Raw genomic sequence first — 69,042 nt, forward strand, 5'->3', positions numbered from 1 at the left:
GCATTCAACAAATTGTTTTCATTAAACACCCACAGAGACACTAAAAAGGTGTGTTATGTTTGTGCTACGGCGCCATCTTTTGTAAGAGTCTGGTCATTCGAACCGGAAGTACAAAGGCCGTTCCGTCTATGAGTCGTCCATAGGGTTTCTACTCATATGGATTCTTCATTCATCACTCCAAGCAACATTTGTAAGTTTTACGTCACATGTTTGATAGTAGTGTTTTCATAAACATTTGTATGTGCTATCATAAAATAATCAAGCTAGCGTCGTTAGCATTAGCTAATATGCTAATTGCAAACACATTTTCAAGTGTCTTGTTTGAATTATTAACTTACAATAGCATTCTTTTTGCATTGTTTCAGTTTAACAAATTCCCTAGTAAATGGAAATAGAAATAAACATTTACAAAATACTTATGCGTAAATATAAGATTTTACAACGTATATATCTGCCGCGTATAGTCAGGTGTGGCTAATATGTGTAAAATAATTTTTTTCTTTAAACATTTAGTGGGTGCGGCTTGTATCCCGGTGTTATTGTTAAATTCTCAATAAAACATTTATTCAAGAAATGTGAACATCCGATTAAACCTGGACCAAACGCAAAAATACAGTAAACACAGCCCTGTTGTTTCTGTTAGAAATGTTACCAATTGCCTACTTTATGTCCGAATACGACTTTTTTTTTTTTTGCCAGGCACAAAAATGTCATTGCAACTGTACAAAAAAACTCACTGTATGTACAAACAACACATCATATGCAGCAAAGACAGCTGAATCGTATTATAACCAGACCCAACACATCAAAGTCACCCCACGGTGTGCGTGCAGTACATGAAGTGAGCGTGCAAGTACAAGAATAACAGCAGGAAACATGAGTCCCACAGGGGAGGGGAAACAAAACAAAACTGCCGTCCCTTGGTGCACTTTCAACATCCCAGAAAGTATCTCTAATTAGTGACGAGGCAGCTCTCAGGAAGCTGATGAGGAGCGGATGTGATTATTTGGGCTAAGGAAGAAAGGAGGAACGGTGGCATGTAAATCAAATCTAATGATAATGCAAAGGCAAGGCTGGGAGTGTCTATCACTCTTTCTGTCGTGTTTTTATTGCTTTTCCAGCAAATCCTGCATTCTGAAATAAACATTCATTTAAACTCATTCTGAAGAACTGTCAGTATGAATATAATTTGGCTTTTTTTATATATATATATATATATATATATATATATATATCTTTCTTTTTTGTCAACAACTAGTCCACAAAGAATGTCACAAAAACCCCTAGAGCAGGGGTCACCAACACGGTGCCCGCGGGCACCAGGTCGCTCGTAAGGACCAGATGAGTCGCCCGCGGGCCTGTTCCAAAAAAAAAATTTAAAAATTTAAAAAATTTTTAAAAATAAAATAAAAAAAATAAAAAATTAAATCTACATAGAAAAAACACAAGATACACTTTCAATTAGTGCATCAACCCAAACAACCTCCCCCATGCACACTCATCCACACCCACTCACACAAAAGGGGTTATTTCTTTCTGCTACCAATATTCTGGTTCCCACAACATAGACAACACATCTGCAAGGGACACAGTCCCTGAAGCACACATGATTGTATAGGCTGCTTGTCCACTAACATTTTCATTAATTACTATTTTTTATGTAATTATTTTTATATTGTTTTACTTTCTTTTTTATCCAAGAAAATGTTTTTTATTTATTTATCTTATTTTATTTTATTTTTTAAAAAAAGGGCCTTATCTTCAACAGACCAGGTTGTCAATGAAATTAGATTTGTTTAAAGGGTTTTTTAAACCAGGCCCAGTCCAGATAATGTCCAAGTCGGACTCAGCAACACACACCTTCATTCATGTACACAGAAAAAAATTAGGGAACACAACAGATTGCATATAATTTATAAACAAAATTACATTTTCAAAATAAGCATTTATGTACAGTCCAGATTATGTCCAGGTCACTCAATTTAGGGAACACAACAACAGATATCATATAATCTATAAACATAATTATACTTTCAAAATAAGCCTTTGAGGACTTCTCATCTTTTTTTTAATGTTTTTTGGCATCATTATCGTTTTCAACCATGTAACTTTCTAAAATTAGAAAATACTGAATAAATGTTTTAAAGAAAGTAATACTAAGTGAATATCTGTTTTTGGCCTTAAAAATAAACATTTTACCGAGTACTATAATTAAATTGACTAAATCATGATTGTCAATGAACTCTCCTAAAATAACAGAAACCACCTTAAGCTTCATAAACAAACCAATCCTTAAACACATTTTTTCAACTTCCACCCAAAACAAAGACACAATATGACAATACCAAAACAAATGCAGGGTGGATTCAGGCTCCTGACAACAAAATCGGCAATCATCTGACTCTGTCATATTCCATAATTTTAACATTTTTCTTGTGGGTAAGAAGTTATAAATAATTTTAATTTGAAAATAACGATTTTGCACATCGATAGTGGTTTTATAGATTAGTTTGAATATGGCATCCCATGGCAACGGGCAGTCAAAAAAGTCCTCCCATTTTCCATTTGTGTTGTATGAGGCAGCCTTCAAAGATTTCTTTATTAAATAAAATTTTTTTATTTTTCTATTTATTTTAGTTCCTTTTTGCCAACTAGAATTTCTTATTAGAGGTTTACAAACTAATAATTTAGTAGTTCCATAATTAATTATTTGTTTCCATCTTTTCCCAATTACTCCAGTTAGTTGATAAAATGAAAAGCTTGAGCAAGCATCACCATACATAGCTCTAAATTCATCATACCCATACAAGGTTAGGGATTTCCCTTTCCATAATTGCATAATTTTGTCCAGCTTTCTTAGTCGATTATCATAATTTACTGAGCCTAGATCTTCCAGATTTTCTGGGACAACAACACCAAGTATGTTAACTGGTCCATCTGTCCACAAAACAGGCACTTTGCATTCCATTCGAAAGGACGTTCCCTTTAGATTTCCGATCCTTAACATTTTACATTTATCATAATTAAGCTTAAGGCCAGATTGCTGTGAAAATATGTCCAAAAGATTAAGAAGGTTCCGCAAACAATGAGGAAAAATCTTATCTTTGTGAATCAGCCTTTTCTGACATGAACTTCATCAAGAACAAACACAGAACACGCCTCACTGATGCACATCTGCAAGACTCACTCAGAGTTGCAGTGTCAAGTTACACACCAGAGTACAACACACTAGTTAACAGCATGCAATGCCACGCTTCCCACTAACTGACAAAGAAACAGATAACAGATTTGGTGTCCAGTTCAAAGTGTGACATGATTTAAAAATTTGAGAGTTTACTTTTGTATTTTACATGAGTTATTATTTGTACAAACATGGTGCAAAGTAATTCATGATTTGTTAAAAAATGTTAGTGGCTAGCTAGTTAAAATGGGATATTGTGATTTCACAAGACTGTCTTAGAAGTGATCATTTGAAAATGTTCAATTTGAAAAATGTGCACTTAGAGAAAATATAAAAATAAAGTGTTGCATATTGATATTTATCTGTTTCTATATATATTTATTGTGATGATCAGTGTTTCCACAAAGATAAATATCATTAATTATTAATAATAACAGAGTTAAAGGTAAATTGAGCAAATTGGCTACTTCTGGCAATTTATTTAAGTGTGTATCTAACTGGTAGCCCTTCGCATTAATCAGTACCCAAGAAGTAGCCCTTGGTTTCAATAAGGTTGGTGACCCCTGGTATATTGTATATATTACATATTGTTATGAAGGTGTATGTTGCTACATTATATATATACTTGCAATGTGTATATAAAACATATTGCATATTATTATGATGGTGTCTGTTACTAGTATACTACTTTATATATATATATATATATATATATATATATATATATATATATATATATATATATATATATATATATATATATATATATATATATATATATATATATATATATATATATATATATATATATATATATACTTGCAGTGTGTATATTGTACATATTACATATTGTTATGAAGGTGTCTGTTACTACATCATATATATACTCGCAATGTGTATATAAAACATATTACATATTAATATGAAGGTGTCTGTTACTACATTATGTGTATACTTGCAGTGCGTATATTGTGCATATCACATATTGTTACGAAGGTGTCTGTTAGTACATTATATATATACTTGCAGTGTACGTAAAACGTTGATGCTCGCTGTTCGTCGCAGACATCGAGCGACAGAAGCAGAACACAAATGCAGTTTATAATAACACCAGAAAAAGATGCTAGATTTGTTGCTCGTCGTTTTTGATAAAGAAAAAAAGTCACTAAAAGTGTCCAAACACTTGAAAAATTCTCAACAAAGCAAATTGTACAATAAATTATGCAAATGCGCTGATGACGTCATTGTGTTCGCGCCCCCCACCATTCCGGAAAACCCCCGAACTCGCCCGAACGGTCGGACGAGTGACTGTTTTGAGTTTTGGACGGACTGTGAGTTTGTGAGAGAGATGGAGCTCAGCGAATCGAATGAGGTAAAAAGGCTGTCAGAACTGACTCCTGAAGACTTCCAGAAGTTTTGTACTACACTGAGGAGCCGAGGGTTGTTGAAGGAAGGAAGTTACACCGAACCGTCGCAGGTGGTGGAAGTCCTGCGTTCCTCGCTGGGCGTCCGCGAAACTCTCGCCTCGATACAGTCTTCACTGGGTCGCCTCCTGGAAAATATATGTAACTATTCTACAATTTTTTTTTTTAACGTGACAAAGTCTGAACTTTTTGGCGCCTTTGCTATAAATGACGAGTTGCTCTAACAACACAACGTCGAACATTTAGACCAGGGAGTATGACGTCATTATTGGAGGCTGGGCAACAAAACATGGCTTGTGCGGTCTAAATGTTTTATTTCCCACCATTACTCAACTAATAATCTGCTTTTTTAAAATTGCGAACCAAGACTAAAAGCAACATAGAGAGCAATTTTAACTCATGAGTCGATACAATAATTACTTTTTTTGCCTTAAAAATACAGATATGCCAAACAATGCCCATTTCACACATTTTACTGTTTATTTTTCATAACATCTCGTCCACAGGTGTCAAACTCAAGGCCCGAGAGCCAAATCTGGCCCGCCACATTATTTTATTTGGCCCACGAAAGCCTGGAAATAATATGCGTTAATAAAATGCTTAATCTTTTCTTACTAAACATTAATTTGTTCTTTTCCTTTTGACATTAAAAATCTTGTACTACATGCAATTGCATATCTTTTAAAATTCAATATTATCAAAATCAAAATATTCTAATATCATGTATTCCAAAAATATTTTTTGTTAATATAAAGATAAATACTGTGCTTAAAGGCCTACTGAAATGAATTTTTTTTATTTAAACGGGGATAGCAGATCTATTCTATGTGTCATACTTGATCATTTCGCGATATTGCCATATTTTTGCTGAAAGGATTTAGTATAGAACAACGACGATAAAGATTGCAACTTTTGGTATCTGATAAAAAAAAGGCTTGCACCTACCGGAAGTAGCGTGACGTAGTCAGTTGAACATATACGCAAAGTTCCCTATTGTTTACAATGATGGCCGCATGAAGTGAGAGAGATTCGGACCGAGAAAGCGACAATTTCCCCATTAATTTGAGCGAGGATGAAAGATTTGTGGATGAGTAAAGTGCAAGTGAAGGACTAGTGGGGAGTTGAAGCTATTCAGATAGGGAAGATGCTGTGAGAGCCGGGGGTGACCTGATATTCAGCTGGGAATGACTACAACAGTAAATAAACACAAGACATATATATACTCTATTAGCCACAACACAACCAGGCTTATATTTAATATGCCACAAATTAATCCTGCATAAAAACACCTGCGTGTTTGTTATGCTAGCTCCTAGCTCCTCTGCTAGCTCCTAGCTCCATAGAACACGCCAATACAATTCAAACACCTGATCAACACACACAATCACTCAGCCCAAAAGACCGTTTACCTAACCCAAGGTTCATAAAGCTTATATATTTTTAAAAAGTTACGTACGTGACGCGCACATACGGTCAAGTTATCGAATGTTTAGCAGCCAAGGCTGCATACTCACGGTACCTGATATTCAGCTGGGAATGACTACAACAGTAAATAAACACAAGACATATATATACTCTATTAGCCACAACACAACCAGGCTTATATTTAATATGCCACAAATTAATCCTGCATAATAACACCTGCGTGTTTGTTATGCTAGCTCCTAGCTCCTCTGCTAGCTCCTAGCTCCATAGAACACGCCAATACAATTCAAACACCCGATCAACACACACAATCACTCAGCCCAAAAGACCGTTCACCTAACCCAAGGTTCATAAAGCTTATATATTTTTAAAAAGTTACGTACGTGACGCGCACTTACGGTACGGTACGTGTTATGCTAGCTCCTAGCTCCTCTGCTAGCTCCTAGCTCCATAGAACACGCCAATACAATTCAAACACATGATCAACACACACAATCACTCAGCCCAAAAGACCGTTCACCTAACCCAAGGTTCATAAAGCTTATATATTTTAAAAAAGTTACGTACATACGCAAAAAAAAGCCAAAGCTGCATACTCACAGTAGCACGTCTGCGTCTTTGTCATCCAAATCAAAGTAATCCTGGTAAGAGTCTGTGTTGTCCCAGTTCTCTACAGGCGTCTGTGTATCCAAATCAAAAGTCCTCCTGGTTAGAGTCTCTGTTATCCGAGTTCTTCCATCTTGACTGCATCTTTCGGGAATGTAAACAAAGAAGCGCCGGCTGTGTACTGTTGTGGCTGACTACGTTCGAAAAATACGTCCATTTCGCACCGACAACTTTCTTCTTTGCTTGCTTGGCTTCCTTCTCCATAATGCAATGAACATGATTGAAACAGATTCACGAACACAGATGTCCAGAATACTGTGGAATTATGAAATGAAAACAGAGCGTTTTCGTATCGGCTTCAATGTGGAAGGCATACCCGTGTTCGTCGGGCTACGTCACGCGCATACGTCATCCTCAGAGGCGTTTCGAACCGGAAGTTTAGCGGCAAATTTAAAATGTCACTTTATAAGTTAACCCGGCCGTATTGGCATGTGTTATAATGTTAAGATTTCATCATTGATATATAAACTATCAGACTGCGTGGTCGGTAGTAGTGGGTTTCAGTAGGCCTTTAAATAACTGCTTGACTTATGATTTCAAAACAAATGATCAATTAAATTTTAAACTGTAAAATTGACAATAGATTGTACGATTAAATTCCGCAGAGTGAACTTTTTTTTTTTTACCGTAAAAGCAACTTTGGTACTGTTTTTTTCCATATACAGTAAGACACTAACACATTTACCAAAAAAAAAAAAATTAAAACAACAAGATTTTACGGTAAAAAACTAACAAACTGACAGCTCTGTTGAATTGTACCGCTAAAGACAGTGTTGTTTTTCCATGTATTCAACTTTTTTATATGCTGTAAAAAAAACACTGCTTTTCCTGTAAAATTCTGGTGACTGAGCTGCCAGGTTTTAAAGTAAATTTATATATATATATATATATATATATATATATATATATATATATATATATATATATATATATATATATATATATATATATATATATATATATATGTATATATATATATATATATATATATATATATATACCTCCCGGGGGGTGATCAACGGTGATGGGTCAAATGCAGAGAATAATTTTGTCACACTTATTGTGTGTGTGACAATCATTGGTACTTTAACTTTAATATATATATATATATATATATATATATATATATATATATATATATATATATATATATATATATATATATATATATATATATATATATATATTAGGGCTGCAACTAACAACTAATTTGATAATCGATTAATCTGTTGATTATTACTTCGATTAATCGATTAATAATCGGATAAAAGAGACAAACTACATTTCTATCTTTTCCAGTATTTTATTGAAAAAAAACAGCATACTGGCACCATACTTATTTTGATTATTCTTTCTCAGCTGTTTGTAAATGTTGCAGTTTATAAATAAAGGTTTATAAAAAAATAATTAAAAAAAGTAGCCTCTGCGCATGCGCATAGCATCGATCCAACGAATCGATGACTAAATTAATCGCCAACTATTTTTATAATCGATTTTAATCAATTTAATCGATTAGTTGTTGCAGCCCTAATATATATATATATATATATATATATATATATATATATATATATATATATATATATATATATATATATATATATATATATATATATATATATATATATATATATATATATATATATATATATATATATATATATATATATATATATATATATATATATGTGTGTACATGTATATTCATATATTACTCAGTGTTAAGAGCGGCCCTCTGAGGGCAACCATAACTGCAATGAAAACGAGTTTGACACCCTGATCTAGTCATAAAAAAACTTAATTTTATCACAATTTAACCTAAATTGTTTAATTTCTGCCACCAAATAATCTGCTTGTGTTCTTGTCACATATTTTGCACCTTTGCAGTTTTTTTTTCCACTCCGGCCTGAAAGTCTCTTCTTATAAATTTGCAGTACAAGTGTTTTTTTTTAAGTCAATTTAAAATGCACGCGTGCAGCTCAAAATGTTTGCACATTCATTATTTTGTTCATTTATTTCTGACTATAAAAACTATTTATATTTTATATATTTAAGCAGTTTTCTGTCATGTCTGTTTATCATGTTTTGGTTTGGCCATGTGCTGTTTATTTTTTGGACACTTTTTAGTTCTTGTCTTCACTCCCTTGCTTTGTCACCATAGTAACCATTAGTTTCACCTGGTTCACATCCTCATGTCACGCACCTGTCTTACGTTTTCACATTTTGAGTCACGCACCTGTTTTCACTAATCATGTCACTAGTATTTAAGGCCATTGTTGCCAGGCAGTCTTGACACACTTTCTACACCCCCTTGTTCATGATCCATGCTGCTCTTTTTCATGTCCTGTTCTGGTTCCAAGTAAGTTTTCTTTATTCAAGCCGTAGTTTGCAAGTTTTGTTTTATGTCCTAGTTCTGCCTTTGTGCTAGTGTTTTGTTTTCATAGTCGTTTTGTACCTCCACTGTGAGCGCCTTTTGTTTGCACCTTTTTTGATTAATTAAAATAAACATGTATTTAAATTCACGTCTCGCACGCGCCAATTTTCCGTTGCCTTCTGGGAGAACCAACCACTCCAAGAACCGAGTCTTGACTGTATGTCGCCAGCATAAAAAATCTCCCGCACGAAAATTGGACGCTTTTGACGAGGCTTCTTGGGCGGTCCTGCGCGCGATGGAGGAGGAAACGCTGCGCTACTCCTCCAAGGAGCACAGAGACATGATGTGGGGGCCAGATGGAAGACTGGTGCCATTGTGCTCCATTTGGTCCGAGGACGACGTTGGCACGTCGCCCAAGACGGATGACTTCCGCAAACAGAGAGGACGCCTCACTCCCGCAAGCTCCTCCCCCTCCGGGCGGAAGCAATCAGCAGGCAGCCCAGCTTCGCCCTGATGACGGCACAGACCAGGAATTTTTTTTCAACTCTTTTTCTTTCGATCTCCCGCTCCCCAGGACTCAAGCCACGGCTAAGTCACAAAACATTTTTTTCTCCCCCACTCAATCCCAGGTGGGGAAGAATAAAATACTTTTTGGAAAATTTAAAGGGGAGATTTCTGCCCCCCTCCTGACCTCCCTCCACCCACCCCAAAAAACGGTTCCAGACCGCGGGAAGCACGTCTGGTATCCGCTCCTTGAGGGGGGGGGGCTAGGACTGGGAACTCTTCAGGTGGGGTGGCTCAGCTTCGACCTGTTAAGCCACAGCCTCCGGCACGGCCGCCTCCTTCAGTTTTTCGGCCTGCTAAGCCGCAACCTCCGGTTCGGCCACCACCACCGGTCTTTCGCCCTGCTAAACCGCAAACCCCAGATAGGCCACCTCCACCTGCACCACGGCTAGCAACATGCCATGCTGCACCACGCCAAGCTCCGGTACCTGCTCCACGCAGCCAAGCTCCGGTACCTGCTCCACGCCGCCAAGCTCCGGTACCTGCTCCACGCCGCCAAGCTCAGGTACCTGCTTCACGCCGCCAAGCTCCGGTACCAGCTCCACACCGCCAAGCTCCGGTACCAGCTCCACGACACCAAGCTCCGGTACCAGACCCACGCCAAGACCAAGACCCCCCACGCCAAGACCAAGACCCCTACGCCAAGACCAAGCACCCCCATGCCAAGACAAACACACCCCATGCCAAGACCAAGACGAAGACCCTCGCCAAGACCAAGACCCCCCACGCCAAGACCAAGACCAAGACCCCCCACGCCAAGACCAAGACCCCCCACGCCAAGACCAAGATCCCCCACGCCAAGACCAAGTCCAAGACCAACCACGCCAGGACCAAGTCCAAGACCAACCACGCCAGGACCAAGTCCAAGACCAACCATGCCAACACCAAGACCAAGTCCAAGACCAACCATGGCAACACCAAGACCAAGTCCAAGACCAACAATGCCAAGACCAACCATGGCCACGTCAAGCTTCTCCACGCCAAGCTTCGCCGCCCGACGCGCCACGCCAAGCTTCGCTACCTGCTTCGCTGCCTGCTTCATCTGCTGCACTCGCACCTGCGTCATCTGCGGCTTCCACACCTGCAATGACAACGACGCGCCTGCCTCCTCGTCTGCCTCCTCGTCTGCCTCCTCGTCTGCCTCCTCGTCTGCCACGGTTGTGGCCACTACCTGGTCGTCCGCCACGCCAAGTGCGCCCACCTGATCGTCGGCCACGCATGTGGCCCTTCCCGGGTCGCCCACCTCGCATGTGGCGGCGGCGAGTGGAACGCCGCCGCCACATGACTATGCCTCGGTGGATTCGGGGCCACTTGGCCTGGCGACCCACCGCCATGTACCCCTCCCGCCCTCCCATGACTCTTGATTCTGTTTTTTGTTTTTGGACATCTGGGATCTGACCGTAAGGGGGGGGTTCTGTCATGTCTGTTTATCATGTTTTGGTTTGGCCATGTGCTGTTTATTTTTTGGACACTTTTTAGTTCTTGTCTTCACTCCCTTGCTTTGTCACCATAGTAACCATTAGTTTCACCTGGTTCACATCCTCATGTCACGCACCTGTCTCACGTTTTCACATTTTGGGTCACGCACCTGTTTTCACTAATCATGTCACTAGTATTTAAGGCCATTGTTGCCAGGCATTCGGCCTGGCGACATCACTCTTGACACACTTTCTACACCCCCTTGTTCATGATCCATGCTGCTCTTTTTCATGTCCTGTTCTGGTTCCAAGTAAGTTTTCTTTATTCAAGCCGTAGTTTGCAAGTTTTGTTTTATGTCCTAGTTCTGCCTTTGTGCTAGTGTTTTGTTTTCATAGTCGTTTTGTACCTCCACTGTGAGCGCCTTTTGTTTGCACCTTTTTTGATTAATTAAAATAAACATGTATTTAAATTCACGTCTCGCACGCGCCAATTTTCCGTTGCCTTCTGGGAGAACAAACCACGCCAAGGACCAAGTCCTGACAGTTTTCAATCCATGGGTCGCGGGGGCTGTCATTTCCACTATATTTATGTTTTCTCTTTTGTGTGTATTGTAAACTGTAAAATTGTGCTTGTACTAGACCACAGGTGTCTAACTCAAGGCCCGGGGGCCAGATGTGGCCCGCCACGCCATTTTATTTGGCCCTCGAAAGCCTGGAAATAATAGGTATCAATAAAGTACTGTAACTTTTCTTACTAAATGAATTATTTCTTTCTATTTTGGGAGAAAAAAAAAAATATGTACTGCATGTAATCGCAAATTATGTTAACTTAAATATTGTCTAATTATGCAAAAATATATGATAAAAAATTCAAAACATTTTTTAAATAGAAATAAATACTAATAATAATGATTTCAAAGCAAGTTGTCCATCAAATTGTGCAATGTAAACGTATCGATTTACTGTGGTTTTTAAAGCATTTTTCTCTAAATAAAAAAAACTGTGCTTTTATTTTACTGTAATAAACTCTAGTGCCGTTTTGGCATTTACAGTAATACACCGAAAAATCTACACTTGTTGATTTGCGGTACGAAAAAAAACAAAACAAACTGGCAGCTCATGCGCCAAAATTTTACTGTAAAATTGCAGGTTTTTTTATTTAAAGTAAAATAACAAATTTACATTTTACAGTAACATTTTGGCAATTGAGCTGCCTTTTTTTTTTTTTTACCATAGAAACAGCAGTACTGTTTTTCCATTTACAGTAATATACATACAATTTGGAGGTGAAATTATTGCAACTTACCATATTTTTTTTACACTTTAGTTTTGAACAAAAATCTACTAATAAAATGTATAAAAAACTTGTGTAATAATAGTATTCACTGTTCGAAGCGAGTCATCTAATCCGCCTATAAATCCCCCTAAAAACCGCCAACAATACTCCATTTACATGTCATGACCTGCATATTAAACACGTATTAGGGACATTGTTATTAGAAAAGCTAACGCAGAGGGACTACTTTTAGTGGCACCTTGATCACAGAGAGATAACAAGCTTATATATATATTAGGGCTGCAACAACTAATCGATTAAATTGATTAAAATCGATTATTAAAATAGTTGCCGATTAATTTAGTCATCGATTCGTTGGATCTATGCTATGCGCATGCGCAGAGTTTTTTTTTTTTAAATTAAACATTTTTTTTTTTTTTTTTTTTTTTTTTTAATAAACCTTTATTTATAAACTGCAACATTTAGAAACAGCTGAGAAACAATAATCAAAATAAGTATGGTGCCAGTATGCTGGTTTTTTTCAATAAAATACTGGATAGGATAGAAATGTAGTTTGTCTCTTTTATCCGATTATTAATCGATTAATCGAAGTAATAATCAACAGATTAATCGTTAGTTGCAGCCCTAATATATATATATATATAACTTATATCAGTATGTCAGTACATATTGAGCTGCTGCGTCACCTCTGAGTTGGTAAAAGTTTGTGCAGGATTATACATTTTACGCCGCATTTACATAGTGGAAGGATGTGGCCATACATTGAGAAGTTGGTCAACCTTGAAGTTTGATTTAGACCTGAAGACATGGCAAGATCCTCATTTGCGTCCAGCATTTCTACCTGAGAAGTGCAGAGTATGTTGAAGTCATCGTCTAAACGGGGAAGGCAGGTCTCGTGCTGAAAGATATAAACATTCCATTGGTCGTTGTACAGAAAGCGATCGTTTTATTGTGTTTGTAGTTTGTATTTCTTGTTTAGCAGTTAGCAACAGTGCTATGATTATATTCAATTCAATGTTAGACCAGACCTGTTATGCAAAACCAACTTTTCTTACCTATTGGTATCTGTTTTTGTGTATTTAGGATCTGCATAAGTCCCGGAAATGTGAACTGAAACTGAGATATTGCCTTCCTTCATACTTCCTCCAAATTATCCCAATTTGAGACGTTTTTCCCATTGATGACGTCAGAGGATGTGGTCAAAATTTACCCAAAATGCTTTGCGCGAGATTGACATTCTAGCCGGGCGTAGTTACAGTAACAAGTAGTACGTGTCCTAACTGTCCGTGGACTCCATACTGAAGCGCTAAACACTATAACATGGCTGAAAGGGGAGAAGACGCAGTCGAAGTGGAGGCACGTAAATAAGACCGCTTACTGACTTTCTATGTTTCCATTGTTTTTCAGCGCTTGAACCATCCGACGTTCCGAAAAAGAGGCCTAAGGAGAGGCACGAGTTGTCCTCCTTTGATCTTCATCAGCTGATGGATGATCTTGAAAAGGACCAAGTCTTGAGTCCCACAGAAAGAGAACACATATTGAAGAACCCTGACCTTCAAGAAAGAGTTCAATGTCTCTTTGCTCTGGCAAAACAGAAAAGCCAAGAAGCAAGAGGGAAGGTGATACGTTTCGTAATCCAGAACAAATATTTTCACCTTCAAATGCATGGTGAGTTGGAGATGCCCTTTACAACCAGACCTATGGACTAATGGTTTTAACACTGCAATATAAACTACCTTCATTATTTGCATTATTTGTTGAGGTGTGACAAACCATGGAGGCATTGCAGGAATATTTATGAAACAATCTTGTTTTCCTTCATACATCCTCCAAACGAGCCATTTGGAATTTGCACAACCTGTGAGTCCGCCATTGTAGTCACTAAGTTCCTTATTTTTTTATCTGCGCTCTTGTTGTGGGGAAGACATTAGAAATGTTGTCGTTTCTAATACAAAGTAGGGTTGTCCCGATAAAAAATATTTTCGTACCGGTACCAAAATGTATTTCGATACTTTTCGAAATGAAGGGGACCACAAAAAAAAGCAATATTGGCTTTATTTTAACAAAACATCTTACATACATTAAACATATGTTTCTTATTGCAATCCAGGAACAATTATGTCCTTAAGTAAAATAGTAAACATACAAGACAACTTTTCTTTCATTAGTAAGTAAGCAAACAAAGGCTCCTAATTGGTCTGCTAACGTCTGCAGTAACATATTGTGTCATTTATCATTCTATTATTTTGTCAACATTATTAATCTACTTGTTCATTTACATTTAATATCTGCTTACTTTCTGTTTGAACATGTTCCATCTACACTTCTGTTAGAATGTAATAATCACTTATTCTTCTGTTGTTTGGATACTTTAGATTCGTTTTGGATGATAACACATTTAGGTATCGATCCGATACCAGGTAGTTAAAGGATCATATATTGGTCATATTCAAAGTTCTCATGTGTCCAGGGATGTATTTTCTGAGTTTATAAACATAGTATGATTTAAAAAAACGAAAAAAGATTTTGTGATGCTAAAAAATATCGATGTAATCATAGTAGTATCGAATAGATACACTCTTGTACTTAGTATCATTACAGTGGATGTCAGGTGTAGATCAACCCATGGCATTTGTTTACATTCAGGAGAGCTAGCTCGTTGTTAGCGGTGAGCTATTCTATCCTCCTACGGTGTGTAATGAAGCATGTTTAGCTATTCCTCCTCCGGCAGGGATGATACTTCAGAATCGAAATCAGAATCAGAATAGTTTTTATTGCCATTGTTTGAGAACGGGTTTACAAACTAGGAATTGTTCTTGGTGCAATCGTGCAACATAAAACACATATAACACAGAATAGGAATAAAAACTAGCTGTAACTGAGCTATCAGATCTTGTTATTGTTCATTAGTCTGATGGCCGTGGGAAAAAAACTGTTCAGGTGGCGGGAGGTGTGGGTCTGGATGGACCGTAGTCTCCTGCCTGAGGAGAATAGTTTGTGTCCAAGGTGAGAAGAGTCAGCTGTGATCCGACCCACACGCCTCCTGGTCCTGGAGGGATGAGAGCCTGCAGCCAATAGCCTTCTCAGCAGCACGTACGATGCGCTGTAGTCGATGCTTGTCCCGGTCTGTGGCTACGGGGAACCACACGGTGATGGAGGAGGTGAGGATGGACTCGATGATGGCCGTGTGGAACTGCACCAGCATCTCGGTCAGCACCTTAAGTTTCCTCGGCTGCCGTAGGAAGTACATCCTCTGCTGGGCCTTCTTGATGAGGGAGCTGATGGTTGGTTTCCACTTGAGGTCCTGGGTGATGGTGGTGCCCAGGAAATGGAAGGAGTCCACGATGGAGACGGGGATGGGAGAATACATCAGGGTGAGGGGGGATGGTGAAGCTGGGACTTTCCTGAAGTCCATGATCATCTCCACTGTCTTCTGGGTGTTCAACTCCAGGTTGTTGAGGCTGCACCAGGACGCCAGCCGGTCCATCTCTCTCCTGTAGGCGGACTCATCGTCATCCGAGATGAGCCCGATGAGGGTGGTGTCGTCCGCAAACTTGGTCAGCTTTACGGACTGGTGACTGGAGGTGCAGCAGTTTGTATACAGGGAGAAGAGCCAGGGGGAAAGTACACAGCCCTGAGAAGTACCAGTGTTCGTGGTTCGACTGTCCGAGACAATCTTCCCCAGCCGCACGTGCTGTCTTCGGTCCGTCAGGAAGTCATTGATCCATCTGCAGAGGGAGTTGGGCACGCTGAGGTGGTAGAGCTAGTCTCGTAGCAGTCCAGAGAGGATGGTGCTGAAGGCAGAGCTGAAGTCCACAAACAGGATCCTGGCTTAGGTTCCTGGGGAGTCCAGATGCTCTAGAATGAAGTGGAAGGCCAGTTTCACTGCATTATCCACAGACCTGTTGGCTCTGTAGGCGAACTGCAGTGGGTCCAGGAGGGGGGCGGTGATGTCCTTGGGATGGGGCAGGACAAAGCGCTCAAAAGACTTCATGATTATGGCACAGGTGTGCCTTAAGCCGCCCACGATAAAAGGCTAGTCCGAAAAGCACAGTTTTATCACACAGCACAAGGCCACAGATGTCGCATGTTTTGAGGGAGCGTGCAGTTGGCATGCTGACTGCAGGAATGTCTACCAGAGATGTTGCCCGCAAATTGAATATTCATTTTTCTACCCTAAGCCGTCTCCAAAGGAGTTTCTGAGATTTCGGCAGTACATCCAATCGGCCTCACCACCGCTGACTATGTCTAACCACACTAGCCTAGGACCTAGGTGCACCTCCATGATCGTCTGAGACCAGCCACCCGGACAGCTGCTGCAACAATTGGTTTGTATAACCAAAGAATTTCTACGCAAACTGTGAGAAACCGTTTCAGGGAAGCTCATCTGCATGCTCGTAGTCCTCATCAGGGTCTCGACCTGACTAGCAAATGCTCACATTCGATGGCGTCTGGCGCATTGGAGAGTTGTTCTCTTCACGGATGAATCCTGGTTTTTACTGTTCAGGGCAGATGGCAGACAGTGTGTGTGGGAGAGCGGTTTGCTGATGTCAACGTTGTGAATGGAGTGGCCTATGATGGGAGTGGGGTTATGGTATGGGCAGCGTACATTATGGACAACGAACGCAAGTGCATTTTATTGATGGCATTTTGAATGTACAGAGATACAGTGACGAGATCCTGATGCCCATTGTTGTGTCATTCACCCGAGACCATCACCTCATGTTGCAGCATGACAATGCACGGCCCTATGTTGCTAGCATCTGTACACAATTCCTGGAAGATAAAAATCATCCCAGTTCTTGCATGCTAACCGGACTCACCCATTGAGCATGTTTGGGATGCTGTGGGTCGGCGTATACGACTTCCTGCCAATATCTAGCTAGCCATTGAAGAGGCGTGGACCAACATTCCACAGGTCACAATCCACAACCTGATCAACTGTATACCTGCGTGAGGCAAATGGTGGTCACACCAGATACCCCCAGACCCTCAAGAAAGCAAAACTGCACATATTGTGGGCAGCCTAAGGGACACCTGTGCAATAATCATGCTGTTTAATTAGCATCTTGATATGACCAGTGTTGGGTTAGTTACTGAAAACCAGTAACTAGTTACAATTACTAGTTACTTTATTTCAAAAGTAACTCAGTTACTAACTCAGTTACTTACACCAAAAAGTAATGCGTTACTGTGAAAAGTAACTATTTAGTTACTTCTTTTTTTCCCCTTTTTTTTTAAGGCTCCCATTAATGCCCTTTTAGCCTTCATTTCAGTACTGTTATTGCACTGGAGAATAATACCATCGATTGATCAACTTGACATGCATTTGCATCACTGAACTCAGAAAGCAATGTGGTCTACATACAACACACAAACAATGTGGTCTACATACAACACACAAAGACAAAGATATGTTTCAAAGGGCCAATTTATTTCAGGCCAGAAAAAATTGACAAAACTATTTTAAATAGCTGCAACATAATGGCACTTTAACTTTAACTCTAAGTAGATAGGATCTTTGATCCAAGACACAACTTACATTTAACTAAAATGTTATTTTCTTTGTGCTCGACAAAAGAAAAGTATTGAGAATGTCTCCATGTTAAAAAACTCGACTTCTGGCTTCACCATGATGTCTTGTTAGTTGTTATGAGAGTAGCGTATGTGTGTGTGTGTGGCCCTTTAAGATATGACAACATGTGAGGTGAGTGACGTCAGTGAGTGAGTGGGCGAGAGAGGTGAGGGAGCGGCGACAGTGAGTGCGTGCGGGTGTTCTAGCTTGGTGGATGGCTGCGTCCAATAAAGTCACAAAGTTGCAACAAACCGCCGGTCTCGTCATTCACCCTCAGCTGTAAAGACCCTCTTCCGGGTAAAGTGAAGGTTGTTAGCCCCGAAGTACGGCTCCTGCCGGGAGGCGTGCTTTCCCCCACCCACAGAAAGCACGCCTCTTATTTTCCACCGGAGCACTCCAATAAAACACACTCAGATCTTCTGTTTCTAGCCGATACTACATAAAAATAACGTAAAATAACGCAGTAACGCATCATGCAGTAACGGTAACTGAGTTACTGCATATAAAAAATAACACGTTCGATTACTAGTTACCGCCGAAACTAACGGCGTTACAGTAACGCGTTACTTAGTAACGCGTTAGTCCCAACACTGGATATGACACACCTGTGAGGTGGAATGGACTATCTTGGCAAAGAAGAAATGCTCACTAACACAGCTTTAGACAGATCTGTGAACAATATTTGGGAGAAATAGTTTTTTTTGTATGCTTTACATCTTTGAGTTCAACTCGTGAAAAATGGGAGCAAAAACAAAAGTGTTGCGTTTATATTTTTGTTCAGAATATTTGGTCAATCACGCCATCTGAGCGGCATGACTTTCTCATTTTGCATTGTTTTTTAGGGGACCACCGAGCAAAGATTCTACACATGAAGTCTAGGATCGTGTCTGATGTGTCTTCCTCGGTTCTACGTCAACTGTTGGATGACCTTGTAAAGGAGGATGTCTTGAGTCCCATTGAGGCAGAAAAGATATCAAAGAATCGTGACCACAGACAAAGTGCTCGGTCTCTGATGAATCTGTTCCTACAGAAAGGTCAAGAGGCAAGCAGGAAGATGCTGCTTTTCTTAAAGCTGAGAGATCCAAGATTTGATGACAGTTGGGGTGAGTCGTAGTTTCCATTTTGTGACATTGTTTAGCCACAGTAGACCTACTTTAACAAGCAGACGTATGGACTAAAAATGTTAAAGGGGACCTGAAGATTTTCCTCTTTTCTGACTTACAAATGTTACAATGTTGGATACTCGTGTTAAACAATGCCAAAGTGTGAAATCATGAGATTCATGTATTTGGGTGTGAGCTTGCAACCTGTTTTAGAACCTGTGTGAAGTTGGCCCCCCACCTTGTCCAAATCTTCCAAAACTTGTCCAAAATCTTGTCCGTTACAGTTTTTAAGTTATTCTAAAATACAATTTCTGACTAGTGAGGTCACCCCACTTGTCCAAATCACCCCAAACTTGTCCCATTCGCTTGTGATGCAACTATTATAGTTTTTCATGTTTTGCTTTTATTCCAAAAATACCAGAGAGGCAAATATACAGACAGAGTCCTTTTAATTTCACCAAAAACTGCAAGCAGCGTTAAAAGGGCCCTTACCCCCCGTACCCACTTCCCCACGCCATTCCTAATGCCTCACCATCCATCCAAAATTTCAGGAAGATGGGAAAATGTAGAAGGAAATAATTACTGTTGTGATTTTCCACCACAAGGGAGTGATATTGGTGTTGATATCAATTTGTAATCATGAACAGACCCCAACTTAAAGGCCTACTGAAATGAATTTTTTTTTTTTTAAACGGGGATAGCAGATCCATTCTATGTGTCATACTTGATCATTTCACGATATTGCCATATTTTTGCTGAAAGGATTTAGTAGGGAACAACGACAATAAAGTTCGCAACTTTTGGTCGCTGATAAAAAAAAGCCTTGCCTATACCGGAAGTAGCGTGACGTCACAGGAGGAAGGGCTGCTCACATTTTCCCAATGTTTACAATACAGCGAGAGAGATTCGGACCGAGAAAGCGACGATTACCCCATTAATATGAGCGAGGATGAAAGATTCGTGGATGAGGTACGTGAGAGTGAAGGACTAGAGTGCAGTGCAGGACGTATCTTTTTTCGCTCTGATCGTAACTTAGGTACAAGGGTTCATTGGATTCCACACTTTCTCCTTTTTCTATTGTGGATCACGGATGTGTATTTCAAACCACCTCGGATACTATATCCTCTTGAAAATGAGAGTCGAGAACGCAAAATGGACATTCACAGTGACTTTTATCTCCACGAAAATACATCGGCGAAACACTTTAGCTACGGAGCTAACGTGATAGCATCGGGCTCAAATGCAGATAGAAACAAAATAAATAAACCCCTGACTGGAAGAATAGACAGAAAATGAACAATACTATTAAACCACGGACCTGTAAATACACGGTTAATAATTTCCAGCCTGGCGAAGCTTAACAATGCTGTTGCTAACGACGCCATTGAAGCTAACTTAGCTACTGGACCTCGTCAGAGCTATGATAAAAACATTAGCTCTCCACCTACGCAAGCCAGCCCTCATCTGCTCATCAACACCCGTGCTCACCTGCGTTCCAGCGATCGACGGTACGACGAAGGACTTCACCCGATCATCGATGCGGTCGGCGGCCCGGAGACGGAGGAAGTCAAGGTGAGGTCGGCGGCTAGCGCGTCTGCTATCCATCTCAAAGTCCTCCTGGTTGTGTTGCCGTAGTCCGCCGCTAATACACCGATCCCACCTACAGCTTTCTTCTTTGCAGTCTCCATTGTTCATTAAACAAATTGCAAAAGATTCACCAACACGGATGTCCAGAATACTGTGGAATTTTTCGATGAAAACAGAGCTGTTTGTATTGGGACACATTGGTGTACCAATACTTCCGTTGCCTCCGTGACGTCACGCGCATACGTCATCATACATAGACGTTTTCAACCGGAAGTGTCGCGGGAAATTTAAAATTGCACTTTATAAGTTAACCCAGCCGTATAGGCATGTGTTGCAATGTTAAGATTTCATCATTGATATATAAACTATCAGACTGCGTGGTCGGTAGTAGTGGGTTTCAGTAGGCCTTTAAAAGCCTGATCATCTAAAGTGCAGTAATGACAGTTTGATGGTTGATTGAGCAGTTTTCGTCTTAAGGCGCCACCCAATACGAATGGGTACAAACAGGAACTGACAGATGTCGTCATCATTATTTCTACCAATTAGGGTTAAGACCGATTTTTGTGGAGCCGACGTATTAACGTTTTGTGTTTTGTGGTGAATTATCGGCTCAAAGTTTGTAGCCATACCACGCCCACATCTTATGACTTCGGCAAAATTCCTTCGCAATCTATCATCGCCGGTACGTCTAGAATCTGTCATTTAAACCACAACTTATTTGGTCAAAGTTTGTTAAAGTACGACCCCTGTTTTTGGCCTAAAAATGGCAGACGGAAACCAAGATGACCGACTTCATGTTTGTTTTCAAGTATGGGTTTGTGAGGTTTTTATGTGCATTCCGTCATGATAGAGATTTCCATCTTTTTAAGGTGAATCTGGTGGGAGGAGCTAATTTTTTTCAAACTTTGAAGGGGGTGCTATAGAGTCAATTTTGAAATTTCATTTTAGGTAACGACAAAATATACAATTTTTCACCAAACCGAAGGTGCTTGCATATATTGGTGAGTTTTTGTTCATGTTAAGGGCCGCAAAAATGTGATCAAAGTGGGAGAAAAACAGCCTTTGCTGCTCGGGCCCTAATGATGATCCGGGTTGTAAGGGCCATGATTATTAAAGCCAGCAAACTACGCTAGGCTAGCAGTGACAAAAACAGAAGACAATACAGCTGAGGGGAGAAAAGTAAAAATAAAATAAGTAACAAACAAAAGTAGACCGCAAGGGAAAAACGGCAGGACCGAGCACTCAATTACAAAAACTTACAGAATCGAAATGACGCAAAAATAAACTCAACGAGCAGGAAGACTGGAACCAAGATGAGTTGGCGTGGAGCAACGTGTAGGAACAACTTGGAAAGATCCCGCACCAACAGGTGCGTGAGATGAGACTAAATAGGCAGAGGGTGATTGAAAACAGCTGTGGTCGTGACTCCCACCTTCCCTTGGGAACCATGGCAGCTGAAAGGAAAAGGGACCAAAACACAGATATGTGGTTTTTCGACCGCGACCAAACCAAAAAACGGCAGTGATGTTCGTCTGTCAGAGTTGCATCCATTCAATCTTTGTGGATTATATGACCTGACGACTGACAATCTACAACATATTTTTATACTATTTGACTCCAACCATAATGGAATTAGATGCGCAGGTTTTGGAGTAACACAAATACATTGGAAACCATATAAATATATATATATATATAGCTAGAATTCGCTGAAAGTCAAGTATTTCTTATATATATATATATATATATATATATATAGGTTTTGGAGTAACACAAATACATGGGAAACCAATTGTTCAATCATAAACAAACCTAACAGAATATCTTTATTTGTCTTAAAATAAACTTTTTCTGCTGAACTTAAAATAATAGAAATAGCAGTTTTAACAGAAGTCTGTCCTGCTTAACTAAAACAATATAAATTAAGTGTGTAGATTTATGATAGAGAAGGTCCCTAACTTTCATCAATGAGAACTACTTTGACAAAGACAAAGTAGAGATATTTGTCTTTTATTAATATGACTGATAATAATCAATCAATCAATCAACCAACCAAAGTTTACTTATATAGCCCTCAATCACAAATGTCTCAAAGAGCTGCACAAATCACAAGTACATCCTCGGCTCCGATCCCACATCAGGGCAAGAAAAAACTCAACCCAATGGGAACAAGGAGAAACTCTGGAAGGGACCGCAAAAAATTGGTGCAGGTTCAAAATCACCATGAAGACCACAATGAACTTAGACTTTGTCTCAGTGTATTTACAAAGCCATTAAACTTTAAGCACTTCCTGTTTAGCGTTCTCATGTTGGCAGTTTACCATTAAAGACATGTTTGGAAAAGCAACCGAGTGTTTCCTCAGACCGCCACATTGGTGAAATCCGCACCTGCCACAACACATTATTATCATCATTCAAATATTACAATTATAATATAATTAAAACCATTTTCAAAATGACACTGTGGAGAGGGGCGTGGTGCACGCGTTCCCTGCGGGCGGGGTGTGTGCAGGGGCCGGCCATGAAGCGGCAGACAGGTGAGTGGATATCTCAGCTGGAACGAGTTATCTAATCACCTGTTCCTTTATTAGCAGCGTCGGAGACCATGAGGGGGGGGTGTGGGCTGGAGAGCACGAGAGCGACACCACGAGAGCGGTGCTGAAAAGCAGAGGCGAGGACCAAGGAGGAGCTGAAAAGCCACCGGACACGGTTGTGCAAGATAATTAAAACGATTGTAACCCGCTGCAGCAGAGTGTTGTTCCCTTTCCTGTGGTTCCAGAAGAACCCGATACAGAGGTCACGTCACAGTGGCACCCAACAAGGCGGACCACAGAGATGTCGACAACATCCCCGCTGGAGGCACTGGGCCAAGTACAGGCCGAGGTGTCAACGGCAAGCCGGCAGCAAACACAGGTGCTGCAGGCACTGATGGACAGAGCAGAGGCGGCGGGAGGAATGTCCTCCATGAAGCGCATGATAGAGGGGGAGGACCCCCAGACATTCCTCGATGTCTTCGAGGCCACGGCAACATCGTGCAGGTGGCCGGAGGAGGAATGGGGCGCGAAGCTGCTGACGCTCCTGGTGGGGGAGGCGCAGCGGGCGGCGGTGAGTCTCCCGGCGACCGCCCGCATGCAGTATGCAAATTTGCGCTGCGCAATACTGGACCGGGTCGGCAGCAGCCCCGAAGACCATCGCTGGAAGTTCCGGGCCATGATGTTGGGGCCAGGGGACCGGCCCTTCGTGCTGGCGTTCCAGCTACGAGACGCAGCAACCCGTTGGCTCCAGCCCAACGGGCTGGATCCAAAAATGCTGGAGGCAATCGTGCTGGAGCGATTCGTGGAGGCCATCCCGGCCAGGACATCCGCGTGGGTACGCTACCACAGCCCCACAGACGTCAAATCTGCTGTGAAACTGGCGGAGGAACACCTGGCGGTCCAGCGGGAGATGGCAACCAAGAAGGCCGAGGGGCCCACCCCAGGACCCCGCCGGCGACTCGCCCCGCGATGGGGGGGGGTTGGAGGGGGAACCTCCGCAGCGACGACCACGCCAGCCTGAGCCACCCGGAGCCAGCGAACAGGTTCCCCACATGGACATAAAAAAAGAACACACACCCACACGCACCCAGAGACACACGACAAGGGGGGGGACACGGGGTGATAATAACTCTACAATTTGTGCATTCCAGGATACCGGCGCTGCGGGGAAAGGGCTTCCCTCGCAGATGGCACCTCAAACACCAGGGCCGGTGTGCTGGAGGTGCGGACAGCCCGGGCACGTGCGCCGGGAGTGCTCCATGATGGAGGTGGGGCAGGTGATGCGGGTTGTCGGGCCTCCAGCACACTCCCCCGATCTAGGAGAGACGTACTGTGTCCCGGTAAGGGTACAAGGGGGTACATATCGGGCAATGGTGGATTCGGGCTGCAAACAGTCCATGGTCCACCAAAACCTGGTTCGACCCGGGGCGTTGAAGCGGGCGACACGGGTGAAAATTAGGTGTATTCATGGGGATGTGCACGAGTACCCTATTGTGCCAGTGCAAATTTTATATGAGGGACAAAAGCATAAAGTCAAGGTTGCCGTAAGCGCGCACCTTACGCACCCCGTAATTTTAGGGACAAATTGGCCGGGATTTAACCATTTGGTGACACAATGTATGGGGGTGCGTTCACGGGCAGTCGGCGAGGGGGCTGTCCGCGCGGTTTTCAGCGGCGACGCGGCTTCATCGGGTACTGCCGAGCGGGAACCGGTGGGGGCTTCGCGGGAGGCCCCCCGGCCCCCCGGTGGCAACCTACTGAGGACTTTCCCCTCGAGCAGTCCCGTGATGAAACCTTGCGCGAGGCCTGGTACCAGGTGGATTACATTGACGGTCAGCTGGTGCACCCGGGGAAAGCGCGGGTATTCCCCCATTTTTCAATTATTCGGGATAGATTATACCGAGTGAGCCGTGACACTCAAACCGGGGAGAACGCACCCAGTTGTTGGTGCCAAAACGCCGCCGGGAAATGGTTTTCCAGGCGGCGCATTTTAATCCCATGTCTGGCCATTTAGGGTATGATAAAACACTTAATCGGGTCATGGTCCGTTTCTATTGGCCAGGCCTCCGGGCAGATGTGCGCCGTTGGTGCGCTGCTTGCCCGGACTGCAAGCTGGTGAACCCAGCGGCCACCCCAAAGGCGCCCTTGCACCCATTACCGCTCATGGAGGTCCCGTTCGGGATGGACCTCATCGGACCATTTCACCCGAGCACACGGGGATACCGCTTTGTGTTAGTCCTGGTGGATTACGCAACGCGTTATCCCGAAGCAGTGCCCTTGCGCTCTATCTCGGCCAAGAGTGTTGCGCAAGCGCTGTTTCAGGTCATCTCCCGAGTTGGAATCCCGAAAGAGATTCTGACTGGCCAGGGCACGTCCTTTATGTCACGCACGATAAAGGAGCTTTACGGGTTACTGGGAATTAAAGCGATCCGCACCAGCGTGTACCATCCGCAAACGGATGGGCTGGTGGAGAGATTAAACAAAACGCTGAAAACCATGATCCGTAAATTTATGCACGAGGAAAAACAGAATTGGGATAAATGGTTGGACCCCCTAATGTTTGCGATGCGGGAGGTACCTCAGGCCTCAGTTGGTTTTGCACCGTTCGAGTTATTGTACGGCCGGAGGCCTCACGGAGTGCTGGACGTCATTAAAGAAAGCTGGGAGGAGGGTCCAAGCTCCAGCAAAAATGAAATTCAGTACGTCATGGACATGCGAGCAAAACTCCACAAGGTGGGGCACTTGTCACGTGAGAATTTGCTCCGTGCCCAAGAGCGTCAGCGGCGCACGTATAACAGGGGGACCCAACTACGCAAATTCACACCGGGAGAAAAAGTACTTGTATTGCTTCCAACCTCAAGCTCCAAATTACATGCAAAGTGGCAGGGACCCTTTGAGGTCACACGGCAAGTGGGTGATGTCGATTACGAGGTTCGGCGCTCGGACCGACGCGGAGACACTCAGATCTATCATCTGAACCTGCTGAAGGCAGCTCTGCCTCTTTCCATGGTGACAGTGGTGAAGGAGGAGGAGGAGTTGGGGCCGGAGATCCCGCGCTCTGGCCCGGCCCCTCAGTTGTCCTGTGATGACCAGCTCACATTGGCGCAGAGAGCGGAGGTTGCTGAGTTACAGCGGCGCTACTCGGATGTGTTCTCCTCGCGGCCCGGGCGCACGGTAGTCATCCGACATCATATTGAGACCAGCCCGGGGGTTACGGTGCGGTCTCTGCCATATCGGCTTCCCGAACACAAGCGCAAAGTGGTTCGGGAGGAATTAAAAACCATGCTTGAGTTGGGGGTAATAGAAGAATCCCACAGCGCGTGGTGCAGTCCCGTTGTTCTGGTTGGGAAGAAGGATGGGACTGTGCGGTTCTGTGTGGATTACCGCAGGGTGAATGAAATGTCACGTTTTGACGCGTACCCAATGCCTCGGGTCGACGAGCTCCTAGATCGGCTGGGCACTGCTCGTTTTTTCACGACACTGGATTTGACCAAGGGCTACTGGCAGATTCCCTTGTCACCAGAGTCCCGAGAAAAAACGGCTTTCTCCACTCCGGAAGGTTTGTACCAATTTGTGACACTTTAGTTTGGCTTGTTCGGGGCGCCCGCCACGTTCCAGCGTCTCATGGACCGCATGCTGCGCCCCCACGCTGCATACGCGGCTGCATACCTGGATGATGTCATCATCCAGAGTGGCAGCTGGGAAGAACACATGCGGCGGGTGGGGGCGGTGCTTGAGTCCCTGAGGCGGGCGGGGCTCACCGCCAACCCGGCGAAGTGCGCAGTTGGCCGGAGGGAGGTACAGTATCTGGGGTACCACTTGGGGGGGGCAGGTGCGGGCCCAGGTAGACAAAACAACGGCAATCGCGGCCTGTCCACCCCCCAAGACAAAAAAAGAGGTGAGGCAGTTTTTGGGACTGGCGGGCTACTACCGCCGGTTCATTCCCCGGTTCGCGGACTTGACCGGCCCACTGACTGACCTCACCCGAAAGGGTGCTCCAGAACTGGTCCAGTGGACGGAGCAGTGCCAGCGGGGGTTTAAAAAGGTAAAAACAGCACTCTGCGAGGAGCCGGTGCTGCACATGCCTAACTTTGACATCCCTTTCTGTCTGCAGGCGGACGCGTCGGGCCGGGGGCTGGGGGCGGTGCTGTCACAGCGGGAGGGGGACGTCGACCGCCCCGTGCTGTACATCAGCCGGAAACTCTCGGACCGGGAGGCAAAGTACAGCACGGTGGAGAGGGAGTGCCTTGCCATCCGGTGGGCGGTCAGGGCCCTCCGCTACTACCTGTTGGGGCGTGCCTTCAGTCTCTGCTCGGACCACAAACCGCTCCAGTGGCTCCACCGCATGAAGGACGCCAACGCGCGGATCACCCGGTGGTATCTGGCATTACAGCCCTACAACTTCCGGGTGGTCCACAGGCCGGGTGCGCAGATGGCCGTGGCCGACTTCCTCTCTCGCCCCGCTATGGGGGGGTCTGGGGGGAGTGGGCGAGGCCGGACGGCTGCCCGGCATAAGTCTAGCGGTGGAGGCATGTGGAGAGGGGCGTGGTGCACGCGTTCCCTGCGGGCGGGGTGTGTGCAGGGGCCGGCCATGAAGCGGCAGACAGGTGGGTGGATATCTCAGCTGGAACGAGTTATCTAATCACCTGTTCCTTTATTAGCAGCTTCGGAGACTATGAGGGGGGTGTGTGGGCTGGAGAGCACGAGAGCGACACCACGAGAGCGGTGCTGAAAAGCAGAGGCGAGGACCAAGGAGGAGCTGAAAAGCCACCGGACACGGTTGTGCAAGATAATTAAAACGATTGTAACCCGCTGCAGCAGAGTGTTGTTCCCTTTCCTGTGGTTCCAGAAGAACCCGATACAGAGGTCACGTCACAGACACCATTATAGCCGAATTAAAGGTAACAAAACTACAAACTCAACCAATGTGAACATGTTAGATTTAAGCATTAAATAAAAAAGAACCAACAACAAATGTAGAAAGACACATTTCTACAATGGAGTTCAGGGTGCGCATAGCGCCATCAACCAACTGCGAGCGCTGCACGGAACTCAAACTACTTCAAGGATGATGGTCATGGTGACTTAAGTCTTTGTATCTTACCGTTTTAAGATGCAAAGACCCCACCCGGAAAAGGGTGGAGTGCCATCTCCGGGTTGGGGAGGCGACCCTGCCCCAAGAGAGTCTTGTTCAGGAGAGAGGGAAGAGTGGATCGTGAGATTGACAGGCGGATCGGTGCGGCGTCTTCAGTAATGCAGACGCTATATAGATTCGTTGTGGTGAAGGAGGAGCTGAGCCGGAAGGCAAAGTTTTCAATTTACCGGTCGATCTATGTTCCTATCCTCACCTATGGTCATGAGCTTTGGGTTATGACCGAAAGGACAAGATCACGGGTACAAGCGGCCGAAATGAGTTTCCTCCGCCGGGTGGCGGGGCTCTCCCTTAGAGATAGGGTGAGAAGCTCTGCCATCCGGGAGGAGCTCAAAGTAAAGCCGCTGCTCCTCCACATCAAGAGGAGCCAGATGAGGTGGTTTGGGCATCTGGTCAGGATGCCACCCGAACGGCTCCCTAGGGAGGTGTTTAGGGCACGACCGACCGGTAGGAGGCCACAGGGAAGACCCAGGACACGTTGGGAAGACTATATCTCCCGGCTGGCCTGGAAACGCCTCGGGATCCCCCGGGAAGAGCTGGACGAAGTGGCTGGGGAGAGGGAAGTCTGGGCTTCCCTGCTTAGGCTGCTGCCCCCGCGACCCGACCTCGGATAAGCGGAAGAAGATGGATGGATCTTACCGTTTTTATATTTTATCCTTTGGGTGGATGATTTTCAATTAAAGACGGTGTTGTTTGTTGCTACAGCATTAGTCCGCCGCCAGCCATAACAGGAGCAGCTGATTGTTTGCCCCTGCGCTGATTGGAGTACAGCCAATCCACAGGGCGCTTAAAATCAGCTGACACGTCATCTTGGACCACTATGGACTGGATTCTCACGTTATTAACCATATCCACTCGACATCCATTGCACCGATTACCCAGAGGGGGGTTACCACATCTGCAGTCTTTTCCAAGGGCTCTCGTTGTTGAGTTTTTTCTTGCCCTGATGTGGGATCTGTGGCTTGTACAGCCCTTTGAGACATTTGGGATTAAGGGATATATAAGTAAACTTTGATTGATTGATCGATTTATAAATTACATGTGTGACGTTGGTTACTTTTGAATTGCTATTGCGACATCCAGTGGATGCATTTAAAACAGCAGCTTCTTTCATTCTGTCACACCATCTGAGCTGCAGTTTACTCTCAGATTATCCTGACATGTGCTTCACCTCCACACATGAGCATGTTCTCCTGGTCTGTGATGTCTGACATGACTTTCTCTGTCTGCATTGTTTTTAGGTGACCATCGAGCAGAGCTTAAACGCATACTCTCTTGGCCTGGGCGTGGGACTTCTTCTGCCCGTCTACATCAACTGTGGGATGATCTTGAAAAGGAGGATGTCTTGACTCCCACAGAAAGAGGAGAGATATTGAAAAATCCTACACGTGAAACAATTCTTAGGTCTCTGATTGATCTCGTCGTACAGAAAAGTCAAGAAGCCACCAGGAAGATGCTGCTTTTCTTAAGGCTGAGAGATCCTAAATTTGAAGAAACTATTGGTAAGTTGGAGTTTCCTATTTTTTTTTACCTTGTTTAGCCACAGCAGAATAGAACTTTACTACCATTACACTTAAAAAGTACAGCAAAGGTAGTTTTCAGTACAACCCGCCCAAGAACAGACATACAGGTTACAGATGTAGACAGAACAGGAAGACTGATAGGTCGTCACCGAGCGCCGCCTCTTAAAGTGGTAGGAAGGAAAGGTAAACATTGGAAGTTGAGGAAAAAGACCAATTTCCAAACTAAGCTTCTTGGTGGTTTGGAGGTGGTCTGAGTTTGAGACCAGGAAAAAACCTAAAGCAACATAAGCACAAATGAACACATATTACGACACACAAGATCTCGAGAGCTGCAACGGGCGAAGAGGGGCATCCGGCCCAAAGCTGCAGCCATCAGGGGCGCTGCAACTGGTGTCCCTCGTTCTGCGGGGGTTGAAGCAGGGAAAATGTGGGATGGGGGTTGGGGGTGAATGTATCCGCATCTGTATAGTACTAGTCCATGGGTAAATGTGTGCCTATAAGCATGGAAGATGCTCCGTTTGGCATCACTGCCTTTTGCTTCATTCCGCAGAGTGATATCGCAAAATCGCTGGTTGCTATAGAGGCGCCAAACATGTAGTTCAGCCAAGTGAAAACATCCCAGGCATCAATGAAGGAGGGGAAAAGGGATTTCAGGGCGTCTTTTACTGCAACAGACTCCCCGGAGTGTTTACAGCATGCTCTTGCCAAGGCCCGTAGCCGAATTCTAGAAAAGGATTGTTTTGGTTAGAGCGAGCAGACGCATTCCAATGTTTGCCTACTCCAGTTGTTCGTTGTGGCTCTCAAATTGTTCATACTTTCGCATTACAGAGCGCAAAGCTTCTCTGAGATGTTATCCATTTTGCGATTCAGTTCAGAAATCGCCAAGGTCTGAGTGCCCCCTGCTCTGCCCAACCCATCCATCACGACTGGCAGCCAATAAGCTTCCTGAACAGCTGCCATCGTCCTCAGAATTTGTCGATTGACCAGATTAACGCTTAATCCAATCAGCAGATGACTTGTTATCACGGTTCCAAATAGATAGATATCTTAATGTCTCCGATGGAAAGAATCGCCAGGCACAAGACCCTCCCCTCTTCTCACAGGTGCATTGGAATGTTCTGCCCCTTCATGTCAGAATGGCCCCCACTGTTGAATGTTTTAAGTCTTGCTTCAAAACCCACTTTTATTCTCTGGCTTTGAAATCGGCGTGAGTCTTGTGGTCCTCCGTGTCTTTTATTGTTTTATTCTATCATATTGATTTATTTTTATTGTTTTATTCTATTTTATCGATGTCTTTTATTTTTTGATTCAATTTTTTTTATTTTTCACTGTTTACTTGTTTCATTTTAAATGCTTGTAATTTGATTTTTTTTTATTGTTTCTTTTTTATGTGCAGCACTCTATAGACAGTTTTGTTGTTAGTGCTATATAAATAAAGGGGATTGGATTGGATTGGATTGGAAGAGCAAATACACATCTTTCCTTGTCTGAAAGATGTGTGTGCGACCCGACATGCCACAAACATGGAGCGTTTTAAAGATAAAATAACGGCACTGCTGCGGGAGTTTGAGCAACGCTTTCAGATTTTATTGCAGACTGGAGAAAGACTTCAAAGTTTTTTGCTCACCATTCACTGTGAATGCGTCTGATCTGCCCGTCAACATCCAACTTGAAATAATAGACTTGCAGTGTGATTCGGATTTGAAGGGCTTGGAAACATTTTGTCCATATCTCTTGCCCGGTTACCCGAATTTGACAGCCCTTGCTACAAAAGTGTTGCGCATGTTTGAAACCACATATCTTGGTAAGCAAGTTTTTCTCGCTCATTTAATAAAACAAAGTTATGCTCAAGGCTGTCTGCCACTCAAGATGTGACACCTAATATCAATGGACTTGTGAAAGCTAAACAATGCCAGGTTTCAGGAGTAAAATAAACAATTAGTCACCCCACCTAAAATGCTGCATGAGACACTGCAGCTTGATATAGTTCTGTATAAAATGACTGTATTCTGTGCAAATGTATAGAAAGTGAACAGTGTTATTTACTGCAATACTTTCAGTCTCTTAAGTTCACATGTTTGGTTTGTTGAACTTGTTCATGCATTGCACAGCTTTTATTTCTCTATCAATACACAGTGATGCCTTCAAGGCAGGGAGTAACCCTCTTGAACAGCTTCTATCTCAGTTTGTTGAGTTGGCACATAATTATTATGTGGAAATGACAAATGAGGTATTGATACTTGGAAGGGTTTTTATTTATTATGTATGTTGTATTTTGTTCAATCCCAGATAGGCTGCGACTTAAAGTGTGATGGTAGATACACTGGGGCGAAATCTGAGTTCATTATCTTTGTCACTGTGTTTTTGCAACTGCAATGTTTTCCTCAGAATGTTCAACAACTTTGAGTGTTTTGACAAGAGGAACATTTGTGACACGTACATTTTCAGAATGTACTTGTTCTATTTTTGACCAAAGTAAAACAAAGAAAACAAACTGATATGTGGTTTCAAACATGCGTAACACTTTTGTAGCAAGGGCTGTCAAATTCGGGTAACCGGGCAAGAGATATGGACAAAATGTTTCCAAGTTCTCATTTTGCATTGTTTTTTAGGGGACCACCGAGCAGAGATTCTACACATGAAGTCTAGGATCGTGTCTGATGTGTCTTCCTCGGTTCTACGTCAACTGTTGAATGACCTTGTAAAGGAGAATGTCTTGATTCCCATTGAGGCAGAAGAGATAACAAAGAATCCTGACCACAGAGAAAGTGCTCGGTCTCTGATGAATCTGTTCCTACAGAAAGGTCAAGAGGCAAGCAGGAAGATGCTGCTTTTCTTAAAGCTGAGAGATCCAAGATTTGATGACAATTGGTGTGAGTCGTAGTTTCCATTTTGTGACATTGTTTAGCCACAGTAGACCTACTTTAACAAGCAGACCTATGGACTAAAAATGTTAAAGGGGACCTGAAGATTTTCCTCTTTTCTGACTTACAAATGTTACAATGTTGGATACTCGTGTTAAACAATGCCAAAGTGTGAAATCATGAGATTCATGTATTTGGGTGTGAGCTTGCAACCTGTTTTAGAACCTGTGTGAAGTTGGCCCCCCACCTTGTCCAAATCTTCCAAAACTTGTCCAAAATCTTGTCTGTTACAGTTTTTAAGTTATTCTAAAATACAATTTCTGACTAGTGAGGTCACCCCACTTGTCCAAATCCCCCCAAACTCGTCCCATTCGCTTGTGATGCAACTATTATAGTTTTTCATGTTACGCTTTTATTCCAAAAATACCAGAGAGGCAAATATACAGACAGAGTCCTTTTAATTTCACCAAAAACTGCAAGCAGCGTTAAAAGGGCCCTTACCCCCCGTACCCACTTCCCCACGCCATTCCTAATGCCTCACCATCCATCCAAAATTTCAGGAAGATGGGAGAATGTGGAAGGAAGTTATGACTGTTATGATTTTCCACCACAAGGGCGTGATATTGGTATTGCTATCAATTTGTAATCATGAACAGACCCCAACTTAAAAGCCTGATCATCTAAAGTGCAGTTATGACAGTTTGATGGTTGATTGAGCAGTTTTCGTCTTAAGGCGCCACCCAATACGAATGGGTACAAACAGGTACTGACAGATGTCGTCATCGTCATTTCTACCAATTAGGGTTAAGACCGATTTTTGTGTAGCCGAGGTATTAGCGTTTTGTGTTTTGTGGCGAATTATCGGCTCAAAGTTTGGAGCCATACCACGCCCACATCTTGTGACTTCGGCAAAATTCCTTCGCAATTTATCATCGCCGGTACGTCTAGTATCTGTCATTTAAACCACAACTTATTTGGTCAAAGTTTGTTAAAGTACGACCCCTGTTATTGGCCTAAAAATGGCAGATGGAAACCAAGATGACCGACTTCTTGTTTGTTTTCAAGTATGGGTTCTTGAGGCTTTTATGTGCATCCCGTCGTGTTAGAGGTCTCCATCTTTTTAAGGTGAATCTGATGGGAGGGGCTAATTTTTTTCAAACTTTGAAGGCGGCGCTATAGAGTCAATTTTGAAATTTCATTTTCGGTAACGACAAAATATTGAATTTTTCACCAAACCGAAGGTGCTTGCATATATTGGTGAGTTTTTGTTAATGTTAAGGGCCGTAAAAATGTGATCAAAGTGGGAGAAAAACAGCCTTTGCTGCTCGGGCCCTAATGATGATCCGGGTTGTAAGGGCCAGGATTATTAAAGCCAGCAAACTACGCTAGGCTAGAAGTGGCGAAAACTGAAGACAATGCCGCCGGCGGGAGACGGCCAGTGACATGAAAAAGTAAAAATAAAATAATTAACAAACAAAAGTAGACCGTTAGGGGAAAACGGCAGGACTGAGCACTCAATTACAAAAACTTACAGAATCGAGACGACGCAAAAATAAACTCAACGAGCAGGAAGACTGGAACCAAGATGAGTTGGAGTGGAGCAACGTGTAGGAACTTAAAATAATAGAAATAACATTTTTAACAAGTCTGTCCTGCTTAACCTAAAACAATATAAATTAAGTGTGTAGATTTATGATAGAGAAGGTCCCTAACTTTCATCAATGAGAACTACTTTGACAAAGACACAGTAGAGATATTTGTCTTTTCTTAATATGACTGATAATAATCAATCAATCAATCAGCCAACCAAAGTTTACTCATACAGCCCTTAATCACAAATGTCTCAAAGGGCTGCACAAATCACAAGTACATCCTCAGCTCAGATCCCACATCAGGGCAAGAAAAAACTCAACCCAATGGGAACAAGGAGAAACCGTGGAAGGGACCGCAAAAAATTGGTGCATGTTCAAAATCACCATGAAGACCACAATGAATTTAGACTTTGTCTCAGTGTATTTACAAAGCCATTAAACTTTAAGCACTTCCTGTTTAGCGTTCTCATGTTGGCAGTTTACCATTAAAGACGTGTTTGGAAAAGCAACCGAGTGTTTCCTCAAACCGCCACATTGGTGAAATCCGCACCTGCCACAACACATTATTATCATCATTCAAATATTACAATTATAATATAATTAAAACAATTTTCAAAATGACACAATTATAGCCGAATTAAAGGTAACAAAACTACAAACTCAACCAATGTGAACATGTTAGATTTAAGCATTAAATAAAAAAGAACCAACAACAAATGTAGAAAGACACATTCTTACAATGGAGTTCAGGGTGCGCATAGCGCCATCAACCAACTGCAAGCGCTGCACGGAACTCAAACTACTTCAAGGATGATGGTCATGGTGACTTAAGTCTTTGTATCTTACCGTTTTAAGATGCAAAGACTCCACCCGGAAAAGGGTGGAGTGCCATCGCCGGGTTGGGGAGGAGACTCTGCCCCAAGAGGAGGAGTTCAAGTACCTTGGAGTCTTGTTCAGGAGAGAGGGAAGAGTAGATCGTGAGATCGACAGGCAGATCGGTGTGGCGTCTTCAGTAATGCAGACGCTGTATAGATCCGTTGTGGTGAAGAAGGAGCTGAGCCGTAAGGCAAAGCTTTCAATTTACCGGTCGATCTACGTTCCTATCCTCACCTATGGTCTTGAGCTTTGGGTTATCACCGAAAGGACAAGATAATGGGTACAAGCGGCCGAAATGAGTTTCCTCCGCCGGGTGGCGGGGCTCTCCCTTAGAGATAGGGTGGGAAGCTCTGCCATCCGGGGGGAGCTCAAAGTAAAGCCGCTGCTCCTCCACATGGAGAGGAGCCAGATGAGGTGGTTCGGGCATCTGGTCAGGATGCCACCCAAACGCCTCCCTAGGGAGGTGTTTAGGGCACGTCCGACCGGTAGGAGGCCACAGGGAAGACCCAGGACACGTTGGGAAGACTATATCTCCCTGCTGGCCTGGGAACGCCTCGGGATCCCCCGGGAAGAGCTGGACGAAGTGGCTGGGGAAAGGGAAGTCTGGGCTTCCCTGCTTAGGCTGCTGCCCCCGCGACCCGACCTCGGATAAGCGGAAGAAGATGGATGGATCTTACCGTTTTTATATTTTATCCTTTGGGTGGATTAATTTCAATTAAAGACGGTGTTGTGTGTCACTACAGCATTAGTCTGCCGCCAGCCATAATAGGAGCAGCTGATTGTTTGCACCTGCGCTGATTGGAGTACAGCCAATCCACAGGGCGCTTAAAATCAGCTGACACGTCATCTTGGACCACTATGGACTGGACTCTCACGTTATTAACCATATCCACTCGGCATCCATTGCACCGATTACCCAGAGGGGGGTTACCACATCTGCAGTCTTTTCCAAGGGCTCTCGTTGTTGAGTTTTTTCTTGCCCTGATGTGGGATCTGTGACCTGTGCAGCCCTTTGAGACATTTGTGATTAAGGGATATATAAGTAAACTTTGATTGATTGATTGATTGATTTTTAAATAATGACATGTGTGACGTTGGTTACCCTTGAATTGCTATTGCGACATCCAGTGGATGCATTTAAAACCGCAGCTTCTTTCATTCTTTCATTCTGTCACACCATCTGAGCTGCGGTTTACACTCAAATGATCCTGACATGTGCCTCACCTCCACACATGAGCATGTTCTCCTGGTCTGTGATGTCTGACATGACTTTCTCTGTCTGCATTGTTTTTAGGTGACCATCAAGCAAAGTTTAGATACATACAACGTAGTAGGATTTCTTTCTATGGTCTACATCAACTGTTGAGTTATCTTGAAAAGGAGGATGTCTTGACTCCCACAGAAAGAGAAGAGATAAGTAAAAATCCTACATGTGAAACAATTCTTAGGTCTCTGTTTGAACTCCTTGTAGAGAAAAGTGAAGAAGCCAGCAGGAAGATGCTGCTTTTCTTAGAGCTGAGAAATCCTGAATTAGAAGAAAATAATGGTAAGTTGGAGTTTCCTATTTTTTTTTACCTTGGTTAGCCACAGTAGAATAGATCTTTACTACTATTACACCTAAAAAGTACAGCAAAGGTAGTTTTCAGTACAACCCGCCCAAGAACAGACATACAGTTTACAGATGTAGACAGAACAGGAAGACTGATAGGTCGTCACCGAGCGCCGCCTCTTAAAGTGGTAGGAAGGAAAGGTAAAAATTGGAAATGGAGGAAAAAGAGCTATTTCCAAACTAAGCTTCTTGGTGGTTTGGAGGTGGTCTGAGTTTGAGACCAGGAAAAAACCTAAAGCAACATAAGCACAAATGAACACATATTACGACACACAAGATCTTGAGAGCTGCAACGGGGGAAGAGGGGCATCAGGCCTAAAGCTGCAGCCATCAGGGGCGCTGCAACTGGTGTCCCTCGTTCTGCTGGGGTTGAAGCGGGGAAAATCTGGGATGGGGGTTGGGGGTGAATGTATCCGCATCTGTATAGTACTAGTTCATGTGTACAGGTGTGCCTATAAGCATGGAAGATGCTCCGTTTGGCATCACGGCCTTTTGCTTCATTCCGCAGAGTGATATCGCAAAATCGCTGGTTGCTATAGAGGCGTCAAATATGTAGTTCAGCCAAGTGAAAACATCCCAGGCATCAATGAAGGAGGGGAAAAGGAATTTCAGGGCGTCTTTTACTGCAACAGACTCCCCGGAGTGTTTACAGCATGCCCTTGCCAAGGCCTGGAGCCGAATTCTAGAAAAGTATTGTTTTGGTTAGAGCGAGCAGACGCATTCCAATATGTTTGCCTACTCCAGTTGTTAGTTGTGTCTCTCAAATTGTTCATACTTTCGCATTACAGAGCGCAAAGCTTCTCTGAGATGTTATCCATTTTGCGATTCAGTTCAGAAATCGCCAAGGTCTGAGTGCCCCCTGCTCTGCCCAACCCATCCATCACGACGGGCAGCCAATAAGCTTCCTGAACAGCTGCCATCGTCTTCAGAATTTGTCAATAGACCAGATTAACGCTAAATCCAATCAGCAGATGTCTTGTTATCACGGTTCCAAATAGATAGATATCTTAATGTCTCCGATGGAAAGAATCGCCAGGCACACGACCCTCCCCTCTTCTCACAGGTGCATTGGAATGTTCTGCCCCCTCATGTCAGAATGGCCCCCACTGTTGAATGTTTTAAGTCTTGTTTTAAAACCCACTTTTATTCTCTGGCTTTGAAATCGGCGTGAGTCTTGTGGTCCTCCGTGTCTTTTATTGTTTTATTATATCATATTGATTTATTTTAATTGTTTTATTTGATTTTATTGATGTCTTTTATTATTTTATTCTATTTTTTAATTTTTCATTGTTTACTTGTTTCATTTTAAATGCTTGTAATTTGATTACTTTTTATTGTTTCTTTTTTATGTGCAGCACTCTGTAGACAGTTTTGTTGTTAGTGCTATATAAATAAAGGGGATTGGATTGGATTGGATTGGAAGAGCAAATACACATCTTTCCTTGTCTGAAAGATGTGTGTGCGACCCGACATGCCACAAACATGGAGCGTTTTGAAGATAAAATAACGGCACTGCTGCGGGAGTTTGAGCAACGCTTTCAGATTTTATTGCAGAATGGAGAAAGACTTCAAAGTTTTTTGCTCACCATTCACTGTGAATGCGTCTGATCTGCCCGTCAACATCCAACTTGAAATAATAGACTTGCAGTGTGATTCGGATTTGAAGGGCTTGGAAACATTTTGTCCATATCTCTTGCCCGGTTACCCGAATTTGACAGCCCTTGCTACAAAAGTGTTGCGCATGTTTGAAACCACATATCTTTGTAAGCAAGTTTTTCTCTCTCATTTAATAAAACAAAGTTATACTCAAGGCTGTCTGCCATAAAAGATGTGACACCTAATATCAATGGACTTGTGAAAGCTAAACAATGCCAGGTTTCAGGAGTAAAATAAACAATTAGTTAGCACCTAAAATGCTGCATGAGACACTGCAGCTTGATATAGTTCTGTATAAAATGACTGTATTCTGTGTGAATGTATAGAAAGTGAACAGTGTGTTATTTACTGCAATACTGTCAGTCTCTTAAGTTCACATGTTTGGTTTGTTGAACTTGTTCATGCATTGCACAGCTTTTATTTCTCTATCAATACACAGTGATGCCTTCAAGGCAGGGAGTAACCCTCTTGAACAGCTTCTGTCTCAGTTTGTTGAGTTGGCACATAATTATTATGTGGAAATGACAAATGAGGTATTGATACCTGGAAGGGTTTTTATTTATTATGTGTGTTGTATTTTGTTCAATCCCAGATAGGCTGCGACTTAAAGTGTGATGGTAGATACACTGGGGCGAAATCTGAGTTCATTGTCTTTGTCACTGTGTTTTTGCAACTGCAATGTTTTCCTCAGAATGTTAAACAACTTTGAGTGTTTTGACAAGAGGAACATTTGTGACACGTACATTTTCAGAATGCACTTGTTCTATTTTTGACCAAAGTAAAACAAAGAAAACAAACTGAAGTTGTCGAAGTTTTTTTTTAGGTTATTATGCCATGATTTCACTAGTCCGGCCGACGTGGGAATAGATTCTCCTCCATGTAACACCCGGATAAGTTTTTCAACTTGTTTAAGTCGGGGTCCACGTTAATCAATTCATGGTAAATATATACTATCGGCATAATACAGTCATCACACAAGTTAATCATCAGAGTATATACATTGAATTATTTACATTATTTACAATCAGTGTGCGTGGGGGAGCGGTTTGCTGATGTCAACGTTGTGAATGGAGTGGCCTATGATGGGAGTGGGGTTATGGTATGGGCAGGCGTACATTATGGACAAATAACGCAAGTGCATTTTATTGATGGCATTTTGAATGCACAGAGATCCTGATGCCCATTGTTGCATCATTCACCCGAGACCATCACCTCATGTTGCAGCATGACAATGCACGGCCCTATGTTGCTAGGATCTGTACACAATTCCTGGAAGATGAAAACATCCCAGTTCTTGCATGCTAACCTGACTCACCCATTGAGCATGTTTGGGATGCTGTGGCTCGGTATATATGACAGCGTGTTCCACTTCCTGCCAATATCTAGCTAGCCATTGAAGAGGCGTGGACCAACATTTCACAGGTCACAATCTACAACCTGATCCACTCAATACCTGCGTGAGGCAAATGCTGGTCACACCAGATACCCCCAGACCCTCAAGAAAGCAAAACTGCACATATTGTGGGCAGCCTAAGGCACACCTGTGCAATAATCATGCTGTTTAATTAGCATCTTGATATGACACACCTGTGAGGTGGAATGGACTATCTTGGCAAATAAGAAATGCTCACTAACACAGCTTTAGACAGATCTGTGACAAATATTTGGGAGAAATAGGTATTTTTTGAATGTTTTACATCTTTGTGTTCAACTCGTGAAAAACGGGAGCAAAAACAAAAGTGCTGCGTTAATATTTTTGTTCAGAATATTTGGTGAATCACGCCATCTGAACGGCATGACTTTCTCATTTTGCATTGTTTTTTAGACCCCGAAAACGATGATCTACACATGAGGTATTGGTTCGAGTCTGATCTGTCTCCCTCGGTTCCGCGGCAACTGTTGGATGACCTTGTAAAGGAGAATGTCTTGAGTCCCATTGAGGCAGAAGAGATATCAAAGAATCCTGACCACAGAGAAAGTGCTCAGTCTCTGATGAATTTGGTCCTACAGAAAGGTCAAGAGGCAAGCAGGAAGATGCTGCTTCTCGTAAAGCTGAGAGATCCACGTCATCATAGGATTTGTGGTGAGTGGGAGTTTCCATTTTGTGACCTTGTTTAGCCACAGTAGACCTACTTTAACAAGCAGACCTATGGACTAAAAATGTTAAAGGGGACCTGATGATTTTCCTCTTTTCTGACTTAAAAATGTTACAATGTTGGATACTCGTGTTAAACAATGCCAAAGTGTGAAATCATGAGATTCATGTATTCGGGTGTGAGCTTGCAACCTGTTTTACAACCTGTGGGAAGTTGGCCCCCCACCTTGTCCAAATCTTCCAAAACTTGTCAAAAATCTTGTCCGTTACAGTTTTTAAGTTATTCTAAAATACAATTTCTGACTAGTGAGGTCCCCCCACTTGTCCAAATCACCCCAAACTTGTCCCATTCGCTTGTGATGCAACTATTATAGTTTTTCATGTTACGCTTTTATTCCAAAAATACCAGAGAGGCAAATATACAGACAGAGTCCTTTTAATTTCACCAAAAACTGCAAGCAGCATTAAAAGGGCCCTTACACCCCGTACCCACTTCCCCACGCCATTCCTAATGCCTCACCATCCATCCAAAATTAGATGGGAGAATGTGGAAGGAAGTTATGACTGTTACAATTTTCCAACACAAGGGGGTGATTTTGGTGTTGATATCAATTTGTATTCATGAACAGACCCCAACTTAAAAGCCTGATCATCTAAAGTGCAGTAATGACAGTTTGATGGTTGATTGAGCAGTTTTCGTCTTAAGGCGCCACCCAATACGAATGGGTACAAACAGTTGCTGACAGATGTCGTCATCGTTATTTTTACCAATTAGGCTTAAGATCAAATTTTGTGGAGCCTAGTTATTAACGTTTTGTGGCGAATTATGGGCTCAAAGTTTGGAGCCATGCCACGCCCACATCTTATGACTTCGGCAAAATTCCTTCCCAATTTATCATTGCCAGTATGTCTAAGTCTAGTATCTGTCATTTAAACCGCAACTTATTTGGTCAAAGTTTGTTAAAGTACGACCCCTGTTTTTGGCCTAAAAATGGCAGACGGAAACCAAGATGACGGACTTTTTGTTTGTTTTTAAGTATGGGTTCTTGTGGCTTTTATCTGGGTCCTGTCTTGATAGACGTTTCCATCTTTTTTTGTGACGATAGGTGAATCTGGTGGGAGGGGCTAATTTTTTCAAACTTTCAAGGGGGCACTATAGAGTTAATTTTGACATTTCATTTTTGGTAACGACAAAATATAAACATTTTCACCAAACTGAAGGTGCTTGCATATATTGGTGAGTTTTTGTTAATGTTAAGGGCCGCAAAAATGTGATCAAAGTGGGAGAAAAACAGCCTTTGGTGCTCGGGCCCTAATGATGATCCGGCTTGTAAGGGCCAGGATTATTAAAGCCTGCAAACTACGCTAGACTAGAAATGGCGAAAACTGAAGATAATACCGCCAGCGGGAGACGGCCCGCGACATGAAAAAATTTAAATAAAATAAATAACAAACAAAAGTAGACCGCAAGGGGAAAACGGCAGGACCGAGCACTCAATTACAAAAACTTACAGAATCGAGATGACGCAAAAATAAACTCAACAAGCAGGAAGACTGGAACCAAGATGAGTTGGAGTGGAGCAACGTGTAGGAACATCGTGGAAAGATCCCGCACCAACGGGTGCGTGAGATGAGACTAAATGGGCAGAGGGTGATTGAAAACAGCTGTGGTCGTGACTCCCGCCTTCCCTTGGAAACCATGGCAGCCATACTTGCCAACCCTCCCGGATTTTCCGGGAGACTCCCGGAATTCAGCGCCTCTCCCGGAAACCTCCCGGAAGAAATTTTCTCCCAGAAACCTCCCGGAAGAAATGTTGTCCCGGAAATCTCCCGGAATTCAGCCGGAGCTGGAGGCCACGCCCCCTCCAGCTCCATGCGGACCTGAGTGAGGACAGCGGCGACAGTCTGTTTTCACGTCTGCTTTCCCAAAATATAAACAGCGTGCCTGCCCAATCACGTTTTAACTGTAGAATGATCGAGGGCGAGTTCTTGGTTTCTTATGTGGGTTTATTGTTAGGCAGTTTCATTAACGTCCTCCCAGCGCGGTAACAACACACAACACAGCAGTCACGTTTTCGTCTACCGTAAAGCAGTTCATCTGCCGTAAACAGCAATGTTGTGACACTCTTAAACAGGACGATACTGCCATCTACTGGATAGCCTCCAGAACACTGAAATTCAAGTATTTATTTTATTTATACCAGTATGTATAATAAAATAAATATATGTATGTATTTGTATGTATATATATATATATATATATATATATATATATATATATATATATATATATATATATATATATATATATATATATATATATATATATATATATATATATATATAAATATATATAGCTAGAATTCACTGAAAGTCAAGTATTTCATACATATATACACTACCGTTCAAAAGTTTGGGGTCACCCAAACATTTTTGAGGAATAGCCTTCATTTCTAAGAACAAGAATAGACTGTCGAGTTTCAGATGAAAGTTCTCTTTTTCTGGCCATTTTGAGTGTTTAATTGACCCCACAAATGTGATGCTCCAGAAACTCAATCTGCTCAAAGGAAGGTCAGTTTTGTAGCTTCTGTAACGAGCTAAACTGTTTTCAGATGTGTGAACATGATTGCACAAGGGTTTTCTAATCATCAATTAGCCTTCTGAGCCAATGAGCAAACACATTGTACCATTAGAACACTGGAGAGATAGTTGCTGGAAATGGGCCTCTATACACCTATGTAGATATTGCACCAAAAACCAGACATTTGCAGCTAGAATAGTCATTTACCACATTAGCAATGTATAGAGTGTATTTCTTTAAAGTTAAGACTAGTTTAAAGTTATCTTCATTGAAAAGTACAGTGTTTTTCCTTCAAAAATAAGGACATTTCAATGTGACCCCAAACTTTTGAACGGTAGTGTGTATATATATATATATATATATATATATATATATATATATATATATATATATATATATATATATATATATATATATATATATATATATATATATATATATATATATATATGAAATATGTGTGTGTGGGAAAAAAATCACAAGACTATTTCATCTCTACAGGCCTGTTTCATGAGGGTTTCCTCAATCATCAGGAGATTTTTTTTTTTAAATCTCCTGATGATTGATTAAGATTAAAGTACCAATGATTGTCACACACACACTAGATGTGGTGAAATTTGTCCTCTGCATTTGTCCCATCCCCTTGGGGAGCACTGGGCAGCAGCGGCGCCGCGCCCGGGAATCATTTTGGTGATTTAACCCCCAACTCCAACCCTTTGTCGCTGAGTGCCAAGCAGGGAGGTTATGGGTCCCATTTTTATAGTCTTTGGTATGACTCGGCTGGGATTTGAACTCCAACCTACCGATCTCAGGGCGATCGGTGTGTGTGTGACAATCATTGGTACTTTAATCTTAATCTACATAATAAATAAAAACCCTTCCAGGTATCAATACTTCATTTGTCATTTCCACATAATAATTATGTGCCAACTCAACAAACTGAGATAGAAGCTGTTCAAGAGGGTTACTCCCTGCCTTGAAGGCATCACTGTGTATTGATAGAGAAATAAAAGCTGTGCAATGCATGAACAAGTTCAACAAACCAAACATGTGAATTTAAGAGACTGACAGTATTGCAGTGTTGTATTTTGTTCAATCCCAGATAAGCTGCGACTTAAAGTGTGATAGTAGATACACCGGGGCGAAATCTGAGTTCATTGTATTTGTCACTGTGTTTTTGCAACTGCAATGTTTTCCTCAGAATGTTCAACAACTTTGAGTGTTTTGACAAGAGGAACATTTGTGACACGTACATTTTCAGAATGCACTTGTTCTATTTTAGACCAAAGTAAAACAAAGAAAACAAACTGAAGTTGTCGAAGTTCTATTTTTGGGTTATTATGCCATGATTTTACTAGTCCCGCCCACGTGGGAATAGATTCTCCTCCATGCGGCCCCCTGAGCTAAAATGAGTTTGACGCCCCTGGTTTAGACAATGGTGCACTGTTAACTGGAATGAAGAAGTCGAGAAGGGAGAAGAGATACTTTCAGTGAGTCATGCGGACAAGGTCATTTTCTCGTCAGCTTGGGGCGGCATGGCGTGGTGGGTACAGCGGCTGTGCCAGAAACTTTAGGGTTGCCATCCAAATCACAGCCGTTGTGTCCTTGGGCAGGACACTTCACCCTTCCCCCAGTGGTGCTCACACTGGCGAATGAATGATGGGTGGTGGCGTGAGGGGCCGTAGGGGCAAATTGGCAGCCATGCTTCCGTCAGTCTACCCCAGGGCAGCTGTGGCTACAAATGCAGCTTACCACCACCTGGTGTGAATGTGGAGTGAATGAATGATGGGTTCTCGCTTCTCTGTGAGCGCTTTGAGTATCTAATAGAAAGGCGCTATATAAATCTAATCCATTATTATTATTATTATAATGTGCTTTTCACAGTAATGTTGCAGTTTGTAATAAACATACAAAGGTACATACAATATATTGCCAAAAGTATTTGGCCACCCATCCAAATGATCAGAATCAGGTGTCCTAATCACTTGGCCCGGTGAATAAAATCAAGCATTTAGGAATGGAGACTGTTTCTACAAACGTGTGAAAGAATGGGCCGCTCTCAGTGATTTCCAGCGTGGAACTGTCATAGGATGACACCTGTGCAACAAATCCAGTCGTGAAATTTCCTCGCTCCTAAATATTCCAAAGTCAACTTTATTATAAGAAAAGTGAAGAATCTGGGAACAACAGCAAGTCAGCCACCAAGTGGTAGGCCACGTCAACTGACAGAGAGGGGTCAGCGGATGCTGAAGCGCAAAGTGCAAAGACTTTCTGCACAGTCAGTTGCTACACAGCTCCAAACTTCATGTGACCTTCCAATTAGCCCACGTACAGTACGCAGAGAGCTTCATGGAATGGGTTTCCATGGCCGAACAGCTGCATCTAAGCCATACATCACCAAGTCCAATGCAAAGCGTGGGATGCAGTGGTGTAAAGCACGTCACTACTGGACTCTAGAGCAGTGGCGACACCTTCTCTGGACTGATGAGTCACGCCTTTCCATCTGGAAATCTGATGGACGAGTCTGGGTATGGAGGTTGCCAGGAGAACGCTACATTTCGGACTGCATTGTGCCAAGTTCGAAATTTGGTGGAGGAGGAATTATGGTGTGGGGTTGTTTTTCAGGAGTTGGGCTTGGCCCCTTAGTTCCAGTGAAAGGAACTTTGAATGCTCCAGGATACCAAAACATTTTGGTATCCTTGAAGTGTTGGTATATGAACACTTCAAGTTCATATGTGAGTAAAGGCAGGTGGCCAAATACTTTTGGCAATATAGTGTACATGTTTTCCATCACAATGGGTTGATGGGTTTGACAGGTGGGCTCCCTCCTCCATTAGTGTTTTCAATAGGAAGAAATTATGTGCCGCCATAATTTTATAATTCTTGGACTCCCTTGTGGTCGCAAAAGGAAGTGTGGGCAGCCAGATAGTTCAATAAGTCCACTTGGGCAATGATGAGTCTTTTAAATCTTGTGAAGTCTTCCAAGACTGTGTGGCTCCACTCCAGCACATGTATCTATTTTTTGATAACGCAGGTTGTGTATTCGCCTCTAAATATTTAAAATAGGCTAAAACTCCAGGTCACGTGTTAACTTGGGCAACACGCAATGTACAGAATTTTTTAAAGCATTTATTTAGGTAGAAATGTCACGTGTGTTGTTACCAAACATAATTTACACTCTAATATAGTCCACAGTTTTATAAGCTTGATATTGAAACACGCCCTTGTACTTCCAACCTTCCGTATCCATGCACGCTAAATACTTGCAGCTGTAATTGCATTCCCACAAAGTATTGACATGAATACTTTTAAACAACGCACTTCTCAGTTTTTATACATAAAAAAAGAAATAAAATAAAGTATAATTTTACTTATAAATTAAAATTGTGTGCTGGTTTGTGTTGGTCTTTCACATAGATTCCATATAAAATATATGTTTGTGGTCGTGACGTGACAAAACATGGAAACGATTAAGGGATATGAATACTTTTTCAAGCCACTGTATGATTTTATATGAATCTTTTTACTGCATGTTTTTGATGTTGTAGATAATTCGATGAAGCCCAACTGGGGCATGTCCAGTGGTTCCAGTGGAACATGGAAGATGTAAGTTTCTGTCCTTGTTATTTATTTCATTCTTTCTGCTAGTAAAGATTACCGTGAGATAAACTTTGCCATTTCACATGTCAAAGGTACAAGGCAACGGAACACAGTTCCTGAAGCAACTGTGGGCCTTTAGTAAAGCAGCTGTTACGACGTGCTCATTTGAATTTTTAAGACACCTGCGCTAATTAGAGCTCAACACAAGATATTTATGAAAGGTTGTTCCCGTATAAATGTAATAATTAGTCCTAAACTTTACAAATAGCGTGAACAAAGTACCTCTAAGACTATGCTGATATTTATTACCAATAGGGATAGATACCTTTCACATATCAGCCGATACAGTACCAATTACCGGTGCCCGGGAATCCGTATTGGTACTCAGAATGTTCGTTTTTTTTTGTGTGTGTTCTTGTGGTAATAAATCTTGTAATTGAAAGTTTCATAATTAAATTACATTTTGGAGTTCAAGATTCAACACTGATAATAATAACTATGCATTCAGTATGCATTCATTTCAGTGTGTCCTTAGTCAAGAAGTAGTCTTTGCCATTAAGTTGAATGTGCCAGTCTTGTCTTTTGTTGAAAAGTATTGTAGTTTTTACACACCAGCTGTTTGATTCCTTTGTTGTGGTTTTCATTACCAAAGGTGGCGGTGTTGAAATCGCCAATGCTAATAAGTAGCAGGACTGACAGCACTGGCGGAAATCGATCAGTACCCATGAAAGTATAAAAATACTGAATTCAGTACCCATCCCTAATTAGTATTGCTTAGGTTATGCATTTTTTCATGTAAAATATTTATGTCTGAACAACATTTCAGTCCAATCAGATTGGCAACTTTCATTCAAATGAATTAGCAAAAGTGTAGCGCGATGAAATGTTAGCTTGTTAATTAAATTATATTGTAGTCTGTTTGTATAAAAACTGACATTCTTGACCACATTCAGGGACATGGAGCCATCAGCGACTGGTCACAGAGCAAAAACAAGATTTGAGGTTGTCCAAATGAGTACATTTTCTCATCTTAATCCTTTAAGTCTAATGTTTGTTATCTTAAGTCTTATACTAATTGTACTCCTTTAAGCAGGCAGAGCGGCTCACTGGAAGCACAACACTTACTGAAGATGAATGGACTATGCTTGAACCAATAGTGAGCCATCTTGATGGTCCTTGGTACAGGTAAACCACATGTTCAGTACTTTCATTCAGTAGGTTTACATTCAGCAAAAAAAAAAAAAAAATGGTTGCATGAATTAGCTTGAACCCGCTTTTAAAAATGCATGTAAACACCTTAATTAGATGAGCTTTGGGTTATGACCGAAAGGACAAGATCACGGGTACAAGCGGCCGAAATGAGTTTCCTCCGCCGGGTGGCGGGGCTCTCCCTTAGAGATAGGGTGAGAAGCTCTGCCATCCGGGGGGAGCTCAAAGTAAAGCCGCTGCTCCTCCACATCGAGAGGAGCCAGTTGAGGTGGTTCGGGCATCTGGTCAGGATGCCACCCGAACGCCTCCCTAGGGAGGTATTTAGGGCACGTCCGACCGGTAGGAGGCCACGGGGAAGACCCAGGACACGTTGGGAAGACTATGTCTCCCGGCTGGCCTGGGAACGCCTCGGGATCCCCCGGGAAGAGCTGGACGAAGTGGCTGGGGAGAGGGAAGTCTGGTCTTCCCTGCTTAGGCTGCTGCCCCCGCGACCCGACCTCGGATAAGCGGAAGAAGATGGATGGATGGATAGTTACAAATAAATCCTCTTCATATTTGTTCACTAGGGATGTCAAATGATTATTTGTATTTTTTATTTGGATTAATCATGATTAATCACTGCAATTTGTTGTTTTATAGTCAGACCTGTGTGTTTACTTCCGTACCTGACGGTTTCGGCTACAACTGTCACGTGATGTTTTTTGGCGAAGCGCTTACAGGAAAATGACCATTGTGCCACATGGGCTAACTGAGTGCCCGTCTGCAGGCAATTTCCTGTTTGTTTTTTATTTTCTGAGACACGTAGTGTGCACGCTGGTGCCCTTTTTTTCCCCCTCATTTTGATTTCTAGCCATCTCCAAATGGTGTTTAGCAGCAGTAGCTTTTCATTGTGAGGTGTTCATGCACTTTCAGAATGTAACGTAACAACAACGCACTGCTCGCATGGGAAACAACTCAAATATTAGGCGGGGTTCGGATTTTATTTATGAAGACGGCTAACTCAAGCACCGTCATAAACACACACACACAGCACCTGACTCAACATGGCCGTGTGTACATGAATGTTTTTACTGTTTGTTTTGCCCAACTGGGGCATGTCCAGTGGTCCCAGTGGAACATGGAAGATGTAAGTTTCTGTCTTTGTTATTTATTTCATTCTTTCTGCTAGTAAAGATTACCGTGAGATAAACTTTTCCATTTCACATGTCAAAGGTACAAGGCAACGGAACACAGTTCCTGAAGCGACGACTGTGGGCCTTTAGTAAAGCAGCTGTTACGACGTGCTCATTTGAATTTTTAAGACACCTGCGCTAATTAGAGCTCAACACAAGATATTTATGAAAGGTTGTTCCCGTATAAATGTAATAATTAGTCCTAAACTTTACAAATAGCGTGAACAAAGTACCTCTGAGACTAAGCTGATATTTATTACCAATAGGGATAGATACCTTTCAGATATCAGCCGATACAGTACCAATTACCGGTGCCCGGGAATCCGTATTGGTACTCAGAATGTTCGTTTTTTTTTGTGTGTGTTCTTGTGGTAATAAATCTTGTAATTGAAAGTTTCATAATTAAATTACATTTTGGAGTTCAAGATTCAACACTGATAATAATAACTATGCTGTCCAGTATGCATTCATTTCAGTGTGTCCTTAGTCAAGAAGTAGTCTTTGCCATTAAGTTGAATGTGCCAGTCTTGTCTTTTGTTGAAAAGTATTGTAGTTTTTACACACCAGCTGTTTGATTCCTTTGTTGTGGTTTTCATTACCAAAGGTGGCGGTGTTGAAATCGCCAATGCTAATAAGTAGCAGGACTGACAGCACTGGCGGAAATCGATCAGTACCCATGAAAGTATAAAAATACTGAATTCAGTACCCATCCCTAATTAGTATTGCTTAGGTTATGCATTTTTTCATGTAAAATATTTATGTCTGAACAACATTTCAGTTCAATCAGATTTGGCAACTTTCATACAAATGAATTAGCAAAAGTGTAGCGCGATGAAATGTTAGCTTGTTAATTAAATTATATTGTAGTCTGTTTGTATAAAAACTGACATTCTTGACCACATTCAGGAACGTGGAGCCATCAGCGACTGGTCACAGCGAAAAAACAAAATTTGAGGTTGTCCAAATGAGTACATTTTCTCATCTTAATCCTTTAAGTCTAATGTTTGTTATCTTAAGTCTTATACTAATTGTACTCCTTTAAGCAGGCAGAGCGACTCACTGGAAGCACAACACTTACTGAAGATGAATGGACTATGCTTGAACCACTAGTGAGCCATCTTGATGGTCCTTGGTACAGGTAAACCACATGTTCAGTACTTTCATTCAGTAGGTTTACATTCAGCAAAAAAAAAAAAAAATGGTTGCATGAATTAGCTTGAACCCGCTTTTAAAAATGCATGTAAACACCTTAATTAGATTGTGTTAGATTTTTGAGATTTGGATTAACATTAGAAAAGAAAGTACATCTTAGGCTGCATCAGGTATTATTTCAACACTGGTGACCAAACTATACTATTGGAAGATGTCAAGGTATCATCGTCTTAGCAATGAAGATGTTTAAGACGCAACATTCCCTGGCATAAGTGGTCGCGTCGGGCCGTGTTTAAGGTGCCTCCTTCAGGTCTGAGTTACAGACTTCCAGAGGCAGGCAGTCAGCCAGGCACCTATTGTCTGGAGTGATGGGGTCTACATGAATAAAATGTGAAAATAAACAATAAAACAGGGACTTTGTAACCTGACAAAGGTGCAGACTGCAATGCAATGTCAGTTATAGAACACGTAATGCACTAGATGTAGAAAGCAAGCCCAGAGCAAGTAAAAGTAAAATTGTTGCTTTCCTTGGAGAGAAAACATTCCCAATGGGGAAAAACAACATTGACATGTAGACACAAGGGCAAAAGGTTGGCACTGATTTTGAAATTACATAACAAGCTGTTCCACCTATATAAGTAGAAGATACCTGTGTCAAACTTGAATTAGTAAAAAGATTGCACCAACTACGCACAAGAAAATGACATTTGAAAATACTAATACTTTTTAAGTGATTAGGGTGTTTACCTGGTCAAATTGACCACACAGTTACACCTGTTGCGCATGCTCCCAGGAGGATGTGGCGCTCTGGGACAGAGTAGTCGAGGAATTACAGCACATGGAGAAATTGGGAATGATAGTGAGGCAGACCGAGCCAACTAAATGGGTGAAGAGCATGGTACATGTGGTCACACCCAAAAAGATTGGAAGGAAGCAATTAAACGGAAGCATTACTATTTGCTCATGTGGAGGAAGTTGTTTCTCGCATGCCAAAAGCAAAATATTTCTCAGTCCCAGATGCCAATCAGAGCTTTTGGCAGATAAAATTTGACAATGAAAGCTCCAAACCCTGCACATTTAACACCCTTTTGGAAGATTCTGGTTCCTGCGTTTGCCATTTGGGATTTCATCGGCTCCAGATGTGTTCCAGAGGGCTATTGCGCAGATGATTGCGAGTCTGGAAGGGACTTGTAAACAAGTACTTTACACACACACGTGGGAAAATGAAAGACACTGATTTATTTAGAGAATCTGACTGACGCACGTGAAAATTATTGCCGTCAAAATTAACGAGTTAACTCAATATTATAGTCCAAAATACAACCTGAAAGAGGTTTGAACTCACAACCTACCGATCTCAGGGCAGACACTCTAACCACAAGGCCACTGAGCAGGCTCGATAGATGACATGCATTCAAGTAAAATGTTTAAAACGTTCCTGGATGTGATTTTGACACTGAAATTGCATTTGTGTACAAATATTTGAGTGTTTTCTTAAGCAAATTTTAAATATGCAAGCGAGCAATCAACAGTGAGTAATCATAATCCAAAGAGGTTTATGAGGTGATCAAAAAAATTACGCAATTTGTTATTTTTATAGCCAGACCTGTGTGTTCACTTCTGTACCTGACGGTTTCGGCTACAACTGTTAATAGTTAGTAAAAAAAAAAGTTACATTTCGGTTCTTAAATAATACGCCGTAGTGACTATCTGTACATTTCAGAACAAAGAACTCAGAAATTGACAGCGATAAACCAAAAGTAACACGATCCAAGATGAGAGAAGGTGGACAGCATTGCAACAAGTGGTATTTCTCATTCAAAATGACAAAAATGGGAAAAATCTATAAAATCAAGTCTTTTTTTCAAAACAAATCACGGGCAAAACAAACAGTAAAAACATTCATGTACACACGGCCATGTTGAGTCGGGTGCTGTGTGTGTGTGTTTATGACGGTGCTTGAGTTAGCCGTCTTCACAAATAAAATCCGAACCCCGCCTAATATTTGAGTTGTTTCCCATGCGAGCAGTGCGTTGTTGTTACGTTACATCCCGAAAGTGCATGAACACCTCACAATGAAAAGCTTTTGCTGCTAAACGCCATTTGGAGATGGCTAGAAATCAAAATGAGGGGAAAAAAAGGGCACCAGCGTGCACACTTCGTGTCTCGGAAAATAAAAAACAAACAGGAAATTGCCCGCCGACGGGCACTCAATTAGCCCATGTGGCACAATGGTCATTTTCCTGTAAGCGGTTCGCCAAAAAACATCACGTGACAACCTCTGAGGACGGCAACATTTGTAGCCGAAACCGTCAGGTACGGAAGTAAACACACAGGTCTGACTATAAGACAACAAATTGCAGTGATTAATCATGATTAATCCAAATAAAAAATACAAATAATCATTGGACATCCCTAGTGAACAAATATGAAGAGAATATATTTATAACTATAATAACTTAAATGTTTACTGTATAATTATGATTTTAACTGGAGGTTACACTCTCTCTTAGTGTAATATGAACTCATGCTGTCTGCCACCAATGACTCATATAATATAATAAACAAACACATTTGATCTGCCACAAATACATTTGGCGACACCTGTTTGCCATCGCTCATAAACACATATGTAACGCACCTGGTTTGCTGGAGAATAAGAGGACACAGCAGGAGGTACCCGTTTTGCCAACTTAGCCACTTTGTGTGTTTGTGAAAACTGAAAGTCTACACATCCGTCACTCTTGGTGGTTTTGTGTCAAAAAGAGTCTTTCCTCCTGTTCCACCAGCTTCCAGTGTGGACCAGGTAAATTTGAATGCAGTTTGTCGAGCCTGCGCTGGATTTGTACGGACACAATGAGCTTCAAGTACCGCTTTGAGCCTTGGTGGGAACACAAGGACAAACTGGAGGCCATGCAGTACATAGCCGGAGGCCCCCTACTGGACATCTCAGTGGATGAGGGACAGTTTGATGACGTGTATCTGCCACATTGGATCTGCACAGGTAGGCAAGCATGATGTAATTCACAAGCAGTGTCAGATAGTGCTGCAAATAATAATTGTGCATTGTTTTTTTGTGCAGCTGCTAATCCTTCCCTTTTGGAGCACTTTGCAGTTCTGCGTGTGGATGATGATGGATATATTGTAGAAGAAGTCTCAGAGGTCACATCATCACACGTCAGGCTACCGCACCCAATTTTCTCTGTAAAAGGTGTGATCATCAGGTTTTCGCGCTTGCTCGGAATTTCGTTGCCCATGAAGTGCAAGGTGTTGATATATAAGACCACAAAAACCTTCCTGACGCTGCATGTTCATGTGATCCTGTGCGACCCCGCTCTTGAAAAGGTCATTGCCCATTTTTGGTGGCGGTAGAATGATTCAGTCAACATATTTTGTTACTTTAATGTATAACTGTTTTTCCTCTGGCACTAGGAACTGGACAAGGAGACTTACGTGAAGATTGAGAAATCTCACCTCGAGGAACCCATGAAACTGGATGAGCAATTCTCCCTCAAAGCCGATGTTGACAGTGCAGAAATATACCCACCTGTATGACTGGAACTGTCTTTTTATTTGTATATAGCAAACGGTCAAATATGTAACAATGCAGACATAACTTTCACTATACTTCCTTCACAGAAATTAAGGCTCAAACACGAGAGTGACCCAAATTTCTTTGAGGTGTACGTCAAGAGCCCGGGGAGTGAATTCACTCTCATGCTTGAAAGTGCAGTTGGAGAAGTGTGGAGATGTAAGATTCGACAGAGTAAGTGATCTTCTTTCATTTGTTTACACTACTAAGACCGCATGGTCCAGCTACGAGTTGTGGATTTATCCAGACAAATATCTGGATTTTTTTTTTCTTCAGATGACTACCAAAATGCAACACCTATTGGGTCTGATTGTGGTGAGCATCTTTTTTTTTTGCATTGATTTTTAAGTGCTCATCAAAAGATGAAAAACATTTATTAAAAATGCAATACAATACAGTGAAACATCGATTTACAAACTTATTTGGTTCTTGAACAGGGTTTGTGTTTAAAAAGGTTTGTATATCGAAGCAAATGTATTTGTTAAGAAACAGTCCACACACTAAATTAGTCCGATTTCTCAAATAATTTGGCTCTAAGTAAGTCTCCTACAGTCCATGGAAACACCTTAATCCGATCGTGTTCGGTTTTTGAAAAGTCGGACTAACACACCTGGATTATGCGAGTGTAAACCGGATTTCTCTAGGGGGTGTGTGCGGCCGGAGAGGACCGGGTCTCAACGCACATGATACAACCCAGAAGCAGATACCATTCAATAAAAACAGCAACAATTGCAACCTTCATCTGGAACAGTATCAGTCGGGGCCAGGAACGGTCTTTTTCTTCGGATATAAAACTCCTTCCATCAATCCACAGAGCCTTTTGAATAAATTCCGAGACATCCAAAAGTTTGGTTTCCATGAATTGATTTTCCGTCCGAAAATGTATTCGAAAAAACTCTTCCGTTGGTCTTTCTTTGTACAGTCATGTTCGTAGCAAAATCGACGATCATTTCTTGCTATTTAACATCAGCATAGCCATTAGAGACGTAATATTTGTCATCTGTGTCAATATCACAGCGGACATCTCTTAAAACAAGTTGTAAGGATTCGCAATTCCTAGTGTGACGACATACTGTAGGTCAACCGGAAAAGCAATTCATTTGTCTGCCCTAAAATGAATTAAGCGCCCCCCAGTGTACAGGAGGCATATGACCATTAGTCGCATTAGAGAGTGTGCATGGACACATAGGTGTGAAAGTACAAAAACATGTTATATTTGAGAAATCAGACTAATTTAGTAGTGACTGTAAACATTGATAATGGCTTCCAGCTTCGACAAAAGTCCATATTTCTGTGAAAGTTTGTAGACTTTGAACGCAATATAAAGCGACGTACAAACATAACATGGGGGGTAATGGATAGGGAGGATGTTTGATAAGAAATTATCGAGTTCAAGCCCATTATCGAATCCTCTTATCGAACCGATTCCTTATCGATTCTCTGATAGATTCCAGATAGGTTGTTGTATATGGAAAAAAACACAATTTTTGGTTTAACAAAAGCTCACTTTTATTTTATGAGAAAAAAATAAAATAAATAAATATTGACTGTTACCCCCCTAAAACAAAATATATGACTGTTGTTACCCAAAGTATATTAAGTGGGATTTTTCAGAAAAACAAATATATACAGTAACACAAAAACAACCTGTCTCTGTGATCACTATAGGTGTATAAATAATAATATAGTGTTAAATAAAATCAGTCCCTTGGGCACAAAACTGAAAATAATACATCTCTCCAAAAAGTGCACTTCTGCTGCTATTGGAACATACTAACTACACACACTATGACACTAAGAACACCACAGTCATCAATCAACAATTCTTCCCCCCTTACATGAGAGCGAAGCCTGGCAATAATTGCATATTGCCTGTTCTGCCCTCACTATATGTGTTGAGGTTATACAGCTTGGCAGACAGCTAACAAACAATCCAAAGCAGATTAATCCATTTAGGCTCTTTATTGTTGTTGATCTTGCTTTGTCTTTTTCTATCTTTACTTTTGTCTTGCACTGGACTGTTATTTTATTTTTTTAAACTGAAATACACACAATGCCAAATGTATAAGTTATGTGATTCAATTAACATACTGAAATGTAATACACAATGTGTAAATATTAGCTTCACACAAATATACAGTACTATCATCAAACAAATACTTCTGAGTGTTGAAACTATTTCGATGGTGGAAATACACGACTGGCAGCCATTTTAAGTCCTCAAAACATCCATTGAAACAGTGCACAAAAATCGTTTTTCAATAAACATCTTAGTATCAAACTTAACCACGTTCCACCTTAATATTGAGTTACATAAACAAGTTAAACAGTTTACTTACAGTCTTATCTTTTCCAAGGCTTCTAAGAGCTAACATAACTTGTCTACTTCTCAATTGTCTCAACCCGGAAGTGCCCAAACTAATGACGCGTAGTATTTTCATATCGCCACAAGGTGTCAGTAAGAGTCTACAATCAAATGGGCATAACATTGCAGGTCCCACAGGGCATTTCCTGTACGTGGGAAGGGATTCGTTCCCAGGGATTCGAATAAAGAACCAACTCTTTTTCTTTACTATAGTGGCCTCGATAACGGGAACCGGTTCTCAAAAAGGGATTTGAGTCCATGGAATTGGTTCTTTTCTTATCGAACAACTGGGAGAACCGATTTCGAACATCATCCCTAGTAATGGAACACCTTTTTTCACAACAAATCCCCAAAAAACCCGACAACAACTTAACTGTCCCTCTTCCAGTCAAGTTTAACTTGTTTATATAGCTCAATATTAAGGTGGACAATGGTTCAATTTGATAGTAAGATGTTTATGAAAAAACTATTTTTGCCTCACAATACGAAGGTCCTGGGTTCGATCCTGCGCTCGGGATCTTTCTGTGTGGAGTTTGCATGTTCTCCCCGTGACTGCGTGGGTTCCCTCCGGGTACTCCGGCTTCCTCCCACCTCCAAAGACATGCACCTGGGGATAGGTTGATTGGCAACACTCAATTGGCCCTAGTGTGTGAATGTGAGTGTGAATGTTGTCTGTCTATCTGTGTTGGCCCTGCGATGAGGTGGCGACTTGTCCAGGGTGTACCCCGCCTTCCGCCCGATTGGAGCAGAGATAGGCTCCAGCACCCCCTGCAACCCCGAAAGGGATAAGCGGTAGAAAAGGGGATTTTTGTGCACTGTTTTAATGGATGTTTTGAGGACTTAAAATGGCTGCCAGTCATATATTTGCACCGTCTAATTATTTTCGACACTCTGAAGTATTTGTTTGATGATAGTATTGCATATTTGTGTAAAGCTAATAATTACATACAGTACCTATTGTGTATTACATTTCAGTATGTTGTTTGAATCACATAGCTTATACATTTGTCATTGTGTGTATTTCAGTTTCATCTGCTTTGGAACTTTATTGGATTGTTATCTGTCTGACAAGCTGTATAACCTCAATACATACTGTATTAGTGAGGGCAGAACACGTACTCTTACAACTTAATTCCTATATATGTATGACTTTTTATGTAATAAGTCTTGTTGTTGAGATGTTTTGTCATGAAATGTCACTTTATAAATAAAACAAGCTGACTCGTCCTTAGGAGGCCAACTACACACTGTAATGTACAATATGCATGAATCCACATAGTGTAACTACGGTGGCTTTAAATAGCATAAAAGACAATAAGGTAACGTTTTTAATCAAAGGTTTTGCTTTATTCTTGTAGTTCAGGTGCTGTTGAGAGTAAGGGGAGAGTTTGTGAAGCGGATCAGCGAGGAAGTAATGTACCAGTTGTTGGATGACCTTCTGGGTAATGGGGACCTGAACGATGGTGAGAAAGACGCAATCATACAGAAATCCCCGATTTGTGCGGGGAAGGTGCGTGAACTGATTGACAGTGTGAGAAGGAAAGGAGAAGCGACTTCCAGGAACATGATCGTTTACCTTCAGCGGAGGGACCTGACACTTCACACTGAGCTGGGGCTACCTGTTTTGGAATGATGTTGGCCAAAGTAAAACATAAAAAATAAATCTGCTAAGATAGGCTCCAGCTTACCCCCGCAACCTTAATAAGGATAATCGTTGGGGACGGCGTGGCGAAGTTCTACCATCCTAGTCACGCCTGTTGTGTCCTTGAGCAAGACACTTCACCCTTGCTCCTGATGGGTGCTGGTTAGCGCCTTGCATGGCAGCTCCCGCCATCAGTGTGTGAGTGTGTGTGCGAATGGGTGAATGTGGAAATAGTGTCGAAGCGCTTTGAGTTCCTTAAAAAAGGTAGAAAATCGCTATACAAGTACAACACATTTACATTTACATTTACATTGTCAAAAATGGATGGATGTACAAGTTTGTTCTGCTAATTTTTCTTAGCCTGTCAATGAGCTGGGTCATTGTGCATTAGCTTTAAGCTAGCGACCTTAGAGCCAACCTTCATCCTGTATAATTGTATTGCTTTTTGATTTTTATTCCAAACTGTATTCTTAATTATACGTGATTATTACATGTATGTGCACTTCATGTGTATATTGATGTACTTTCCTTTGTGTGCTTAGTTTTACAGTGACTACTTTACGGAGAATATCAATTGTCATTTGTAGAAAAAGGACTATTAACTAAGGGTGCACAAATAAAAACAAAAACATTCACGTCCGAAACACGATTCTTATTCATTCTGATTCTAAATCACTTCATATTCTTAAAAAAATGATTAATAAAAACAAAACATCTATTTGCTTTTTATAAGAATCACCTTTTAAAAATACGTTTTCAGGCCACCTTCATGCAACCAGAAGCAGCTTTTCTAACCTGTAACCTGTTTTTTTGAGTTTGAGTTTGAGTTTGAGTTTATTTCGAACATGCAAGCATACAACAGGATACATCACAATTTCCAGTTTCTCTTTTCAACATGTTCGAAAAGGAGTAGGAAGAAGCAGAGCTTATTTAATCCTACCCCTTTTCTTTACATAACAATTGCTGAAACTTTTTTATTCACTTCCTGTTCTCAATTTATTCACAATAAACTCCATAGGTAATCACAATAAAAAATAAATAAATAAATAATAGCAAGAATTTAATAATAATAATTGGTGAAGAAAGTCATATTTCATATGATGAGATAAGTAAGATTACTTTAAGAATGAATGAATGGATGGATGAAATAAATTGAGAATGTTTGTCATGGTTCTTCTTTGTACTTTGTAAACACTTTAAGTTTGAAGAGTTTCTTGAAGTGGATCATATTAGTACATTGTTTGATTGCTTTGCTTAATCCATTCCATAATTTAATTCCACATATTGATATACTGAAGGTCTTAAGTGTTGTACGTGCGTACAAATGTTTTAAATTACGTTTTTCTCTAAGATTATATTTCTCCTCTTTTGTTGAGAAGAATTGTTGTATATTCTTGGGTAGCAGGTTATAGTTTGCTTTGTGCATAATTTTAGCTGTTTGCAAATTCACTATGTCGTGGAATTTCAGTATCTTTGATTCAATAAATAAAGGATTTGTATGTTCTCTATATCCAACATTATGTATTATTCTAACTGATCTTTTTTGTAACACCGTTAATGAATGAAGTGTACTTTTGTAATTATTTCCCCATATTTCTACACAGTAGCTCAGATATGGTAACACTAGTGAGCAGTATAGAATATGAAGTGATTTTTTGTCTAGAACATGTTTTGCTTTATTCATTATTGACGTGTTTCTTGCTACTTTATGTTGTATATTTTTTACGTGAGATTTCCAGTTCAATTTATCATCAATCATTATACCTAGAAATTTGGTTTCATTTACTCTTTCAATTTCTATTCCGTCTATTTGTATTTGTGTTTGACTTTCTCTTCTACTATTACCAAATAGCATTATTTTAGTTTTACTAAGATTCAACGATAGTCTGTTTTTGTCAAACCATCTTTTTAATTTGTTAATTTCTTCTGTTATTATTTGTATTATCTCCTGTGTGTTCTCTCCTGAACAAAACGCTGTTGTATCATCCGCAAATAATACTAACTTTAAATCTTTTGTAACTTTACAAATGTCATTTATATAGAGATTGAATAATTTAGGTCCTAATATTGATCCCTGAGGTACACCACAGGATATATTTAGCGTTGTAGACATGTGTTCGCCTAGCTTCACGTATTGTTTCCTGTTCGTTAGATAACTTCTTATCCAGTTTAAGACTAACCCTCTGATGCCATATCGTTCTAGTTTTTTGATTAAAATATTGTGATTAATTGTATCAAATGCTTTAGTTAGATCCATAAAAACTGCTGCTGTACATTTTTTACTGTCTATTGCATTGGTAATTTCTTCTGTAATTTCAATTAAAGCCATTGAAGTTGAGACATTGAAAAAGTTTCATTGTAATTATTATACCGAATAATACATTACGAGAATCAGTTTGGTTCGAGAATCATGTTAAATCGAGAAACCGATTCCCAGGAATCGGTTTCTCATGCAAATTATATGATGACATGTTGACCAGGTCCCTAGCAATACCCCCACTTCCCCAAGTATATAGGCAATCTGAGGGAAATACTGTATATATCTACTTAATAATGGGGAAAAAGAGAGCACTCAGAGAGAACTCCAGCTTATTAGTGATTACTCGACCCCAAAAAAATGTCTGCGGGCTCTAGAACGTTTTCTGTTCAGGCTCCAGTACTCTAGAATGCCCTGCTGGTAACAAGTAGAGATGCTACCTCAGTAGAAGCATTTAAGACCCATGTTAAAACTCATTTGTATACTTTAGCCTTTAAATAGACCCCTTTTTAGAGCAGTTGATCTGCCGCTTCTCTTTTCTGCTCTGCCCCCCTCTCCTGTGTAAAGAGGTTCTACAGGCCACAGGTCAATTTCCACGGTGGAGGCTGTGCCGGCCCAAGCCTCCATGGGGCCCTAAGCAAAATTTGATTTTGGGGCCCTCTATTTCTGCCAATAATATTGATTGTTGATCATTCACACACCTACTATAAACTCATTGCAGCTCTGGCAGTGTTGTTTACATTATCCTATTGTCAGCCTGGCATGTCTTTACAAATGACATGTCATTTATAAAGATATGGGGGTGGCCCAGTTAAGAACATAAATAATACCAATGCATGAACGAATGATGTCCAGAGTGCCACATATGGTTCCTAATCTTAAAATGTGGAAAACATTCAGCTACAAGAGTGGCCTGGGGTTGAACAGTCCAAGTGATAAAGCTTTGTATTTACAGTAAAAGTGTCATCTTGTCTCATCAGTCTTGTACATATTAGTCTTTAATTACTAGTTTATATTTTTAGTTAATTGTTCATATTTAATGTTTACTTTGTACAAAGATAGCGCAGTCTACTGAAGTTAAATTCCATGTGTGTTAAACACAACTGGACAATAAAGCTGATTCTGATTCACTTTTTTATTTTTGGTAACAAAATGTGCAATGTGCAAAAATAATTCGTAGTGCAAGAAAAACAATAAAGTGTAACAATAAAATCACTTAAATACATATAAAAAGGAACAAATTCAATTGTACAAAAAAAACAACATAATTAAATTAAATATCAAGCAAATACTTAAATAATATTAATGAACAGAGTTACTAGAAACAAGGTAACATAACGGTTTATAAACAAATATAAAGTTACTACATATTAAAACTATGTAAATGTACATAACGATGTGCAAAAAATTTTTGGGGAAAAAATCAAAATAAACTACCTTAATTTAAGGTCCTTAATTCACACATTTGACCATCACATCACAGTTTTGTTCCTGTGTTCTTCACCACCCACACCACTCCACCCACTCCTTAAAACCTGTGCTTCCTGGCTTTTCTGGAGGCAAAGTCATTTATGACATCACTGTAAGAAATCTGATGGCCGACTTTGTTATTAGTACTAATCACTGCCATGTACGAGTCCGACTCAGACACGTACATGCAAAAAATTAAAAATAAGAATTTTTTGTTAATTGCTTTTGGGGGCCCCCTGATGGCCGCGGGGCCCTAAGCAAGCGCTTAGTACGCTTATGCCTTGGGCCGGCTCTGGGTGGTGCTAAGCCTTTTCAAGTCGGGACCCGGGTCTGTTTGTGTCCATTTTGATTTTTTTGAAAGCTGTAGTCACTTTTATCAGACACGTCTGTGTCATTATGTTTCATAGTTGAAGTTTATTTCAAACATGCTTAAAGTTACAACAGGAAACATCACAATTTTCATGTTCTCTTTTGAATATGTTTGAAAAGGAGCATCCACCGCTTTTCCATTTTTATAGTAATTGCTAACACATTTGTTTACTTCCTGTTCTCAATTTGTACACAATTTACTCCATGGATAATACAATCCAAAAAAACAAAACAATAATGATAAATAAATAGTAAAGTAAGTTGTAATTCACATATTGAGATGAATAAGAGTGTCTAATTTTCAATAAATTCAAAATATTTTTCAGGATTCCTCTTTGTACTTTGTAAACGCTTGGTGTTTGAACAGTTTCTTGAACTGGATCAGACTAGTACTTTGACTTCTTCTAAAGGTCTTAAGTGTTGTACATGCATACAATTGTTTTAAACTACATGTGTTCTCTATATATTCACAACAACAAACATACTAAGGAACTGAATATTAAGCGCTATATAAATGTAATCCATTATTATTATTATTATTATTATTTTAGCTGCTTTTTGTGTGAAATCAAATCAGGATAAAAACTTGATGATGGAGTTGCCTTTTGTCGCCCTCTCCTGGCAGATAGATGCATAGCGGTGAATAACCGGAAGTTTGTTTTAATAAGTTTTATTGCTCTCAGTTATTAATAATCAATTACTTCCAAGGAGTTTCCGATAATTATTTTCCTTTTGATATTTGTATTAATTATTATTTTTTTATTTTTAAAATACACTTTTGGTCGTGATTTATTTTACAGGTTAATTTGTTCTACTTTTAGTGTGAAATCAAATCAGGATAAAAAAAATGATGATGACGTTGACTTTGTCGTCCTGTGCTGGCAGATAGACGAATAGCGGTGAGTAGCCTGAAGTTTTTTTGAATAAGTTTTATTGCTCTCCGTAATTAATAATCAATTATTTCCTAGGAGTGTACGATAATTATTTTCCTTTTGATTTTTTATGGATTTTTTTGTCTTAAAAGACACTACACATTAAAAAAAAAAAAAAAAAAACTTTTTAATCCATGTTTACATAAAAACAAAGTATCTCCTCCACTATCTCAATATTATATTAAACGTATGTATCTATTTTTTGTTGTTGTCTCAACCCTATTACAATAATGTTTGGTCGTCACTTATTTTTAAGGTTATTTTTTGCTACTTTTTGTGTGAAGTCAAATCAGGATGAAAACTTGATGACGTTGACTCTGTCGCCCTCTGCTGGCAAATAGACGCAAAGTGGTGAGTAACCTGAAGTTTGTTTTAATTGATTGCTCTCTGTTATTACTATTCAATTATTTCCCAGGAGTTTACGATAATTATTTTCCTTTTTTTTTAATGTTTTTTTTTTTTTTTAAATCTTTACAAAACACTATACACAGAAAAAAAGCACTTTTTAATCCATGTTTATATAAAAACAAAGTATCTCCTCCACTATCTAAGTATTTCATTAAACGTATTTATATTTGTTTGTTTCAACCTATTACAATAATGTCTAAATAGTTTTGGTCGTGACTTATCTTAGAGGTTAATTTTTGCTACTTTTTGTGTGATACCAAATCAGGATGAAAAATTGATGATGACGTTGACTTTGTCGCCCTCTGCTGGCAGATAGACGCATAGCGGTGAGTAACCTGAGAAGTTTGTTTTAATGTATTTTATTGCTCTGTTCGTTCATGTATTACCCACGTCTAATGTTATTCAATCAAGATGTCATTCATTCCAATGATTTTGGCAGTAATTTGACATAAATGACCACGACTGTATTACATTAAAGGCTTATTGGTAATAAAACTAATTAGATTCAGGTAGATTTAAATAACTCCTTCCACGTTATGATCAAATACACAATGCATGTTATGTTTGATTTGATATTTTTATGAGGCAACGCTGGAGAAAAAACCCTGGATATTATATAAAGTAGTCAGTGTATAGCTTGCATAACCGTGTACATGGGCAGCAAAAGTGAGTTAAAATATCCAAATTGGAGCCAATTAGCCCTTTTCCCTCCTTGGCGTCTTGCGACTTGTTGGTGGTAGTAGAATAAAATACAATCATGTGAAGTGAGCACGCGTACATTTCAAGTGGTTTTGTGGTCACCTGAGCCATATGGAAGATAATAATAATACAAATAATGTTGTCACAGCCAACACAAAGTGCTGCCTTCAGGTGACGTGCGTCGTTCCGCCCGCGTTCTCCTTTTCAAAGGCACTTTAGAAGCGTCCCTCATCAGTGAAGATGGCGTCACCACGCGCCACTCGGCCCGCTGACACTCAAGCATGGCATCCGTTCGACGCACACAAAGAAAGAAAAATAGGATTCACGCGCCTCGCCGTACAGGAGGGTAGAAGAGTTGCATCATCAAGTGCACACGTACATGCTATGATGTTTAATCAAACGAGGAAAAGCACTCACAAGAAATAATCCTTTTGAATCCTGAATCCAGACGGTAATCCGGATCAGCCCCAAAATCTAATCTCTTGTTTTTTTTTTTTTACCCCATTTCTGACATTTCCTGAAAGTTTCATCACAGTCCGCACATAACTTTTTGAGTTATGTTACTATTGTTTTATAGCAAAATTAAATAAGCAGAGTGAACCCTCTTGTCGGTCATCATCTCTTTGTCTCTGTGGGTGGAGGCGGGGTTACTGGCCCACAGACACGGAAGTTCAGCGTAGTAAGGAGACCGAGAAACAAACTACCAAATTTTGGTAAATATATAACCTATAGGTAATTATTCAGAACATCCATATTAAAAAATAAATAAATAAATAAATAAAATAAAAAATTATATATATATATATATATATATATATATATATATATATATATATATATGAATGTATATATATATATATATATATATATATATATATATATATATATATATATATATATATATATATATATATATATATATATATATATATATATATATATATATATAATATATTCATACATATTCATATATATATATATATATATATATATATATATATGTATATGTATGGGTATAAACACTACCGTTCAAAAGTTTGGGGTGACCCAAACAATTTTGTGGAATAGCCTTCATTTTTAAGAACAAGAATAGACTGTCGAGTTTCAGATGAAAGTTCTCTTTTTCTGGCCATTTTGAGCGTTTAATTGACCCCACAAATGTGATGCTCCAGAAACTCAATCTGCTCAAAGGAAGGTCAGTTTTGTAGCTAAACTGTTTTCAGATGTGTGAACATGATTGCACAAGGGTTTTCTAATCATCAATTAGCCTTCTGAGCCAATGAGCAAACACATTGTACCATTAGAACACTGGAGTGATAGTTGCTGGAAATGGGCCTCTATACACCTATGTAGATATTGCACCAAAAACCAGACATTTGCAGCTAGAATAGTCATTTACCACATTAGCAATGTATAGAGTGTATTTCTTTAAAGTTAAGACTAGTTTAAAGTTATCTTCATTGAAAAGTACAGTGCTACTCAGTGGCCTAGTGGTTAGAGTGTCCGCCCTGAGATCGGTAGGTTGTGAGTTCAAAACCCCGGCCGAGTCATACCAAAGACTATAAAAATGGGACCCATTACCTCCCTGCTTGGCACTCAGCATCAAGGGTTGGAATTGGGGGTTACCCGATGCTGCCCACTGCTCCCCTCACCTCCCAGGGGGTGATCAAGGGGATGGGTCAAATGCAGAGGACAAATTTCACCACACCTAGTGACAATCATTGGTACTTTAACTTGAACTTTTCCTTAAAAAATAAGGACATTTCAATGTGACCCCAAACTTTTGAACGGTAGTGTATGTATGTATGTATATATGTATGTATGTATATATATATATGTACATATGTATATATATGTATGTATGTACATATATACATACACACACATGTATATGTATGTATGTATATATATATATGTATATATACATATATATATGTGTATATATATACTGTATGTATGTACATATATATATATATATATATATATATATATATATATATATATATATATATATATATATATATATATATATATATATATATATATATATATATATATATGTATATATATGTATATTTGTATATGAATTGTTGCGTAGACCAGCTCTTCCTCCAATGGGGAATTCAAATTGCTAGTCTCTCCCAGATTCTTTTGATGGCAATAAGCTGGAGGTTATATTGAACACCAGGCAGTAGTTGGTATTTTGTGGTTTATTGTCAAAGCTTTGAAGACAAACCTGAGACCAATCTAGTACACCAGCGTTCCCTCGCCCGGTCTAGCTCGGTCTCCCCTCAAACCCACGGAATTGCGGTCCTCTCCCCTCCCCTCATTGTTTAGACTACTTCTTGTGTTATTTCTACCCCCTACATTCCACTGCTAGAAGGCCGACACCTTACTAAGAGAGAGAGAAACAAGGAAGAATACTAGCTATTTTGTAATACGATTATGGAGTAACACTTAAATATGGATATGGTTCTGAACTGGTTCCAACAAGTCCCCCTTTAAGATCTTCCAATAAGATCTTTATTACTTGTACAAAACTTATAAAGCACGCCCCACATTAAAGTAGGTGCTGTTTTTTTCTTTAAGCAAGCTAGCAATAAAACAACAGCATATTTACAAGGGAGATAGATGGAGGGAGTCCACGTCAATGTCGTCATGGTCAGGGAAGGAAACCAACAATTCTCGAAAGTCTTAAAGTTACCACTTTGCTTGACCCCCTTTAGTGACACTTGGCACAAGGGGCGATAAAGCAACCGCATGAGGCTATGATGGCCAAAAAAGCTCCAATGGAGACCAAGACAGACTTAAGTAGGTCAGTCCACCTGCCAAATGTGCTTTGAAGCCAATCTTTGAAGGGGTCAGAGACCCCTGAAACTTCAGTAGTTCCCTAGACAGGGCCTGGAGGCCCTCTAAGGCCCTCTAAATTGAGCCATCGGGGGCAGTGTTGTTAGGAATGAAGGTACAGCATTGGTCACCAAACATTGCACACATACCTTCTTCCTTGGCTAGGATGCGGTCAAGGGCTATGCAGATCTGAACGGCCATGAGGGAGGTCGGGGCAAGTTGTTCAGCAAGTCCCTCAACGGCGTCACGAGTCAGGTTGGTCAGTCAACTTAAAAGGGGCGGGATAAGTGTGGGGAAAGGGACGTCCAGCGGAAGAAGCAACACAGTCACCCAGGTTTTGGCATCCACCTGAGCCACAGGTTGTCTGCACCCGCTCCTAAGGTCAAAGTTACCAGGCCTTCGGTGGTGATGTCATTAGCATGCACAGATGTGAGAGCCTTTGAAACACCACCGAGGTGGAGTGGTACTTTAGGTGCTACAGAGGGTGTAGAGGTAGTTAACGCCCTCTTAAGGACATTAATTTTAATAATTCCTTTAGAGTCTGTATCAGTCAGGTCAACCCCCAAAACAACATAAAAGGGACAATGGGCACCACTTACCAGAGTATGTTGTCTGCATCCGACACCAATGCTTCAGGGTTGAGTCGTAACAAATATAGACCGGGCGTGGTGGCGCACGCCTGTAATCCAAGTTACTGGGAGGCTGAGGCTGGCGGATCGTTTGAGCGCAGGTGCTGCAGCGGACTATGTTGATAGTCCTGGGGTCCATAGTGCACCCTGGGGGGAATTCCAGGATCTCACCAGGTTGCCTAGTAGAGATGGTTGCACCCGCCCAGTAGCGATACCTGTTACAATGTATGTCACCGACTGGTATGTCCGTGACTGTGACAATAGGTATATGCGTCGGCGGTCCTGTCAATAGACGTTGTGGTGAATATAGCCTGTGCAATAAAGCGGGACTCAGTCACTTTTAACGTTGATGTTCCAGGTAATTTAATGTTCAGTGAATGTATAGGATAGGCCAATATAAGCGTTGGCTTCCGCCTATTCCTTTTTTGGTCATTCTTTTTCTTTCTGTGTGTAAATGTGTATGATTGTTAATTTGTCTAATATGTACTGTTAAACTGCTCACACAAAATGGTTGATGGTTGATTATATGACCAAAATAAACTTATTTCATTTATTTATTCATTATCTATCGCACTCATAGTTTTATTCCATTTTGCATCTAATTATTCCTATTGATTTCTTCCCATTTCACTCAAACAACTAAACAAACAAATAAACAAACTTGCAGCTAACCACAATCAACAGCATACCATTTACGAATACCTTCATTTGTCACTTTCTCATCTTTCCTTCACTTTCGTTTTCCTTTACAAACAACCTCCTGTACCCTAACTCTTCCTTACACTTCACACAATGTTTCTATTTTCTGTTCTCCTAGAAACCATTCACGTAACGTAAGGTTATAAACATCCTTTTCCCCTATTGTTATGTCATTTGTCAAAAATGTCTGCCGGAGGAAAATGGTCAGACGTGTAGAAGGGGTTAATTTTCGGAGGCAAAATTAATCTTAGAGGGGGCGTGTGAGTACCTCCTTCGCTTGTCACTGGAGTAGGGGGCGGTGGCCTAGTCAAAGTCTGGGCGGGTCGTTTGAATTGTCTTGCGCATGCGCGGCAGGCAAAAGACCAATCAGTCCATTCTGTCTCATTAATCATCGGTTCTTTTGCTGCATTTCGTTTTTCCACGTAATCCCCGTTTACTTTTATCATACGCCAAACTCTTAAATTCTCGAGCACCAACCCTGCTCCTTTTTCTCTCTCCCTGCGTGTTCCATTTTCACCAGCGCGCACACACACGCACACACACGAGCACGTGCATCCAGCACACACACACACACACACACGCACGTGTAAGCACTCACGCACACACAAGCAAGTGCCTACGCACACACACACATGCACACGTAAGCACTCTCTCTGCGTTTCACTTTACCATAAAACTTCCAGTTACTTTTTTATTTTATTTTTTTATTTTACCAGACGTTTGAGTTCACGACTTTACGAGTGTTGTAAACTCCCTCTTAACCCTTTCAAGGAACGTTCCCCTTTTTTTTCTGTTTATCTTTTTAAACTCTACTTGCTAATTTCATTGTAGACTACAGTATATTCAATTGATCATTAAACAGTAATGATTCATCACATTTTTCCCCCGCTGCCATCACATTCGT

General features: G+C 41.1%; 1 protein-coding gene across 5 annotated transcripts; it reads left to right on the top strand.

The window, feature by feature from the left end:
* Window positions 1–4,463: 4,463 nt before the first annotated feature.
* LOC133646933 (uncharacterized) lies at window positions 4,464–60,161 on the top strand. 5 transcript variants are annotated; one of them, XM_062042880.1, is made up of 18 exons: window positions 4,464–4,746; window positions 13,757–14,017; window positions 18,767–19,027; window positions 29,542–29,802; window positions 32,436–32,696; window positions 36,450–36,701; window positions 40,246–40,503; window positions 46,645–46,702; window positions 47,650–47,698; window positions 47,787–47,881; window positions 49,984–50,032; window positions 50,121–50,215; window positions 53,019–53,233; window positions 53,312–53,574; window positions 53,662–53,778; window positions 53,869–53,995; window positions 54,098–54,136; window positions 57,545–60,161. In XM_062042880.1, exons 1-18 carry the CDS (start codon window positions 4,530–4,532, stop codon window positions 57,817–57,819), a joined length of 3,153 nt encoding a protein of 1,050 aa, XP_061898864.1. In that variant the 5' UTR covers window positions 4,464–4,529; the 3' UTR covers window positions 57,820–60,161. The 5 variants fall into 5 exon arrangements, with proteins under 5 accessions (XP_061898864.1, XP_061898863.1, XP_061898862.1 ...); XM_062042878.1 differs by lacking the exons at window positions 4,464–4,746; window positions 13,757–14,017; window positions 18,767–19,027 and adding an exon at window positions 24,508–26,707 and having other exon boundaries at window positions 50,124–50,215; XM_062042876.1 differs by lacking the exons at window positions 4,464–4,746; window positions 13,757–14,017; window positions 18,767–19,027 and adding an exon at window positions 24,509–26,707.
* The last annotated feature ends 8,881 nt before the right edge of the window (window positions 60,162–69,042 follow it).

This window comes from Entelurus aequoreus, linkage group LG03 (assembly GCF_033978785.1).
Source record: "Entelurus aequoreus isolate RoL-2023_Sb linkage group LG03, RoL_Eaeq_v1.1, whole genome shotgun sequence".
Lineage (NCBI taxonomy): Eukaryota > Metazoa > Chordata > Actinopteri > Syngnathiformes > Syngnathidae > Entelurus > Entelurus aequoreus.

Bases quoted from the DNA above. Each gene is read 5' to 3' on its own strand.
- LOC133646933 (XM_062042876.1), top strand. From the start codon at position 25,117: ATGGTTTTCCAGGCGGCGCATTTTAATCCCATGTCTGGCCATTTAGGG. The intron at 40,504-46,644 runs GTGAGTGGGAGT...TTGATGTTGTAG, and splicing joins ACGTCATCATAGGATTTGTG to ATAATTCGATGAAGCCCAAC. The intron at 50,033-50,120 runs GTTGTCCAAATG...TACTCCTTTAAG, and splicing joins GCGAAAAAACAAAATTTGAG to CAGGCAGAGCGACTCACTGG.